Source organism: Lynx rufus, unplaced genomic scaffold, assembly GCF_022079265.1.
Source record: "Lynx rufus isolate CCGP_SWC_20201006 ecotype Redwood Valley unplaced genomic scaffold, mLynRuf1.p SCAF_19, whole genome shotgun sequence".
In the NCBI taxonomy this organism is placed as follows: domain Eukaryota; kingdom Metazoa; phylum Chordata; class Mammalia; order Carnivora; family Felidae; genus Lynx; species Lynx rufus.
In genome coordinates, this window is record NW_025814833.1 from 11,246,577 (window position 1) to 11,317,053 (window position 70,477).

Sequence of the window (70,477 nt, forward strand, 5' to 3'; positions counted from 1 at the left end):
TTGTATGAAGGCATGATTAGGTATAGGTTGAAACGAACAATGGAGAACATAAGTGGTCTGAGACCGTTCATTTGCCTTTCTGAGTATTGTACTTTCCTATGGACGAGTGACTGGGGCACTGGGGAGAAGCTGGTTCCATGTGGTTCTAAAATAAGCAGGTTACTTGGCTAATGTTCAAGCTCTAAATAGGTATGTGGGTTGTAGCTATTTGACCTGAACCAACTTTTAAATTCCCCTATGCTCTTGCAAGGTTTGAGTGAAGCTGGAATTTTAAAAATTAACCTTTCACTGGGGCGCCTGGCTGGCTCAATCGGTTGAGCATCCGACTTTGGCTCGGGTCGTGATCTCACGGTTCGTGAGTTCGAGCCCCACGTCGGGCTCTGTGCTGCCAGCTCAGAGCCCACTTTGGATCCTCTGCCCCTCCCCTACTTACACTGCCTCAAAACTCAATAAAACATTTTTTAAAAAATTACCTTTTTGCCTAATGTCGTAAAGTTAGAGTTTACTAATACTTGGCAAAATACCAGGAGGCTGTCAGGAAGGGGATTCGTAAGTATTGTATCACTCTTTTGTCAGGGTGTTCTCCTTTTCTAGCAGGAAGTGTTATGACTTGCTCTCTAAAGTTGCAATTGTAAGAAGAATGTTGGGTTTCCAGATTGGCGTTTCTGGGCGTGGGAGGTTCCTTCTATTAGTGCTGCCAGAGAGAAAGAAACAGGTTTGCTCTCGTCGTCGTGGAAGGGTAACTATTTTCATATTATTTTGTTAGGCTCTAACTTTTAGATGACTGGATATTTAAGCAGAAATTTCCTTTTAAAAAGTTCGAAATTCTTCCTCTGTGTTTGGGTAGTTCAACATTTGGAGATGCATTTGAAACCTTATTCAAGTCGAATCAACTCGAAGAGAAACCTGTTTGAAGTTTGAGAGTCTCCAAATGTCTCTTTATATTCTGCCTTTTCTTCATTTGGGGCATAGTCTAGGGACGTTGTGCTTTTTTAAAAATTGGTCTTGAAATCTTCATTACATACCCGTATCTGTCAAGTTAGAGGCCCAAAGGCTTAAATGACAGAAACTATTACTTTGTATCTTGTGTGTGTGTGAGGGGGATGGAATTTCAAATGTCTTTGATGCCTTTGATCCATACATGGTGTTTCAGAATTCTGTGAAGGAGATGAGGTAGCTGTCATGATTAGACCAGTATTCTACTCTTCTAAAATGACTTACGACAAACGTTGTGAGAGTATTTGCTTACACTTTACAAGGTACCTGAAAATCAGTGGTGGTGGAATTTTGGTGCTGTTACTGTATCGTGGTAGTAATAGTGATTTCGGTGCCCACGTATTCGTCACGGATTTCCATCAGGTGGGGATCGTGTAAGTTTTATTTCTCCTTATTTCGACAAAGCTAAACCTCTGACTCCGATACCCGTCTGAAGTAAAAAGTGTTTTCTCGGTTAACAAGTACTGTATCTGAGAACGTATAAGCAGGGTATGTAACAATGCAGGAGACACGTCCAGTGACGAATAGATAGGCTTTCAGTTTAGCTCAAAGTCAAAGCTAAAATTGTATCGCTAGTGATTTTTGAGTTGTAACATCATATTTTGCCTTGAATTGAAGCATGTTAGTTAACTAGTCTGATCTTGTGATGTGCGTGTACGTGTGTATATGTGTGTGTATACATATATATATTGCCTCCATATGTGTGTGTATATGTGTGTGTGTATATACACACATACACACACACACACACACACACACACACACCCGAAGGTTGCCCTTGGCTTTAGTGTTAATTTTCACAGGAAAGGACAATGGGAATACCCCTCAGAGGTCAATTAATTTCATCAGCAGCAGAGACATTTTGTCACGAATTATTCAGATATTTGGGGAGTGTTGATGTTTACTTAGGAAATATGGACGGGCTTAGACCTTTGAAAAGGAGAGAAGGCAGTTTCAATCCAAGGAGTTAATACAACCTTAGCTTTGTAAAGATGGGAGAAGGAGAGGGGTCACTGTGATGTTTTATCTTTGGCTTTGATAGTATTCTCCGTCACAGGGAAAGGGGCTTTTCGACTATGATAAGGACATATATTAAATATCTGTGGAACCCTTGCCTGGTAAGAATTTAAAGAATGTCTTCAATCTGACTAAATGGAAGTGAATGTTTCCATTATTGGAAAGGTTACTAACCTATTTTTAAATAGCCATTACTTCAAGATCTTATCCTTTTTTTTTTTATTATTAAGTACAAAAAGAAGACAGGCAACGTTTACTTTAAATGGAAGTATTTGATATTCCTCCAGGAAATGACACAGGATTAGCCACCCTTTGGGGTTTAAGTGACTCCTAGATATTGGTACTTGAAAAAAAAGATCAATTCGAATCTAGCCGATGCTAGATTCTAGAATAGAATAGAGGTGTTTCCAGAAAATGAACTCGTTTCTTAAGAGAGCTATGTAGGGCAAAATCATGAGATGTCTGGAGTGATGGGTTCATGGGTGTTTATTGTACTGTTTCCTCTTTTTCATAATAGAACATTTGAGCATAGCTTTAGTTTGGGGGCAATTGACATTTATTTCCAAACGTTAGTTTTACCTAGAAATTGCAGATCTGTCGAAACATGACTTGCCGCATGATGTGTGTCATTGTAAAGGTGAACTGTGCTGCCTGATTGTCAAAATTGTAGCAAGTACAAACGTGTGTGTTGGGGGGGGGGGGACAAAACTTTCTGTTTGACTTTCAGCTCAATTCAAAGGACAGGCTGCAAACATCTTGAGTAGTTTCGTAGTATCTTGAAGCGTTAAACAAGAGGAGATAGTTAAAGCATGCTAATAAGGCAATTGCATGTGAAGAATGTGGGAACATTATTATGTCTGGACTACTTTGTTCACAGCTTTCTCTAACAGACTGCATTTTTTAAAACCACAGGAGACAACTATGTAGGCTATTTAAGTATGTTCACTTTCCCTACTTGCCTCCATCAAAGTTTATTCAACACACATTTAGTAGGTGCTTATTGTGGGCCAAGATACAAAGTCAAATAAGATACTAACCCTGCTTTCAAGGAGCTCACAGACTAGTGGAAGAAATAGAGAAGGAGATGTTCATACTGAAAGGGGCGAGGCTACGGGAATTGGGGAAGGGGAGTTAGTGGCTAGCAGCTAGGACTCCATGGTGTGTCTCCTTTAAAAATTTTTTTAACGTTTATTTATTATTGAGAGACAGAGAGACACAGAGTGTGAGTAGGGGAGGGGTAGAGAGAGGGGGAAGACACAGAATCTGAAGTAGGCTCCAGGCTCTGAGCTGTCAGCACAGAGCCCAACGTGGGACTCGAACTCACGAACCGTGAGATCACGACCTGAGCCGAAGTCAGTCGCCTAACCAACTGAGCCACCCAGGCGCCCCAGTGGTGTGCCTCCTTTAAAACAATGCAAACAGGGGCACCTGGGTGGCTGAGTCCTTTGAGCGTCCGACTTTGGCTCAGGTCATGACCTCGCGGTTCGTGGGTTCGACCCCCGTGTCGGGCTCTGTGCTGACCGCTCAGAGCCTGAAGCCTAGAGGCTGCTTGGGATTCTGTGTCTGCCTCTCTCTCGTCCCTTGCCCCACTCACGCTCTGTCTCTCTCTCTCAAAAATAAATAAACACTCATTTAAGAACATTTTTAAAAAGATCAGAGTTAGCCTTGAGTCACTGATGAGCTTTCTACAGGCCATTTCTCAATTGACTTGGAATTTGAAACCTATTTTGTCGTGGAGGCAGTAGTTAAGGTTTTTCAGGTCACTTCACAAATGTCCCTGAAATGATATGCTGTGTTACCTGAAGTAATATAATTATTTTTTAGGTTTACTTATTTATTTTGAGAGGGAGAGAGAGAGAGAGAGCACAAGCGGGGGAGGAGTCGAGAGAGAGAGAGAGAGAGAGAGAGAGAGAGAGAGAGAGAGAGAGAGACAATCCCAAGCAGGCTCTGCGCTGGCTGCACAGAGCCCAGCGCGGGGCTTGAACCCACAAACCGGGAGATCGTGACCTGAGCTGAAACCGGATGCTCAACCAACTGAACCACCCAGGCGCCACAGAAGCAATATATTTTTGTGTTCATACTGTTTTAATCCAAGTGCATTATAGTTCCGTCAGCCAGATTCTTCATTCTCTGTAGTCCTCAGTACTGGATAACCTAACAGAATACACAACAGTGCCTCATGGGAAAATGCTGTCGGTTTCATTTGGGGTCACCTAGCCATGTCCTCTGTTAAGTTTTCCCGATTTGTGGCTGCAATGTCAAGTAGAATTAGCAGAAGATCTAGGCTTGAAAAACAGCTTCACTAAATAAAGTATGCGGTACAAATGCATCGGCATCAGAAGCCGTTTGTAATAATGCTGAAGTGCTGGAGTAGTCGACAGCAAAATCCATCACCACTTCTTCGTGCTTGAACCTTTCCTGAACTTTCAGATCTAGGAACCTGAGACGTCTGGGGGGCATTTAGAGTTTGGCTCAGTTGTTTTGACTTTCAGAGCAACAAATCCCTTAAAGTTTTCTAAAAGTAACTGCAGACAACTTGCTTGCTCCTTGAGAAAAATCAGCTGTTACGTTTAAGAACTAATCGCTAAAACAAAACAAAACAAAACAAAACAAGAAAACAGGGGCTCCTGGGTGGCTCAGTCGGTTGGGCTTTTGACTCTTGGTTTTGGCTCAGGTCATGATCTCCCGGTTCGCAGGTTCGAGCCCTGAATCGGGGAGCCCAGCTTGGGATTCTCTCTCTCCTTCTCTCTCTGCCCCTCCCTTGCTCTCTCAAAAATAAATAAACACTGAAAAAAAAAAAACCCACAAAAAACTATGGGTGCCATAGTGATGGCTTACGTATGAAAAGAATCCTTAAAAAGTAAATCACACAGATACTTGAGTGTTTGGTTATGTTTGTCCTAAGTTATTAGCACCCATCCAGTGGGAGTGGTTCTTCACTGTACTTAGCATTTAAGAGGCTGAAATTAAGTAATATTAAATACGGTGAGGCACAAGCCTGTCACATAGGGGAAACGAATGTGCCACAAGGCGTGGTAAGCAGTTGTGTCCTGATTTTTCAAAAGTACAGCCTGTTTGGGGTGCCTGGGTGGCTCAGTCGGTCGAGCTGTTGATCTCAGCTCAGGCCCTGATCTCAGGGTCGTGAGTTCGAGCCTTGCATTGGAGCGTGGAGCCTACCTAAAAGAATTTACAGCCTGTTTTAACATTAATGTTTTGAAGAAAGAACTTTTAGAATTCTATAATATACAGTCTTCAGAACCTGTTACCTGTGTTCTGTATATTTTACACAATCCTTTTTAGTGGTTTCAATGCAAGAATTAGTGAATCCCTTATCCTTTAAGTAATGAGAACAAGTTAGTATTGGCTACAGGGGACACTATCTACATTTTCTGATAACTGTGCATACTTCTCAATGCCACGGTCACTTTTGTTAGGAGCTTTTCAATGATCTTCCATACGCTCTAATAGGCATGGGCCTTCTTTCCACAAAGCAGTGTTTTTGCTTTTACAGTAAGAGTACTTAATTACCTCCACTCACACACACGCTTTTTTTTTTTCCAGTTTATTTCTTTTTGAGAGAGAGAGAGAGCATGAGCGGGGGAGAGGCAGACAGAGAGAATCCCAAGCAGGCCCCACACTGTCAGTGCAGAACCCAGTGCAGGGCTCGAACCCACAAACTGAGATCATGACCCGAGCCGAAGTCGGAGGCTTCACCGACTGAGCCACCCAGGTGCCCCCCACACGCTTTTAAATTTACATTTGCTGCACAGCTTTGTGTCTTGGGCGAAATCCTGTAACTACCCTAGGCTCTTGTTTCTTCCCTAATACAGCTTCCATAGTCATTGGATATTGGGCTTGCTGGGAATTAGCACTACCCTCAAAACATTGAGTCGTGCCTCTGCCCGGGACCCGACAACGGATTATAACGGCGGGAGCGTAGAAGGGGAAGGCAGAGTTGGAACTCTGTTCTTGAGATACGGACAATCTTGAAACGAGTCTAGCAGAGCAAGTAGCCGGGCAAGTTAACAAGCGTGCTGTTAAGAAAAGGACGAATCTCTTTTATTGGGGAAGATTATTCTCGAACCAAGTGTGAGGGGCTGTGTGGAGGAGGCCAGAATGAAATGCTTTGGTTACGAGAGTCTAAATCCTGCATTAGGAGAGAGTGAGGCTTCTGCTGAACCTTGAAGGGCTAGTAGGATTTGGATAGGGAGAGAAGAAAAAATAGAGGAGAGGGGTATACTCGTGAGAGGTGGATACAGAGAGGAGTCCTTAGTGGGAGAGAGGGAAAGAGGAACGGGGCCGGATAGAACGAACAGTAGTGATGTGAAGTTAACAGGACATGTTCAGGAGGATGGTTGTCATCCAAAAGCTAATTTTGGGGTGCCTCAATGGCTCAGTCGGTTAAGTGTCCCACTCTTGATTTCAGCTCAGGTCATGATCTCCGGTTTGTGAGGTCGAGCCCCGCATCGGGCTCTGCGCTGACAGCCTAGAGCCTGCCTGGGATTCTGTCTCTTCCCCCTCCCTTGCTCTCTCACTCTCTCTCTCAAAATAACTAAAAATAAACTTTAAAAAAAGCCAAGTTTGAGTGTTTGGAAGTGGAAAACTGGTTAGTGTGCCTAGTAGGACCGCTCTAGAGGACATAAATATCAGGCAGAGATTTAGACAAGCCGTTTTAGGCATAAGCAATGATAGCTTCCTTAAAAGGCGACCAACGTGATCGAAATGGTTGTGGGCACTAGCTGTGGGCCACTTTGGACTCGGAAAATATGTATTGAAAATGCACTGTGTGCATTATTCTACGTGCTGTGGTGAGTACAGAGATAAGTGAGCTGTACCTCCAGTCTGATAAAGGTTATGGTCCTGCTGGGGGGCAAGAAATTCACTCAATAAGCTGTCGTGGAGGAGTCTACAATAGCAAAATGGTTGAGAATCCTGACTGTAGTGGCAGGCAGACCTGGGTTTGAGACCTGGCTCTACCTCTCAATAGCTGTGTGACTTTGGGAAAGTTACACAACTTCTCTGAGCTTACTTGCTCTTCTGTAAAGTGGGAATAACAGTATCACCCAGTTTAGAGACTTTTTTTTCTAAAAACGTCTCTAGAGAGATGTAACTTACATAATATATATATATATATATTATATATATATATATACAGCATTTAGCAGAATGCACGTAAATAATAAGCCTTCTGTAAATGTCAGCTGTAATGTAAGCTTACAATGATATGTTATTATATTATCTTAATGATTATTATTACCTACTCTGTAGGCACTGCGATCAGGGCTGGGAATATGAAGATGAAAATGGGATATGGCCCTTTCCATCAAAGAGCTCTCTTATAAATGCTGTCCTTGTGGTGACAGTATTTTCCCATCCAGACATTGGTACATAGGCTGTGACAGTAAAACAAAATATTTAAAATTGGAGCTGTCCGGGGGTGCCTGGGCAGGCTCAGTGGGTTTAAGCATCCGACTTTGGCCCAGGTCACGATCTCGCGGTTCGTGAGTTCGAGTCCCGCGTCGGGCTCTGTGCTGACAGCTCGGAGCCTGGAGCCGGCTTCGGCTTCTGGGTCTCCCTCTCTCTCTGCCCCTCCCCCACTCGTGCTCTGTCTCTCAAAAATAAATAAACATTTAAAAAAATAATAATAAAATAAAATTGGAGCTGTCTGAAAGAAGAAAACACAGCCAGTACCGGGCAGAGGGGCTTGTTACTCTCAGGTGGGCTCAATCTGAAGAGACTCCCTTAAAGGTGCTTTTTGAAGGGCAGATGGGAGATGGGTGGAGAACATTCCACCGGAGAGAAGCACAGAGGAGAAGGAATGGGAACGGGAAGCTCCGTGGCCTGCTTGGGAAACGGTATCTTTCTCGAGTGAGTCGAGGGTGCCGGGCACGTGATGGGAAGTGACATCGCAAAGACACGCAGGGATCGGTACAGAAACGTGTGGGGCCTTGAGTGTCGTGCATAAACGGTGGGACTTTGTTTCGTGTAGAACAGGTCGTAGATCATCTCCCCAGGGAGCCGGCTGTGTAAAGATGGCAATGGAGGGACACGAGGGGCGATAGACCAGCTAAAAGGCTTTTGGAACGGGCCGAACCTGAGGTAATAAAGGGGGTATGCTGGGAGAACCCGGACCGCTTAATTATTTACTTCACCCTCCCTCTGTTTCTTGTGGCCCAACTTCGGCCTCAGATTTGGAACCCTGGAGACGGAGGAAAGTGGGCAACTTGAAAGGGAAAGCTGAGGCGGCAGGAGAGGTGGTTGAAGAGGCACTAAGGGGGCAGCGAATTCAACGTAGACGCTTTGGCTTTCCTGACTGGGATCCTCCTCACTGACCTTCCTTCTCCCCTGGCTAGAGGGTCAAGTTCATGTTTTGAGCGTAGCCCTTCTAAAGTGGACCCTGACCTTTTCTGCTCCCAGTTGTGTCTGTCATAATCCCCAGGCACTGCGCTCCGACCACACTGTCTCCAGCTCCAGCGTATAATCTTCTCTTTATGTCTGTGTGTCTAGAATGCCTTCACCAGTGATGTGTCTCTGGGGAATTCTACGCCAAAGTTCCCAAGTCGTCTTTGGGGGTGCCTGGGTGACTCAGCCGGTCGAGCGGCCGACTCTCGGTTTCCGCTCAGGTCATGATCCCGTGGTTCGTGGGTTCGAGCCCCACATCGGGCTCCTCGCTGACAGTGCGGAGCCTGCTTCGGATTCTCTCTCTCTCTGCCCTTCCCCTGTTCATGCTCGCTCGCTCGCTCTCTCTCAAAAATAAATAAAGAAACTTAGAAAATCAAAGGTCTTCTTTGGAAAACCTTTCCTGACCCTCACCACTCAGGAAACACTAATAGCATGGTAGCACCAATATCGTGTGTTTGTTTTTCTATTTCTGCCACTGGACAGTAAGCCCTTCAAGAGAAGGGACTTGGGGTCCTAATTCTCTCCATATGCAGCACCCAACCCAAGCCTGGTGCCTGCCAAGCCTTCAATGAAGGCTGGGATGTGAACGGAGGAGTGAGGGACTGTGGTGGACGGACAGTCAAGTTGAAATCTAGAAAGCCATTGGGAAATACAGGTTTGGAGCTTGAGTAATCCTAGTAAGAGCAGCGGGGCTTTTAGCTCAGGGTCGAGCACCCGCGTGACCTGGAGACCGGTGCTGTTGACTTGCCCAACTCGGGAGGAGGCAGGGCGGTGGTTTCTGTGGGCACAGGTATGTGAAGTGTGGGTGTCCCAAAGCGCTGCCTGGTGTGGACAAAGGAAGGTGACCGCTCTCGAATTATTCATACATCGCAGAGGCCCTGGAGGTTTCTTCCCTTCACTTATTGTGAAATAGTATCTTCTTCCATGTTTTCTGGCCACCCTTTGTTGCCTCGCCTTCCCAGTTGTGTTTCCCTGGCACGCTAGTGTGGCCGAGTCTAGGGTTGAATCGCCTCCCCCCACCCCCCAGCCCCCACTTTTATCCCGTAGTTCCCTTTCGGCTTCGAGAAAAAGAAATCCAGAGTTCATCAGCAACTCCGGATTATCCACGGGTGAGTTTCCCAGTGCGGGCGCCGGGCCTCCTGCCCCACGTGGTCCCGGATGACCAAGATTAGTAAATAGATTATTCCGTCAGCTGCATTCCTCAAGTGAATCGCTTTAGGGAATGAAAACAGGCACCCCTCCTCATCTCCGCCACATACCTTTCAGAATTTGAGTAATAGTTTCAGGTAGCTCCTGGTCGGTACGCCTTTCTCAGCAAAGATTTGTGTTCAGGGTTGAAGTGTAGTTAAACGAGCCAGTGGAGTGGTTTCATAATTGCCGCATTGTTAGTCAAACTCTGTAATTAGGGATGACTTCATAGGCCTAAGATTCCTCTATGGGTGACGCCCTGAATTCAGGCCCGGTTGTACACCATATCCTTTTATGAAAAACACAAACAAACAAGGTTTTGTTTGCTTTTTCTTTTATTCCCCTTTTTGAAAATCTGTTTTCCTTTGTCTCAGATGTTTAGGGAGAGAGAGGATTTGTTTTTGCTGTTGTTGTTTTGCGTTTGTTTTTTTGTTTTTGTTTTTGTTTTGTTTTGTGTGGTTTTTTTTGGTCCTAGGGGAGGCAGGCATAGGAGCAAGGGAGGAGACAGAATTTGGGACAGTGAGAGAACTCAGAAGAATGCAGAGACCCTGGGAGCTTTTACTTTTGATTGGGATTTCATTTGGCTACATTTAAATGGAAGGAAAATATAGATCTTTTTTTTTAAACAGCACACTTTCTCTCTCGCTCGCTCGCTCGCTCACTCACTCTCTCCCTCCCTTGTAAAATAAAGTTCAGTTCGTTGGTAAGATAGACTCGGGAGGAAGACCTGTTTCAAAAGTCACCCTTTTCTTTTGGCCTGGCAACCGCATACCGAGAACCTAAGGTTAAACTTAAGCAAGTAAATTTACTTTTTACCTCTTGACCTTTTATTTTTCAGTGCTGATGGGGGGGGGGCGCGGAAATGGGCAGATTGGGAGGAAAATGACAATATTGACAAGCTGTTAGGTGTCTTTTAAAGTGGTCCTGAAATACTTAAAGTAAAATTTGCATTTTTTAAAAATGTCTCCTGGCCACTCTTCAAGTTGTATTTGGAAACTGGCCTTAATGAAGGAGTTAAATTGAGTCATGGGTGAAAAGTGGCTGACAGGTTTTCTTTAGGCCCCTCCTTCTGAAATGATATTGACTAAAGGCTTAGAATTTTTAGGTATGAAGGACATCTTTAGACGCTGTAGTCAATACTTATAGGGAAAATGGAATAACTTTTCATAGATCCCATTTAAAAGGTTCTTACTGGAACTTAGGCCTATTTTTATACAGCCTCTCACAATGATCTAGATATTTATTCCCTGTTTTCTTTCATCAAGGATCTGAAGTTACTGTAGAATAATTTATATATTACAGTGTGCCTTCACATATGCCCTCCTTTTTCATTTTTTTTTTTTTGTATTTTTTAAGTTTATTTTGAGAGAGCGAGAGAACCCCAAGCAGGCTCTGCACTAACTGATGTAGGGCTTGAACTCACGAACCACGGGATTAACCGCCTGACCCACCCAGGCGCCCCTACATATGCCATTCTTAATCTTCATGAGGACCTGAGGGAAGTAGGTATTATTATTGCTGTCTTCAAATGAGGAGACTGAGGGTCCGATTAAATAATCTTGCTCATGGACACACTGCTAGGAAACAGCAGAACTGGGACACTGACCTTTTCGGATTCCACATCCAAGTCTTCCCATATTTCAAGGAATGCCCCGTGAGGAGAAATAGAGCTGCTGTCATTTTAATTTGTAAGATTTTAATTTTTAAAACCTTAATGTTAAATACCTACCTGGCAGCCCCCCTCTCTCTCTCTCTCAGAATAAATAAATAAACTGGAAAGAAAGATACCATCAGGGGCAGCTGGGTGGCTCAGTCGGTTAGGTGGCCGACATCAGCTCAGGTCATGATCTCACGGTTCATGAGTTCGAGCCTCGCGTCGGGCTCTGGGCTGACAGCTCGGAGCCTGGAACCTGCTTCAGATTGAGTGTCTCCCTTTCTCTCTGTCCCTCCCTTGCCCGCTCGCGCGGGCTCTCTCTCTCTCAAAAATAAATATTTAAGAAAATAAAATAAACATTGTGACTTTTATCGGGCGCCTGGGTGGCTCAGTTGGTTAAGCATCAGACTCTCGGTTTCAGCTCAGGTCATGATCTCACGGTTTCGTGGGTTCGAGCCCTGCGTCGGGCTCTGTGCTGGCACTTCAGAGCCTGCTTGAGATTACCTTTCTCTCCCACTCCTTCTGCCCCTCCCGCCCCTCCCCTGCTCACACTATCTCTGTCTCTCACAAAAGTAAATAAATAAAAATTATTTTAAAAATTGTGACTTTTATCAACTAAACCATATATGGCAAGGCTTTTAAATTTGACTTTGTATTTAGTAGTTGCTCGGGTGCCTCAGGGTAGCCTTTATTTCATGTAATTATAAATAAACGAAACTGAGTTTATTTAAGCGAGAAACTCCTATACTATTCTGTTTTTCCTGGACCATCTTGCCTGGAAATGTTGTTTTGGGGACATTTGCATGTTCCAGTTCTTTTCATTCTTATTCAGATGTGCCTCCCGAAGTCTCCTGTGAGTTGTAGGTGTTGTTGGGGAGAAAAAAAAAAAATGTCTTCTTCCGCCCTTCTAGGTTCTTTGGCTGGTCTAATTAAATGGACATGATAAAGATTAACAGGAGACATACAGGTCATGATCTCGCGGTCCGTGAGTTCGAGCCCCGCGTCGGGCTCTGCGCTGACAGCTCAGAGCCTGGAGGCTGCTTTGGATTCTGTGTCTCCCTCTCTGTCTGCCCCTCCCCCGCTCATGCTCTGTCTCTCTCTCTCAAAAATAAATAAACATTAAAAAAATTTTTTTAAATAAAAAAAAGAAGTTTAATAACATATATACCTCCTGCATCCATGGGAGAGACCCTGGAAAACTGAGCACCTCTCTGAAATGGCTGCAGCTACCACCTGAAATACCACTTCTAGGCTAAAAACAAAAGAAGCTGCTGGGGGTGGGGAGTCAGTCATGGGAGGTAACCAGGAAAAGCGCAGTAAACAACAGTAAGCTTGTCATGCAGATTTCAGACTGTGCCTTCCTCCATTAATAAGAGTTTCTAGAGATTTCAATATTCTCTTCCTGTTACAGCCGGGAGATGCCAGGACACATGGAGAGTTCCCTTACGAATGTAAATATTTTGTACAAAAGGTTAACTTCTCAGTTTCCAGAGCCCCACCAGTGTTCGCTATTAAAAATAACCAGCTGAAAATAATATGCCAAAGAGGCATATTTTGGGGTGGTATATTTGCTCCCCTACAGTGTAAAAGAAATCACTTTAGGCTTTCATTGAGATAATTAGACAAGAATAAGAAATTAGAAAACCTGAAAGTAGGGGTGCCTGGGTAGCTTAGTTGGTTAAGCACCTGACTTCAGCTCGGGTCGTGATCTCACGGTTCGTGAGTTCAAGCCCCGAGTCGGGATCTGTGCTGAAAGCTCAGAGCCTGGAACCTGCTTCGGATTCTGTGTCTCCCTCTCTCTCTGTCCCTCCCCTGCTCACGCTCTGTCACTCTCTCTCAAAAATAATATTAAAAAAAATTAAAACCTGAAAATATATTCTGGTGTCTTTTTTTAATGCTGAGTCATATTGATTTTTTTAAATTTTTATTATTGAAGTGTAGTTGACATAATGATTCGTTTCAGGTAGATTGCTTAGTGATTCAACAATTCTATACATTGCTCAATGCTCACCACCGTAAGTGTAGTTTCCAACTGTATTAATATTTTATCAGCACCAAGCTCTAACCAACTGAGCTAACCGGCCAACTGCATGTATTAATATTTTAATAAAATTTACCCATTTTATTTCTGAGAGAGCGAGCACATGCAAGGGAGAAGCAGAGAAAGAGAGAGGAATCCCAAGCAGGCTTCGTGCTATCAATGCAGAGCCTGCTGCGGGGCTCGAACCCAAGAACTGAGAGATCATGACCTGAACCAAAATCAAGAGTCAGGCACTGAACTGAACTGAGCCGAGCCACCCAGGCACCCGTCTGTTAAATATTCTTTTGTAAGTGAATGGTTGCCTTGAAGTCATTTCTGTGAGATCTAAGTATTTCCTAATTTTGCAGGAAGAACAAAACTACCTCTTTCCTGGCCTATCTGAAAAGAAATGAATATTCTTCCAAGTCTCCAGAGCCTTTTCCCTTCTATCTCTTTATTGCAGCCACTAATTTCCTTTGTGTCCAATTATAATTATTTATATGTTGCCCTCCCCAGACTGTAAATTCCTTGAGGCCAGGAACTAGACATACAACTGATGCCTAAAATATTGGTAAAAGTGTGTGAGGATAGATATGTCTGCGTTGGGGAGGAGCGTGAAGAAGAGGGAAAGAGATTTCTGCCCTGTTCAGCCTTGCGGACCCGCAAAGGGGAGAAACCACGGGGGTGGGGGAGAAGGGTTTAGTCAGCAGGGATGAAGCGTGGGGCAGGAGGGGGAGCTATGTCTAGAACCCTCTTTATCTAATATTCCCTTTCGTAAGGGAGTGATAGGGTAGTATGAGAATAAATCACTTGTCTTTGTTTCTTTAACTCAAATACTTTAGATCATTACTGATGCCCAAACTGCCCAAACTGGAAAGGACCTTCAGAGATAAGGAGAAGCCGCATGTTTTGGATTTTCTGAGACAGTCTCACTTTCAAACTTTCTGTGCCCTTGTTCTACATGGTGAAGTTCATGGAGATGGTTAATGATTTCGTATTGAAAACTTGACTATGTAAAACTTGTGTAAAGAAACTTGGAGGGCGCCTGGGTCGTTCAGTTGGGTGAGCGCCATACTCTTGGTTTCAGCTCAGGTCACGATCTCATGGTTTGTGGGTTCGAGCCCCACATCGGGCTCTGTGCCAACAGCGTGGAACCTGCTTGGGATTCTCTCTCTCTCTCTCTCTCTCTCTCTCTCTCTCACCCTGCTTGTGCTCTCTCTCTCTCTCAAAATAAATAAATAACCTTATTTTTAAACAGAAAAGAAAATTGGAGTAAATCCTATATAGTATTTTTGTAATCAGAAGTGTTAAACATCATAATAGTAAAATAAAGGATACTTTTTAAAAGTCCCGTCGTCATTACGTTATAGCTTAACATGAAAAATCGCTGTTTACTCTTAACTTTTTAAAATGCCTACCTCATATCTAACTGAAGATCTTTCTTTACCTTATAGAGCCTCAGACTACTCTGAAAGGTGTTTTTACCCAACTTATCTACTGAGACATTTGTCCCTCTTTCGTGACATTTTAACATCCTAGGTAAGAAAAGTTTATAAAGAAGCAAGTTCTGTTTTCTGTTTTTTAAAAGTCTGTTTTTCTAACAAAGGAGCCACCTCTGGTGGGGGATGTTGATAATGGTGTTGGCTGTGCATGTGACTGCTGAAGGATTGCACGAGGCCTGAAATCTCTGTGCTCCCTGTTCAATTTTGCTACGAACCTAAAAGTCTGCTATAAAAATAAAGTCCTTAAAAAAGACTGAGAAAAAATAAATCCCCCTCCCCCCCCCAAATAAACAAACCCAGAGCAAGACATAATTATTTTTATTCCTCTCTGTCCAAAAATTGTGGACAGGTTTGTATTTGGGGATTACCCATTGTGATACAGACCTCCTTCCTCTGTTGCGGAGCTCAAGAAGATTTTTCTATAAAGGTCCAGATCATAAGTGTTATGGGCCAAGAGGCAAAATCAAAAATATTATATTATTAATATCAAGGATGTAATAATATTATTTCCACGAATTTTTGCTGACAAAATTCAAACTATACTACTACTACTAATAATAGAGTACTATTTTGTAATACACATCTACTGCTGAGAAAAATAGAATTCGCTCTTGGAGGGGGATAACCTTTCCCTTAATTAGGGCTCAAAGTTAACGTGCCTTATCAAAACTGACTGCAAATGTTTTTCTTTCTTTACAAACCATATTTAGCTTGGGGGAAGTGCAGAAATAGGCAGTAGTCCAGATGTGGCCCACAGGCCACAGTTTGTCAACCCCAGCTCTGTTGGTTAAGTAGGTAAAATAGGGCCCAGTCAGAACGCAAATTATGTATTTGGAACCCAATTATGTATTAAACCCAAATAATGTAAGTTATATAAACGCTCCTTTAATGGGAGTGATTGATAGGTGTTAGTATCCTATTTGAAAATCAGTATTTTCACAAGGAATGGTTTTATTTATTTACTTATTTATTTTAAATGCTTATTTATTTTTGAGAGCAAGAGAGAGACAGTGCAGGCGGGGGGTGGGGGGGGGCAGAGAGAGAGGGAGACACAGAATCCGAAGCAGGCCCCAGGTTCCCAGCTGTCAGCTCAGAGCCCGACGCAGGGCTTCCTCCCGCAAACTGTGGGATTACGATCTTAGCTGAAACCAAGAGCCGGACGCTTAACCAGCTGAGCCACCCAGATGCCCCTGCAATGAATGATTTTAAAGTGACTTAATGGAAAAAATGGTAACTGTGTGAGGTGCTGGATGTGCTAACTAACCTTGTTGTAGTAATCATTTCACAGTATGTTAGTATATCCAATCATCGTGGTATACACCTTAAACGTACACGATATTACATGTCAATTATCTCTCAATAAAGCCGGAAAAAAATGTAAAGAGCCAGTAAGAAAGAAAGAGAGATAAAGGCTTAATCGAACAGTTACATTGTACGTGAGTCTTTGGTCAGGCGATTTTGACTTTTAGTTTTGGCATGAATAACCGAGAATTTCTAGGATGTATCTCTTTCCTGTCACTGCTGGGTACCTTGGCCCTTCCTTACACTTAGGAGCGTAAGATTTTGTTCTTGAAAGGAAGATTCAGAGACTTTTTTGGTCTGAATAACTTTTGGTAAATCATGACTTCTCATGTGTTTGTTTTCTTCATGATGGCTTTAGCTATAAATATGGGAACGCATTCAGATGCTTTTAGCAGTTGGCAGTTCTGTTTAAATTCTAAGATGAGAATTTCACAGGAATGCTTATCATATATTCATCACAAACATCGCTCAGTCGTAAACCTTTCTGGTTTCTCTTTAGACCTTTAAATGGACGAGATGGCTACCACTCAGATTTCCAAAGATGAGCTTGATGAACTGAAAGAGGCCTTTGCAAAAGTTGGTGAGTATTTATTACAGCGTTACCTATAGTAAAGCAATAATTATGTGGCCCTGATAAAAGTTATTTCTCTAAAAAAATTATATGAATGGTTAATCGTGAACCGTAGGGCAAGGTAGTTAAAATCAACGGGATAAAGTTTTAGGAGCAACACGTTAAACTATTATTTCTAATTACGTCTATTATCTAATATGGTCAAGGGCCGGCTGAATGGCTCCGTTAGTAGAACGTGTGACTCTTCATCTTGGGGTCATGAGTTCAAGCACCATGTTGTACGCAGAGATTACTTAACAATAAATAAATAAATAACAAATAAACAGGGTGATGTACTTCTTTGTAAAAAAAAAAAAAAAAAAAGTGGTCCTATGAAATAAATTCCACAGCATGCCAATAAGAAAAATAAAAAAGGTAGATTATCTAATATGGTCAAAGGTTTTTAGTCCTGGGTACCAGTCCTTCGCTGGGGGCCACTGTGGCTCCTGAAATTCTTAGACAAATCTTTGGTTGTTAACTGTATTATATAGCATATATTTCTTAGGAGAGTATTGGAGCCTTCACCATATTCTCAGAGGGACGTGTGACCCCTGAAAACCTTAGGTGATTCCTTCAATTAGCTGATGTTTTGCCTTTCCCTGATTAGCTTGGCTTTGTGGCCTTTTTCATGGAGCTTCTGTGCCTTTGGATAACACAGTCTGTTCAACCTTCTCACGTTAAGCTGTAGTATCAGCATAAGATGGGAAGACGTAGCATGCCATTCGGTTTTTCCTTAAACATCACAGAACATGTCTTAGAATTTCGCAGCTATGGCAGCAGTTGATAGTATTTACATTCCAAATTTCAGTGCTCATGTCCTATCAATAGAAGATAGTGAGAAAACAGGGTAAGAACTGATGATTGATGTATGTACTCACGTGAGTCAACATGGGCCTAAAGAGGTAAGCTGCTAGTATGTGGTATCTCCTTGATCAAAGGGTGTCAAGTTAGATCATAATGATTTGTTATTTAAATCAGAACTGACTCTCTGACCTATGTTACAAACCTCATTAATGAAAAGCCAGGACATGTACATCTCTATTTCCGTACATTTCGGAACAGCATTTTCTGCGAAGGCGTTTAAGGCTAACAGCAGGCCTTGGGAAGAATAATGATGCCTCACCAGGGTGACTATTCATAATCTCCTCAGAATTCTAAGCAGAGGTGCCCCTGGGTGGCTCAGTCTGTTAAGCTTCCGACTCTTGTTTTCTGCTCAGGTGATTTCGGCTCTCGAGCTCATGGTTCGTGGGATCGAGCCCCGCTTCGGGCTCTGCTCTGACAGTGTGGAGCCTGCTTGGGATTCTCTCTGTCCCTCTCTCTCTGTCCCTCCCCAACTCACGTGTGTGCACACACTTTCTCTGTCTCAAAATAAACATTAAAAAAAATAACTCTAAGTGGAAAAAATTGGGTAGGCCTGAATCGAACGTAATTTTCTGGGTGTCTATGAGAAAAAGAAAAAAAGGAGTCTGTTAACTGGCCATAGTTACTACTTACCGTAAGGAGAGTATTATCTGGTACTCTCCTGATGTTCGGTTGATTGCAAGAAAATGACAGGTGAATTCCTGGCTGCAAGATTTTTTAAATCTCATTATTCTATAGAAATATCCTTGTCATAATTGTTTTAGCATTGCATATCCTTTGAACCTTCTTTTTTTTCTTATGTTCGTCTTTCAGTTTGAGGGACGGCCTAATTTCTGTCTTTATGAATAGAATCTTGGGGTAAGGACCATGACTTATTATTGCCATTATTGAATCTTAAAGGCCTCGTTTCCTCAAATACATGTTTATTGTTTAATACAGGCCTTGTTCTCGTGTGCAGCACCTTGAAAACAATTGTGTGCAATTTCGTTTTAAAATTAAAGCTCTTCAAATATGTTTTACTTGAGGGCACTGAAATACTCTCATCCGTAAAAGAGCTTAACTGCTCCTCGAAAGCTTTAAAGACACAAAGAGGGTTGACCAGTTATCTCCACATAGGAACCAGGGTTAAGTACAAAACAATGAGGGATCAGTTAGAGCTTAGACTGAAGGAAAGAGTCACTGTAGAACTACTGTCTATTTTAAATCCTGCACCTTGGGGCGCCTGGGTGGCTCAGTCGGTTGAGCGTCTGACTTCGGCTCGGGTCGTGATCTCACAGCTTGTGAGTTCGAGCCCCGTGTCGGGCTCTGTGCTGACAGCTCGGAACCTGGAGCCTGCTTTGGATTCTGTGTCTCACTCTCTCTCTGTGCCTAACCCACTCGCATTGTCTCTGTCTCTCTCAAAAATAAATAAATATTTAAAATCAATCAATCAATCAATCAATCAGTCCATCAATCCTGCAGGGGTTAGGGTGGACGAGGAGTTTCCCAAAGACAGCAGATTGGATCATACGTCCTACTGATGTCCCTGATAGACATATATTTATTTCGAATAGGGGTGCCTGAGTGGCTCAGTCGGTTAAGCATCTGACTTTGGTTCGGGTCATGATCTCACGGTTCATAGGTTCGAGCCCCTTGTCGGGCTCTGCGCTGACAGCTCGGAGCCTGGAGCCTGCTTCGGATCCTGTGTCTCCCTCTCTCCCTGCCCCTCCCCCACTCACACTCTGTCTCTCTCTGTCTCTTTCTCTCTCTCAAAAATAAACATCAAAAAAAATTTTTTTTTAATTCCTAAGATACGCAGACCCTTATTACTCTATATGCTGTAAATGGAAATTCCGGAGTCCACAATTCCTGCCTCTTCTGCATATTATTCTTTTGCATTCCCCGCTCTGTATCTAGCTCAGTGTTGCATACACGTCAGGTTCTCAATAAATATTTAATTGACTGAATCCCAAGGAATTATACATAATCTTTTCTTGCCCTGAGATTTTGTCACTATCAACTGTAAACTAAAAGGGCCTTTGTTACGAAGATTTTCATCATGGTGGAATTTATTACTAAAGGTTTTGGCCATCACATTGTAGCACGTAAAATTTATATATATTTTTCAGCACAATAAAGGCTTGTAAGTAGTGTGTCTTTTAGAATAGTGTTTAAAGACCCAGCTGAATCTTTTGATTTTCCTTTAAAACCTCTGTAGTTTTTAGTTATTAGTTACGGAGCCCTCAGGCAACTGTCAAAGGTGTTATGGAAATCTTTTTTTTGTTTGTTTTTCATTCAGGGAAACGTGATTTGAAATTTTTTTTAATATTTATTTTTATTTTTGAGAGAGAGAGAGAGAGAGTGCGAGCAGAGCAGGGGCAGAGAGAGAGAGGGAGACACAGAATCCAAAGCAGGCTCCAGGCTCTTGCCTGTCGGCACAGAGCCCAATGCGGGGCTTGAACTCACAAACCTCAAGATAATGACCTGGGCTGGAGTGGGACACTTAACCGACTGAGCCAACCAGGTGCCCCAGGGAAACGTGATTTTAAAAACAAGCTCTAGAACTGATTTTCCTGTCAAGCACAATTTTTCTTATTGGTGGGGGGACGGCAGGGAGGACTACTCTGTTCGGTTGTGACAAAATATGGAAATCATTATGTGATTTTTTTCCCCCATCTATTAACAATAATAGCCTTGATTATCTCTTTAGAAATTCAGCAAAATCATAGTGTGTGAAGAAACGCTCTGTAATTACTGCTAATCGTAGGTTTTGTCCAATCAATTAATAGTGCTTTGAAATTCTCTTTACTAGCAATACATTGCGTATTAAGATTTAAAGTCCTTCTTTCATTTTCTGCACCTGCTTAGTGTTACACTCCAAGCAGTACATTTTCATTTAATTATTTCAATTTTCTCAACGTTTGTTTCCAGGATTTCCCACTGGGATAGCAGAAGCCGTGGTGCTGGTTGTTTTTGTTTTGTTTTTTTCCTACTTCATAATGTTTCCGTTTTAATTTAAACGCCTAGAAGTTCTTTCTAAAAAAAAAAAAAAAAAAAAAAAACCAAGAATAAATAAAACTTTCAGAGCTAGAAGTCCTTTGGGTGATTAGTTGTCATAAAGATAAATGTGCATAATGTGAATCTTTTCACATTGGCTTTACCTTGCAAACACTGACATCTGACTTCTTTCTCTCCTAAGCATGCTACTGAGCTTAAAAAAAAAAAAACACAAATTCAGCATTTTTGAAATAAAAGAATAACGGGGTTTTGTAAATGACTAGGAATACTGTGGGTATATTCCTTTGTGGCTGCCCACCACACTAAGTCAAAAAATTTTGGTTATGGTTATTTTCTCCTCCCAGGAAGCTGATTTGTTTCAAGTTACTCGGTATTCTGTAGTACATAAAAACCACATCAGGATGATGCCACAAAGAGGAGAGTGGTTTAGTTTAATTTACTTCCAGTGTTCAATAAAACTACACCAGTGCATATTTGTTTAATTATGACTTAAAAAATAAAAACTATAGCCCAACCCCTCCCCCCCCCCCAGAAAATAAACTTAACCTGGGCTGTTCCCCTGAGCCATCTGGTTAATTATCGGGGGAATATTAGAAATGAAGGTCTTGGGAGAGGCTGCAAACCGTGTTTCGATGGTGTGGGAGATAGACGCACAAATATGTGGACGGGCAAGGTGAGGAGCAAGAGCACACGTGTGTGAGAACGTGCTCTGGGAGCATGGGTGGAGGTGCGTATGTGTTTTTAAAGTGGGAGAGTGGCGGCAGGTGGCAAATGATGGCCAAACCGCTGGAAATTTTGAGGTGGAAGAGGATCAATAGACAACATTTTTGATCCCTTGGTCTCAGCCTTCTAATCTTGCCCAGCCTTCAGCTATACTTGACCTCCACCTTTGAGGATTCACTATTAGGATGAACTCTTAGGTAGCGACCTCTCTTCTGCCCTTAGCTGGGACTCATTAAACTGCCTCTTCTATTTGCTGGACTGAGCTACCTCAATAGGTATAAGCTGTGAGAGGCAAAACTCACGTTTAGTTAAGCATCTGGAGATGTTTAGCAGCTGCCTTTTCTAAAGTTTTAATGCCTAATGAAAGCTCGACTTTACTGCTTAGATCTGAGGATGGAATATAATCTAAATTCTTCGGCACAAGCCTTTTGGCCAAGTCTTTTAAATCCACATTCCATGTGCTTCCATGGGCATTCAGGATCGCGCATGTGTGCGTGCGCACGTGTGCAAATGCGTTATCGTTAGACACATAGGTTCCTTTTATCATTTTGTTAGTGTGAAAAATTTTGTGGCATATATTGGCTCAACTAAATGGAACTTTTAAACCCAGCTTTTCTGAAAGGATGTGCATCTGTACTTGATTGGTTTTTCTTCAAGTCCTAACGAGCACTGTCCGGGAAGGGTTAGTTAGTAAAGACGTTGAATATGTGTTGCAGATGAGGACACACATATGCAACCTCTTTATAGAGAAAGACACTAGATTTAGACGGATTCAAGGATGGTCAAAGCAACACACACACACACACACACACACACAACCTGGGGGTCAAAGGAAATCCCACTCTTTCTTACTGTCAGATTTATAAGACGACGTAGCACCGCAAAAGATGCGTTTGAAGTGATAAATTGCACCACATAGCACCTGGACATGGGCAGTGTAAAACAGCAGCTAAAATCAAAACCACTTGAATTCTGGCTCAGCTTTCTCCAGACAAGTACTTAAAATAGCTTAAATAACAGGATGCAAGGGGAGGGAAAACATTTCCTTTTAAGGATATGCATTCTTGGTGTGATTCAAACTTCTGCAGGAACATGGCCGTATAATAAGTTTATTTACTTTAAGGTTGCTTGGGGGAGGGCGTTGAGTTAACGGGCCTTTAAAATAATACATGGTACGAGAGCGTAAGGGGGTTTCTTTTAAAGCAGACTGCAGATGTGAACCTACATGTGTCTTCAGAGAGAGAGAGACAGAGAGAGCGACAGACAGAATCTGTTGTTACAAACAGTTGGTTCCTGTCTGATGAACTCAGCAGCATTGGGAACCTGTTAGTGATTTCCTTTAAGTATAGTGATTTTTCTTTAAAAATAGGAACACTTTGTCAATTTATTGAGATTTAGCTGCTCACTTTCTGCAAGAACTTTGTTCGGCGGGTAGATGCGTAGGTTTTTTTTCCCTGCCATTCATTAATGTCAACTCGCACCGATCATATTTTCTGAACCCAAAAGTTGAGACTTGCTTGCAGAAACATTAAGAATGTTCTGGATAGGGGCGCCTGGGTGGCTCAGTCGGTTAAGCGTCCAACTTCGGCTCAGGTCACGATCTCACGGTCCATGGGTTCAAGCCCCTTGTCTATGCTGACAAGCTCAGAGCCTGGAGCCTGCTTCAGATTCTGTGTCTCCTTTTCCCTCTGCCCCGCCCCAACTCCCTCTCTCTCTCTGGCTCTCTCTGTCTGTATCAAAAATAAATCAAAATAAATCTCTCTCAAAAATTAAATTTTAATTTAAAGAATTAAAAAAAAAAAAAAGAATGCTCCAGGGGCACCTGGGTGGCTCAGTCAGTTGAGCATCCAACTCTTGATTTTGTCTCAGGTCATGATTTCACAGTTCGTGAGTTTGAGCCCTGCATCAGGCTCTGCACTGACAGTGTGGAGCCTGCTTGGGATTCTCTTCTGTCCCTCTCTCTCTGTCTGCCCCTCTTTCCCTCTTTCTCTCTCTCAAAATAAATAAATAAACTTAAATTAAAAAAATAAAAAGAATGTTCTGGATAATATAGGCCATATGATAGTATCTAGCTTATCAGATGGTTGAAAATAGGGTGCTAGGGGCTCCTGGGTGGCTCAGTCGGTTAAGCATCCGACTTCGGCTCAGGTCACAATCTCACAGTCCGTGAGTTCGAGCCCCGTGTCAGGCTCTGTGCTGACAGCTCAGAGCCCGGAGCCTGTTTCAGATTCTGTGTCTCCCTCTCTCTCTGCCCCTCCCCTGCTCATGCTCTGTCTCTCTCTGTCTCAAAAACAAATAAAAACATTAACAAAAATTAAAAAAAAAAGAAAACAGGGTGCTAGAACAGAAGAGTCTTCTAAGTGCAGAACCTGGCCAACTCCATGCCAATGTGTAGGTAATGAGGAAGTGACAAATGAGCCAGAAAGGGGTTCCAGAATATCGGCAGCTTTAATGAGAAAATAAAGGGCCACCATTATGCCAGCAGGTTGTGATGTTAGTTTCCAGTTGTTAAAACTGTTTTTGATCTAGGTCTCTGTTTTTGGGGGTCAGTTTATTATTAAATTCTCATGTTTGTATCAAAATGCAGAATAGAAAAAGTTCGCTGTCAAACATAGTTTTGAGATCCTGATTAATAATGTCACTAATGAGATAGAAGCTTTCTAAAATGCTATTGTGTGATCTCATTTTGTGGCTTTCTAAAGCACAGCATATTAGATCTCTGATAATAGTTTAAGGGTGTGTGCGTGTGTGTGTGCATGCATGTGCGTGTGCATGTGTGTGTGTGTGTGTGTGTTGGCAAGGGATTGGAAATAAAATTAGCATAAAACTCTTTAAAAATAATTGCACCCTATTTTGTCTTTCAAGTACTTTTCCAGCTGGGAGATTTTGTAAAATTAATTGCAAGCTGCCTTTTTAGGCTCCCTCTGCCTTTTTATTGAAATTGAAATTGTTGTCTTCAAAAGATATGATTTAGGACTTCTAAGAAAGGCTTGCGATAATTTACTAGTACTAACACTAAAATGTCTTTGATTACGGGAGGTAGTAAAAGCTAGATCTGCTGATAAAATATGGAAAGATAGCAGAGTAGGTTAAACTTTTAAAATATGTCAAACCAGATGCATATGTTCAATGATTCTTTTCCCATCTCCGGAAAGATAAAGGATAGCTAGATATTCTAAGTACTTCGTATTTTCACAAGGATTTTATTTTTTTTTAACTTTTTAAATGTTTATTTATTTACTTAGAGAGAGAGAGAGAGAGAGAGAGAGAGAGAGAGAGAGAATCCCAAGCAGGCACCACACTGTCAGTGCAGAGCCCGATGGGGGGCTCAGACTCACGAACTGTGAGATCGTGACCTGAGCGGAAATCAAGAGTCGGAAGCTTAACCGACTGAGCCACCCAGGCGCCCCTTCACAAGGATTTTAAAGGCACAGTTTCAAGTAAGAGCCAAAGAGATTCTGTCGGATTAATTTCTGTATCTTTGGTATCTAGCTCAGTGCCTGCCACAGAGTAGGTACTCAGCTTTCTCTGGAGGTCGACTTCTGCCCAAACAAGTTCACATGGTATTTCTTAATACAGCCAAAGCAGGTTTCTACATTTAGAACAGGAGAAGTCCCAACCTGACAACCATCACTGGTTGTCTACTTGGGTACTCGTTGGTGGGTGTGTTCACTTAGAAAACCAAATTACAGATCTGAAGGCTGCCGGGTGGGGACAGGATTAGAACAAAGGGAATGAGATTGAATGTTATTTAAGAGATATTTCTGTCGTTATGGTTTCCTGGTGAATTGCCATTCAGTCTTCTAGTGCTATTTCTGTATTTTTTGTTATTGTTTAATTCTGTTGTTAAAATGCTCATTAGATTAGAACATTATTTTCCTAGTTAACACTTGAGAATCAGCAGTTCTACAAAAACTAGTTTTCACATTGCTTGTTATGTGCAAGGTACTGTGCTACATATTGGGGTGGAGATAAAAAGATTCAAAAGAATCTTTACCCAAGAGGTTTGCAACCTAATAAGGAAGATGGCTCTGGAATGACCAAGTCGTATTCCTCCAACCCCCTTTTCAAATGCTCCTGTCAGTTACTAACAGCATCTGTTATTACTACTGTTACTTCAAAATGGAGTTTCTGCATGTGGTTATTGTATGTTAGTTATATTTTAGGGTGAGTCCGCTTCCTCGCATCTTTTAATCACATCAGTGAGCTGTCTTCTAATTAATGCCCAACAGAGGTTATTTCACAGAGGGCTCTCGCGCAAATGCTCATTCTCCGCATTGCCTACACCTCTAGTCTACCTAAGGCCAATAAACCGCCAAGTAGATCAGACTCTCCGGGCTTTGGTCAGTTTCCTGTAGTTTTGCATTTACAGTTCTCTGATATTTATTTTAAAACCTCTCTACCTTCTGCTTCTATTGTACCACTGAGAACACAAAGGGAACAATGAAGCGCCTGTTGTATGCTAGGTCGGAACTGGAATCAATCACAGGTTAAATTATGCTCAGATATGTCCTTTCAGAAGTCAAGGTAAAGGAGAATACATTTAAAAATATTTCCCTCTCAGAAATTGCCAAGTGGACTTTTTGATAGTTGCAAGGAATAAGCTATCTCTTTCTAAAAGATCGAAAAACGAAGGAGTGTTGTATTTAGATAATGTGATATAGTAGTGATCAGAATGTTTATTACTGTAGGGGCACTTGGGTGGCTCAGTGGGTTAAGCGTCTGGCTCTGGATTTCTGCTCAAGTCATGATCTTGCAGTTGATGAGATAGAGCCCCATGTCAGGCACTGCGCTGACAGCCCAGAGCCTGCTTGGGATCCCCCCCCCGCCCCTCCCCTACCTCTCTCAAAATAATAAACATTTTAAGTAAGAATGTTATTACTGTATATTTGTTTTTAAGATGCATTATGATTTTACCTCCGATATCTTTTTAAAGTGTGTGTGCGTGTGTGTGTGTGTGTGTGTGTGTGTGTGTGGTTTGTGAAGTCTTAGCTACTCACATTTAGAATCAGAGTGTTAGTGGGGCGCCTGGGTGGCTCAGTCGGTTAAGCGTCCGACTTCAACTTCAGGTCACGATCTCGCGGTCCGTGAGTTCGAGCCCCGCGTCGGGCTCTGGGCTGACGGCTCAGAGCCTGGAGCCTGCTTCAGGTTCTGTGTCTCCCTCTCTGTCTGCCCCTCCCCCGTTCATGCTCTGTCTCTCTCTGTCTCAAAAATAAATAAACGTTAAAAAAAAATTTAGAATCAGAGTGTTAGAGTCAGCAAGGGACCTTGGAGGTCATTTGATCCAAAGGACTCCTTTACACATGGGTAAACAAAGACCTACAGAGGTGACTTATGCAAATCCTATGTCACAATACTCCCACTTGTCCTTCAACTATGCTGTATATCTTTCATTATGCCACACTTACACCCTAGAACTGAGCTCTATTTGTTTTTAATTTTTCTATTTTAACATTTTTTAAAGTTTATTTATTATGAGGGAGAGAGAGAGAGAGAGAGAGTAGGGGAGGGGCAGAGAAAGAGGGAGAAGGAGAGAGAATCCCAAGCAGGCTCTGCACTGTCAGCGCAGAGCCCAGTGCGGGGCTCAAACCCACGAACCATGAGATCATGACCTGAGCCAAAGCCAAGAGTCAGACATTTAACTGACTGAGCTACCCAGGTCTCCCTCTATTTTAACTTTTTAAAGAAAATGGGAGAAAGAGATTGATATATGCATGGGAGGAGGTCTATTTAAACTCAAGAATTTCATTCCTCAAAAATTGCTAAAACCCTGCCACAGTACCATGTGGATTACTTTGTTCTTTCTAGCAACTGCAGATGTTGCTGCTGGACTGACTTCTACATATAAACACTTTACTAATAAAGTGTTGGATGTATGGCCTTTCATTAATTCAAAGCAAAGAACGTAAAGATGTGCCCTAGGGACATTGAGTGCCCTTTGTGGAAGGAAATAATCATGATTTTCAGAAGTTTTGGGTAGTTTGAGGATGACGTTTCCGAAGTATACATACTCTCGGTGATGGATTTAAACGTACTAGTTATGTTTAAGAGTCATTCGCTTACTCTAGAAGTACACTTCATTAAAATGCTCAACTCACACTGGATCCTCACTGTTCTCTCAACATACGAGACATTCTTCCGCATCACCGATGTCGCATGTGCTCTTTCCTCTGCCTGAAATCTCTTCCCCCAGATACCCACGTGATGCGCTCCCTTACCTCACAGAGGTCTTCATCCAGATATAACCTCAGCAAAGTGGCTGTCCTTGACCACTGACCTTTTGGGCTGCATAATTCTGGATCGTGAGTGGGGGTCATGGGCCTTGTAGGATGTTTGGCGGCTGTATACACTGGATGCCAGGAGCACCCTCACACTACCCCTCCCCCTTCCCCCCCGTTGTAGCAACCAAAAACGTCTCCAGACATTTCTGAAGTTTCCCCGAGGGGCAAAATAGCCCCCAGTCTGCGACCCCTTACCCTGCTTTATTTACATTGCATGATTTTACAGTTCTACCTCACGATATATGTTAATTTGCTGTTTAGTTGCCATTAGAATGTGAGCCCTTGGACAGCAGGACTTTCTTTCGCTGGTGGTGATGGCCCCAATTCCCAGAACTGTACCTGGTACAGTTTTAAAGTGACGTGTCAGATAGAGGGGCGCCTGGGTGGCTCAGATGGTTAAGCGTCCGACTTTGGCTCAGGTCATGATCTCATGGTTTGAGAGTTCGAGCCCCGCTAACGGCACAGAGCCTGCTTCTGATCCTCTGTCTCCCTCTCTCTGCCCCTCCCCTGCTCTCCCTCTCTTGCTCTCTCAAACATCAATAAGCATTAACAAAATTTTTTAATAAAGTCACATATCAAGTAAATTAACTGCCCAGTATATTTTCTTGAACAGTGCTGTGGTCATCTTGAGTCATTTCTCTATTGAGATCGTATCCTTTTATTAGAATAATTAAATTTACATATGAAATCCAATGGGGACCTAAGGAATAAGAAGGATTGTTGAACAGGAGGTGTTTGAAATTGCTGGTGAAAGTCCAATTTTTTTTTAGTTAAAAAAAAATATGCCCGAGTGATTACAACACCCAGGACATTAGCCCTCTTTCCCAGCAAATTAACTTTTGGTCATTCATCAGTCCTCCCCCCAACTCCTTTTTTTTTTTTTTTTTTTTTGAGAGAGAGAACATGAGCTGGGGAGAGGGGGAGAGAGAGGGAGAGAGGGAGAATCTCAAGCAAGCTCCTTGCTCAGCACAGAGCCCCATGTGGGACTCAATCCCACAACCCTGGGATCATGATGCGAGCAGAAATCAAGTGTTGGACACTCAACTGACTGAGCCACCCAGGCACCTCAGGTTTTTTTTTTCACATTTTTAACAGTTTCAGACTAAAGATACGTATTTTCGGCACTTAAGATATATACTGTTAGAATTGTCCTAGCACAAAGATAAAAAGATTATTTCTAGAATCGTGGTAAATATTTGCATTACTTTAGGACTGCATTTATTTTTATGAACTCTATATTTGTCTTGGATTAATGTTTATTTACATTAACTCTTGAAAAAAATTGGCACTGGAGAGAGTGGCTGTATTTCAGGTGTGCTGTGTAAGTAATATTATAAAATATTCTATTGGACCGATGGAAGAATGAGGGGCATAAAAGTTTTAAGTAGGTACCGTAGAAATTGTTTTATGCCATGGCAGCGTTTTCTTGGTGTAGAGTCTATTCATTTTTTTTTAAAGTCCTGTCAGCTTCATGATTTAAAAATAAGTTTATGAGACAACTATGCTTTGTTAATATTAGGGCTACTATTTGTAAGTGAAGCTACTTATACACTGTTTAAAATACAGGAAACATGATGTAAACCCATGCCCTTTGAGTTAAAAGTTGCATTTCCCTTTTAAACAACCGTAGATAACAAACAGTAACAAGAACAAACACTATATTTAGGCAAGCTTATGAACCAAGTCTCAAATGAAGAAAAACACTCTGATGGTAAAAATACTCACAGATTAATTTATTTCTCCTAAATTTTCTCCTTCCTCGCCTGCCCTCCCTTCGTCCAAAGATCTCAACAGCAATGGATTCATCTGTGACTATGAACTTCATGAACTTTTCAAGGAAGCCAATATGCCATTACCGGGATACAAAGTGAGAGAAATAATTCAAAAACTCATGCTGGATGGTGACAGGAATAAAGATGGGAAGATAAGTTTCGATGAATTTGTTTATGTAAGTATGTGAAAATCCCCCATTATTCAGAGTAATGATTGTTCCTTTGTCTAGAGGGATTTTCTGGTAATAAGTCCTCCCAAGTCCCTAAATACACCGTATTCGTCTTGTTACAACTAATGCAATTTCTCTCACCCCACCAAATTGAGTTAGTTCTTTTAGCCGTCGGAGTATCTTAAACCGATCGAGAAGAAGAACACGGACAGAATCAAAGGCAGAACTCACGACTCGCTGTGAAATGCGAACCGTTTCCTTTGGGGGCATCATTAAAGGGCATTTTCCAAGGTGCTACGTGCCACCCTTGAGATGCTCCGTCTCCCGTGGGGAACGGTGTGCTCCCAAATCTTAACGCTACACCCTGACTCACAGTCTTGGAAGCTTCCTGAGTTGAACTTTCTGATTAAAAAGATGTTTCGTTCTCTTGCGGTGGTAGTATTTAAGTGTGCCATTTTCTCGAGGATGATAATTTGGCTAATTAAAAGTTAGAAGCGTATCTTTTGAGTCCCAAGCACGTAGTTTCTAGTTCTGTACTCAGTGCTTGGAGAGTGTATGCGTAGCTCTTCTGATTGAAGCTTGATGCTTTAGCTGCTAGTGGGCGAGGTTACCTAGGCCATTTTCCATCCATATTCATTGGCAGAGTATTTGAGATGTATATTAAAGAATAGCGGTTGCCTCTTCCCTCAGTTAAGAACGCCATTAAGATTTTATTGGTTTTAGGGGCGCCTGGGTGGCTCAGTCGGTTGAACGTCCGACTGGCTCAGGTCATGATCTCATGATTCATGGGTTCGAGCCCCGCATCGGGCTCTGTGCTGACAGCTCAGAGCCTGGAGTCTGCTTCAGACTCTCTCTCTTCGTCTCTCTCTCTGCTCCTCCCCCACTCACACTCTGTGTCTCTCTCTCAAAAATAAATAAGCATAAAAAAAATTTTTTTTAAGATTTTATTGGTTTTATTTATTATTACTTGAAGGCTGAGTTTGACTAGACCTAATTAGGCATTGTTTTCACTGTATCACAAACAGGGAATTCGTGCCTCCTGGTTATCACAAACTTCCTAGCACTCTTATCCTCCTAGCATGGTAACTGAGGCTCAGTGTAGCCAGTGAAATTCTGGTATGTTTTCTCCCATTAGAACTAACCCCTTTAGAACACTGTCAGTGTTCCAGAAGGAAATTGACTAAGTAATGATGTCTACTGAGCTGATAGCATTTTGTGGGGGTGCTACTGTTTTAAAAATGTAGACATGCGTCATAATTATAATGGTATCGTTCATGCCGACCTCTTTTGAAATGCTGATTTCCTCCCCACTGTTTTTGTCCTCAGTTATTGCCAAAGGCTTTTGTTTTGAATTCTGTGTTCAATAGTAAGTTGCATGTCCTCTGATGTGTAACGTGCTCCCCTTACAACTGCATGTTGAATTGTGAATTTAAAGCAGCATAGAGCAGTAGTAGTTAACTATGATCGGTTATTTTCTGATAGAATTTACTGCTTAGAATTTTGATCTACTAGAAAGAGCAGACCTAAATCATTAAGATTTGCAGCGTGCCGGTATTATTAAGGATAGAATTATGAAAGTGTCTTTGAGAAAAATGACCTCGGGGAAATATTTAATTTTGTATATTTTGAAATGTGGCAGATTCTACACAGCTGTTTGAGGCTTTTAAAGTGAGGAGGTTTGATTACCTTACTATATCCTTAAAAAGTAAATGATATGCATCATAATTCTGGCATCACTAGGAATTTTTTAAAAATATTAATGAGCGCATTTTATGTTCGTGTGTACATTTTAAAATTGGAAGGAATCAATATGCTTATACGCCTTCATTTTTCAAATTAAAAACAAAAGCCTGGATTCCTGAAAAAAGGAAGTAGCTTCCCGGACTTTACACAGGGGACCAATGCTTTTTCCAGTTAGCTCCCTTCTGTTGAAGAAATTTGAAATATGAAGGACAGTAAAATAACTTGCCCGAAGTTTCAGAATGATACCAGCATGACCGTACTGAAAGATCGATGTCCAATCCAATATCTATCCATTTCCATCTGCTTTGTCACCAGTGAGACATCTTAAAAATTGTCAAAATATGGGTAGATCTTAGTTATCCATGAAAAAGGAGGCGAGTTATTCCTGGCAGGTATTAACATAAAGCAGTAGAAATAAACATGTTCGTGCATCTTAGGGTGTTTTTAAATTACTGCATAAGAGGTATTAATTGCAAACCAGCCTACAGATAAAATCAGTTTATGTTAATTTCAGAGAAGAATATATATATATATATATATGTGTGTGTGTGTATATATATATATATATATATATATAGGCAGAAAAGAGTCCCTAGATTATATGTAAACTTCACACATTCAAGTTAAATTTAATACTCTGATTTTGTTTCTTCTAAGTATTTCAAAACTAAATTACTGGATTTTTATACCTACAAGGTTATAGTGGGGTTTTTCCCTGCATCTTTAAAAAGACTGGCATGGCAGTTTCTTTCAGCAGAGATGTCTGCATTAGACTCTTATTTTCACAGTGAGAAACTTGGTCTTGCATAATGGTAATAAGTTGTTGACCTGTTTTAGGACTTTTGCTAATAGCGCTGACCTCGCCAGATTAAATAACTTTACCTAAGTGCTTAGAACAGTGGCAGGCATATAGCAAATGTTAGGTAGGTATTACTTGTTGGGGGTTGCTATTTCTATTTAAAAAAAAAACAAAAAACAACCAGTGTTCTTTTCCTATTATTACTAAGTTTAGGCTTACAACAGATCCCCCCCCCCACACACACACACACACAAAGGGAAAAATTCAAACGTATTACTTTGGAAACACTTTGGAAGCAAGCCTCAAACCCTGGAAGCCAGTCAATATTTTGCAATTCTTTCTGAAATCTTTCCTTCCGCTTCAGTCATTATGCCTCTGGATTGCTTTCGTCTGGCCACTCACTAGTCCCGCACTGAGCTAGAAAGGTGACGAAACTTTAAAAAGGAATCAGACACAGTTATACAGTCCATAAGAGACCCGCAAAGATGGATAGGAGCAGAGCCAGCAGCTTATACCCAGAGCTTCTGCGCGCATGACAAAGCCCATCCCTCCTCAGCAAGGGAAAACAGCTCAAAACAGTGAGCTCATTAGTATCACAACAGGCAGCTTTGAAAAGATTCATTGAGAAGACAGTAGCTGGCCTCGTGTTATCTCTGATTTCTGAGATTCTTGTTAAGCCGGGGCTCCTACTCAAATGGCGTTACCACCTCCTGCAGTGAAGCAGTGTAAGATACGTAAATCTTCAATTATCCCTTTAAAGTTTTTTTTTTTTTTTTTCTCGAAGGCACAGAAGAAAATACTGTGAACCTGAAAATTTGAGCTTGGCTAGGATAATTTATTTAAAAATATTTAGAAGATGAAGGTCATATAACCTTTGTAAGGCAATTAGAAAGTTTAATTTTTAATCGCAACTTTGCTTTCATTCCCAAGCGTGAGCTTAACTAGAGCTACGTAAGTAATTGCATGAGGATATGATAAAGCAGGCATTCTTTTTGTTAACTCATTATTTATATTATTCCTCTTTTCCACGATGTATATAAATTCGGATTTATTTATTTTTCAGCTGCAAGTGTGATCATGGAAATCAGCCTAATTTTTATTTTTATTTTTTATTGTTTTATTTTAGAGAGAGTGCGAGTGGGAAAGTGGGGCAGAGAGAGAATCTTAAGCAGGCTCCGTGCACGGGGCTCGATCCCACAACCCTGAGATCCCACAACCTGAGCTGAAATCAAGAGTCAGACACTCAAACGACTGAGCCACCCAGGCGCCCCTCAACCGAATTTTTAGAAGAAGATGATCCTTGAGGCAAAAATAGTTACAATAAAAAAAAAATAAATAACTCTTCGAAGGTCATTTCTGAGGCAGTAACATTTTGGACTTGGATGTTTTCTTGTCATGCCAGTGATTTATGTCATGAGGAAAAGCACACATTTCAGATTTTAATTTACTAGATAGTGTTTTACTAAATGAAGTAGAGTTCAGAATGAGGTAGAATAGTGAACATTGGGTTTTTTTTATTTTCTTAATATTTGTTTATTTTTGAGAGAGAGAGAAAGAGAGTGAGTAGGGGAGGGAAAGAGGGAGAGGAAGACACAGAATCTGAAACAGGCTCCAGGCTCTGAGCTCTCAGCACAGAGTTCGATGCGGGGCTCAAACTCACCAACGGTGAGATCATGACCGGAGCCGAAGTCAGATGTTTAAGCGACTGAGCCACTCAGGTGCCCCAAATATTATGTTTTTGCTGAGTAGATACATTGTTATCAAAGGGGGTCGGTCGCCCTTTGATAATGGCTGGTCGCCATTTTGTTGTATGATCTTGGCTGTGAAATTGAGGTAAATGAAATTAAAGTTGGACTTAAAAAATTAGATTGTACATAAAAATAACTTCAATAATTCAGAAATTATCCAGAGTGCATGAGTAATGAGCTCTATGCTACTGGTACTTAATAGGAGTCAGTATAATGGCCAGAAAGGAGGAAAAGTCATTTTGTTGGTTGTGTGCATACTCGTTCTAAAATTCTATGTCGAGAGGGGTGCCTGTTTGGCTCATTCGGCAGAACCTGCGACTCTTGATCTTAGGATTGTGAGTTGGAGCCCCATGTTGGGTGTAGAGATTTCTTAAAAAATAAAATCTTTAAAAATGTAAAAATAGGGGCGTCTGGGTGGGTCAGTCGGTTAAGCATCCGACTCTTGATTTCGGCTCAGGTCGTGATCTCAGGGTTCACAAGATTGAGCCCCTTGTGGGACTCCAGGCATGGAGCCTGCTAAAATTCTCTTCCCCCTCTCCCTCCCTCTCTGTCCCTCCCCTGCTCACATGTGCGCTCTCTGTCTCTCAAAAAAAAAAATTAATTGATTACAAATTTTTAAATTAAAGAAATAACAAAACTCTACCTCAAGAAATTACAGTTATAGCAAAAAAAAAAAAAACCTCACAGCTGTGGAAACTGAGTAAGCTCGATTTTGTGGAACTTAACTGCTTCCTAACTATTTTCCTAAATAAAATTGGGTTTGTAAGTCCAAGGAGAGTCAGGATCTTAGAAAGGTTAAGAGGAAAGCATGACGTTGTGACAGGGCCACCAACAATACCTACAACTTTTACACCAGTTACAAAAAAGTCACTCTCTCCGATTTGGATTAATAGATTAGTGAATTAATGACAAAAAGGTGCCCTTCTGGAAAAATCTAAATATCAAAAGGCCCTCCCTGCTTTTGGCCTGACACTGTCTTGTGCAAAACCAGGACTTGGTTAATGGCACAGGGAGCTGGATTTAAAGCTTCTCCTCTTGCCTGCTTTCACAGATACAACCTGAACTGCTAGATATCGTGATCCTGGTCTATGAACTTCAAACACAGGCTGTACCTCCTGAGATGTGCTCTGTGTGTGTGTGTGTGTGTGTGTGTGTGTGTGTGTGTACTTGTCAATAATGCCAAAGGCCTTTGACTTCTTTTCTGTTTGTTGAGCAACTTTTCCATTAGGGTCATACGTTTCTTTCTTTCTGTACGTCCACTTAACGTGTTGTAAACACCTTTTAAAGAAATTTTTATGAAGATACTACGTCGTGCTCTCATTTTACTGGAGGTGGCTACTTGAGCCATGTGCATTGGTAGATCAGGAACAAATTTGGGCCTAGGGGAGTTCCAGTCTTTAAAAATATACAGATAGTCCTGGGCACCTGGATGGCTCAAGCCGTTGAGTGTCTGACTCTTGATTTCTGCTCAGGTCCTGATCTCACGGTTCGTGGGATCGCGCCCCATGTCGGGCTCTGTGCTGGCAGCGTGGAGCCTGCTTGGGATTCTCTCTCTCCCTCTTCGCCTCTCCCCCACTAGTTCACTATCTCTTTCTCAAAATAAATAAACACTTAAATAAATAGACAGACATATACAGGTAGTCCTTTAGAATGTCCATTCATTCAATCAGGCGATTAGGGTAGGGTGTGAAATTAAGCTCTGTTACTACCTGCTCTTGTATAAGTAGAATGTACACGTTAATTTTGTTAGCCATGCTCCTTATTTTGAAGAGAAGCTGGATTTTATAAATGCTCAAACAAGACAATCACTGAAAAGCTCCTTTTTTGTGTTCCTTCTCCATAGTCGTCTCTTTGCTGCCAACTGAATGCATTCTTTCACCTTATTACTCTGTAAACTTTGATTGAACAAGCCCTTACCATTGTATCCAAAAAGGTGTGTGTGTGTGTGTATGTGTGTGTGTGTGTGTGTGTGTGTGTGTGTGTGTGTGTGTGTGTGTGTGTGTGTTTGGGGGGGGGGGTTGAGTCCTAAAAACTTCACCTTTCTTTGCACTAAGAATTGTGGTTAAAGAAGGGAGATAGATCCCTCAGCCTTTTCTCTCCAGGGAACGAACAAAGGCTCACTTGTTGGTAGAAAATTAACAGATTTATGTATGCTTTTGAACCACGCCAGTTTTCGGCTTAAAGCAGATTCAATGCATGTGGCACTTAACGTTTTCCACAAGTGTGTGCAATTGCCTCTGGCTTCATTTTCAGTATCGTAGTACTCATTTACCAGCTTCAAAACTCGAGCGCAGTGTTCCGTGGCCTTTAACACTCGGCACCTGTGTGGGACCATGCAGCTGATCGCAGTGTGAAAGAAGAGGGATGGGCTTCTCCTCGTGCCTAATTTAAAATGAATCGCGAATTAACGATGTTATTTTCATTAATAGATTTTCCAAGAGGTAAAAAGCAGTGATATTGCCAAAACCTTCCGCAAAGCGATCAACAGGAAAGAAGGGATTTGTGCTCTGGGAGGCACTTCGGAGCTTTCCAGTGAAGGAACACAGCATTCTTACTCAGGTAATAGTAATAGTTTCGCCCGTGTTAGGCTAACACAATGAACTAAGTAGAACGCATGCTATAATGTCAAGGAGGGGACCGAGAAAAACATTGCCTCCTAATTAAGAATACAGTAGAAGCACTTTGTGGCCTGTATTCAACTTGGGATCAATTCTTGCCATAAAGGCATTATGACTATTTACTGTAGCTTGCGAGAGATGCTATAGGTAATGATTTCTTGTTATTCAACATAATTCTAGAGGAAGAAAAATACGCTTTTGTTAACTGGATAAACAAAGCTTTGGAAAATGATCCCGATTGCAGACACGTTATACCAATGAACCCAAACACCGACGACCTGTTCAAAGCTGTTGGTGACGGAATTGTGCTTTGGTAAGATGTTGGTTGATTTGATATCCAGGTTTCCCAAACAGTCTTCCACATGATTGATATATCTGTTTCTGGATGCTTGACATTGGGGAATAACTAGAATTGACAGTTGTCTCGGCTCAGGGGCGCCTGGGTGGCTCAGTCGGTTAAGGGTCCGACTCTTGATTTCGACTCAGGTCACAGTCTCCTGGTTTTTGGGTTCGAGCCTCATTTCGGGCTCTGGCCATTAGTGCAGAGCCTGCTTGGGATTCTCTCTCTCTCCCTGTCTTTCTGCCTCTTCCCCACGCGTGCTCTCTCTCTCTTTCTCTCTCTCTCTCTAAAGAAAGAAAGAAAGAAACTTAAAAAAGTTATTAAAAACATTGTCAGGGCTCTCCCCACTTCATCTCTGAGCGTGTCTGAGAAAGGAACACCAAAATATGAATCTAAAACTCAGTCATTGAGAGTGGGGACCACTTTATAAAGAAGCCATCAGCTTCCAGCTTCTTCTCATCACTTGAGCAAGCAGACCGTGACCAGCTTTGCTGGACTTCAGTATGTCGGTGTCCACTTATTTCTAAAGTACCGTGGCTTCGAAAAAAAGAAGCGACACTCCTCTTCAGTTCTCACTCTCCAATTACTTACTTCCGAAAAATGTGGGTGTTCTTCCTGCTGCCCCAGAGGCAGCAGTATCTTGGCAGAAAGGATGTAAGATTACCAACACTTTGTCGGTTGATGGACTCTGTTGAAGCAGGGCGGCACGATGGCTAAGAGCGTGCTCCAGAGGGCGCCCGGGTGGCTCAGTCAGTTAACCCTCTGACTTCGGCTCAGGTCATGATCTCACGGTCCGTGAGTTCGAGCCCCGCGTCGGGCTCTGTGCTGACAGCTCGGAGCCTGGAGCCCGTTTCAGATTCTGTGTCTCCCTCTCTCTCTCTGCCCCTCCCCTGTTCATGCTCTGTCTCTGTCTCAAAAATAAATAAACGTTAAAAAATAAATAAATAAATAAATAAATAAATAATAAAAAATAAAAAAGTAAGAAGGGGCGCCTGGGTGGCTCAGTCGGTGGAGCATGGGACTCTTGCTTTCGGCTCAGGTCATGATCTCAGGGTTGGGAGATCAAGCCCCACCTCGGGCTCTGTGCTGGGCATGGAACCTGCTTAAGATTCTCTCTCTCTCGGCCCCTTCCCCGCTCGCACTCTCTCTCTCTCAAATATAAATAAGTAAATAAAGAAATGTTTTTAAAAACCGTAAGAGAGCCCCTCTTCTGTCTATATATAGGCACTAAAGAAATAATGCCCCCTGTGTTTTAATACAGAGAAATAATCACATGATGCTATTTATTTCATATTGAAATTTTACACGGAAAGAAGCATGGTTTTCCCTGTGCAGAATAACATGTTTTAAGGCAGTGTTTATAAACATCTAAAATGTTAGCATCTCAGTCCAAATTTTACCAGATGAGATTCTTCCAAAGAAGTCCTAGATTCTTGTCTAATTAGCAGAACCTTCCTTTCTCTCACCACTGAATTAGCACCAAATGTAGTGCCTAACTCATCAATTAGGCGCTCAGTAAATATGGTGAATGAAAGAATCTCATGCTCAACGAATTTTCCTCCTTGTGAATAAATGGTCATTTTTTTAAATTATTTTTTTTTTAATTTTTTTAAATGTTTATTTATCATTGAGAGACAGAGAGACACAGAGCCTGAACAGGGAAGGGGTAGAGAGAGGGGGAGACACAGAATCTGAAGCAGGCTCCAGGCTCTGAGCCGTCAGCACAGAGCCGGACGCGGGGCTCGAACTCACAAACTGTGAGATCATGACCTGAGCCGAAGTCAGTCACTTAACTGACTGAGCCACCCAGGTGCCCCAATAAATGGTCATTTTTAATTGTGAATTACACAATCTAGAAGAGACAGAATTTCAGTGTGGGGTTTTATCTGCTTTTAAAATTTATTCAGGGGGTGCCTGGGTGGCTCAGTCCATTAAGAGTACGACTTCGGCTCAGGTCATGATGTCACAGCTCGTGGGTTCAAGCCCCGCATCGGGCTCTGTGCTGACAGCTCAGAGCCTGGAGCCTGCTTCGGATCCTGTGTCTCCCTCTCTCTCTGCCTCTCCGCCCCCCCTCAAAAACAACAGATAAATTCTAATACATAGTCAAGAGTTGAGAAACGCTAGTGTAGATGATCCAAGAGTTCTTCTATTTTAAATGATCTAGTATTCTGTGCTATGTCTAATTAATTTTTCAAATATTAGTAAAAGCTACTTGTATGTAAAATGCAATTAAAATGCTTATGGGGGTGCCTGGGTGGCTCAGCCGGTGGGGCATCCAACTTTGGCTCAGGTCATGAGCTCGTGGTGCATGGGTTCGAGCCTTGCATCGGGCTCTGTGCTGACCGCTCAGAGCCTCGAGCCTGTTTCAGATTCTGTGTCTCCTTCTCTCTCTCACCCCCTCCCACTTGTGCTCTGTCTCTTTTTCTCTCAAAAATAAATGAACATTAAAAATTTTTTTTAAGTTATTTATTTAGGTTTTTTTCACTATCCAAATTATTTATTCTTATAAAATAATGTGTAAAATACAAAAAATTTAAATGAGAGAGTATGCCCCCATGCCCAGCTCAGAAATACCCAGCTACTGGACCGAACACGTTGGTCTTTTGTTTCAACTTGAGTGTTTCACATGTATAGTTTTTCTTGTGTGATCAACATGGTGAAAGTCACATATTGCATGTATCGTTTTCAGATTACATGAGTGGCGTGTTGGGATAAGCCTTAAAATATTGTGATGTTTACAGGCTCTTTAGAAGTAAACCAACTCCTTGTTTAATTTTTGTTTCAGTAAAATGATCAACCTTTCAGTTCCTGATACAATTGATGAAAGGGCCATCAACAAGAAGAAACTTACGCCCTTCATCATTCAGGTGCGCATTGGTCTTCCTGTCCTCTTCAGGGAAACTGCCATGTGAGGACCTATTCTGTAGACCATAGGTTCTGCCCTGTGTATCTTCCCATGTAATTCTTATAACAACTCTTGAGTTGAGGACCATTATCGAGATTTGACAGAGGAGAGCTGGGACTCTGGAAGGCTTCTGAGCTTGTCCAAGCTTAATGTTGGAACTGAAGTTCAAATCCAGGTCCAACTCCAAAGCCCTATGTTCTTTTCGTTACATACTGTGTGCAAGCATGCAGAAATAAAGAAAAAATATGTAAGCTCTTAGTCAATTAGCATGCTTAAGGAATGGAGCATTTTCCCTTTCCATCAAGTGAGTATTACCCTGTTAGATAACAAAATTCCCTCAGGCAAGAGCACCTCTTGGGATGTGGAGCTTGACACCTCTAGAACTTTTTCAGGTGCGTGGAATAGACCTCGTTTAGGTAAGTTGAGAAACCCAACAGTTGGGACACCTGGCTGGCTCAGTCAGTAGAGCATGCGACTATTGATCTCGGGGTTGTAAGTTTCAGCCCCGTGTTGAGGGTTGAGATTCCTTAAAAATACAATCTTAAAAGCCCAAATGTCCATCGGTGCATGAATGGATCAAGAAGATGTGGTATATATACACAGTGGAGTATTACTCAGCAATCAAAAAGAATGAAATCTTGCCATTTGCAACTACGTGGATGGATCTAGAGGGGATTATGCTAAGCGGAATTAGTCAGAGAAAGACAAATATCATATGACTCCACTCATATGAGGACTTTAAGATACAAAACAGACGAACATAAGGGAAGGGAAGCAAAACATATAAAAACGGTGGGGGGGGGGGACAAAACAGAAGAGACTCTTAAATATGGAGAACAAACAGAGGGTTACTGGAAGGGTGATGGGAGGGGGGATGGGCTAAATGGGTAAGGGGCATTAAGGAGTCTACCCCTCAAATCATTGTTGCACTATATGCTAACTAACTTGGATGTAAATTTAAAAAATAAATTAAGTAAAAAATTTAAAAAATACAGTCTTAAAAAAAAGGCAGCACTGAACCCACATGGATATACTGACTCTACGTCTCTCGTCCATTTCCTTTTGTGAGGAAAGGACCAAATAAGAGACCAAATTAAAATACCACGTTAACTTCCCACAGAATTCTGGAAAGGACAATAACTACAAGGATGAGATTTGTTGTAGCTAGGCTTTTAACGCCAAAGTCTGGAATTTGTTGTCTGGAGTTTGTTTTCTATGGATCCTGTATGGCTGAAACTCATTTCCTCGTTGAGCATTATTTTCAGTGAAGGGTGTAGACTCCTACAAAACGGAAAGGTCAAGGAGCAAATGTGTAAACTGGCTGTCTTGCAGGAAAACTTGAACTTGGCACTGAACTCTGCTTCTGCCATTGGGTGTCACGTTGTGAACATCGGTGCAGAGGATTTGCGGGCTGGGAAACCCCATCTGGTTTTGGGACTGCTGTGGCAGATCATTAAGATCGGTTTGTTCGCCGACATTGAATTAAGCAGGAATGAAGGTAATGAAAGCACTTAATTGAGGTGATTAGACGATAACTGGAATTAACGGAACGTAATGCTATAGGGTTATTCAGGAAAACAGCCTGATTACAACTTTTCTTCTTTAGTATTATTTTTAGTGCTTTTTCTATTCTCTCGCTGATTTAGATCTCTTCAGAGCTATGCCAACCTGCCCTTGATGGTCGCACATGTCCTGAACCAGCAGAAGCATCATCCTTCTTACCCATTACCCTCTTCCTGTAAGGCTAAATTAAAATATGAAGCACCACTCCAAATATTCCTATTTTATTCCAGAAATCAGTCTCTCAATCCTAGTGACTTCTGGGGAATATATATTTGGGGTTCTCAGCAGTTTCAAAGTCCCAGACTGTCTGTCGACCGTCTCATTTTGCACATTCATCCATCGTAAGACTTTTTGGCCACTTTGGACACCATTACACTTTCTCTTTTGGTCCACTCCAAGGTACCTATATTTGAACAAATATAATTCCTCTCGTTGCTAGCCACCTTCACGGTGGTGTTTGTCTTATTAAAGGAGTTGAAGTCTGTTCAAAAAGGAAAAGAGGACAACAAAATAAAATTACATTGGCTTGTGTAATAGATCAAATGACTCTTCTTTGCCAAGGTCTCAGGTGCATAGATGTCATGGTGTTTAATCCTTTCTAGCCTTTGACTTGGTGGAGATGGGGAGCCAACGGAGGGTCCTGGACAAGTGACCATGCTGCCTCTGCCCTTGCTTCAATCCCTCAGGGTCAAAGTGACATGGCATGAAGCAGAGTCCGTGAAAGATGAAACTGGCCTGATACAAGCATTACTTAGACCTCTTCAGAAATCAGGCAATTTCAGTCTTCTTGTTCAATATAAACCTCCTTTTATCTTATGGGAGGTAATAATTGCATTAGGACTGCATGACTTACTCCTAAAACAGTGCTAAAATTTAGATGGTTCTCTATGCAGACACCCCTGCTTCTATTACCTGAGGGAATATTTACCAAAAACCTTTGGCTTCTTCTACACATTCCATTCAACAACAAAAAATAATTGAGCGGTGGGGTGCCTGGGTGGCTCAGTCGGTTGGGCATCCGACTTTGGCTCAGGTCATGATCTCGCAGTTCGTGGGTTCAAGCCCCACATCGGGCTCTGTGCTGACAGCTCAGGGCCTGGAGCCTGCTTTGGATTCTGTGTCTCCCTCTCTCTGCCCCTCCGTTCTCTCTCTCTCTCTCTCTCTCTCTCTCAAAAATAAATAAACATAAAAAAACACCCATTCATCTCTAAAAAAATAATAATTGAGGGGCTTTTACATGTTAGGTGCTATAGAAAATGTAAAGTTGAATTATATCCCATTAAAAATAGATTTAACCCAGGCACCTGGCTGGCTCAGTCTGTAGAGCATACAAGTCTTGATTTGGGGGTTGTGAGTTTGAGCCCCATGTTGGGTGTAGAGATTACTTTTTTTAAAAAGTAAAAATATTTTTTAAAAACCATATTTAACCCTTCAGGAGTAAGTTAACTATACTTAAATATGAATACCAGGACGCCTGGGTGGCTCAAATCAGTTAAGTGTCCGACTTCAGCTCAGGTCATGATCTCACAGTTCATGAGTTCGAGCCCCACGTCGGGCTCTGTGCTGACAGCTCAGAGCCTGGAGCCTGCTTTGGGTTCTGTGTCTCCCCCTCTCTCCACCCCTCCCCCACTCGCACTCTATCTCTCTCTCTCAAAAATAAACACTAAAAAAATAAAAAATATGAATACTGTAGTGTTCCTGTACTCCTGTAGTCAAAAGGTTAAGTATAAAGGCTCCAATATTTTTAACATCCTTCCCCCAATCTCTGATTTTAATATTATTAAACAAGGACAATTTAGGTAAGTATATGACATAATGTAAAAATGTTTCAAAAACTGTAACTTGGGGTGCCTGGGTGGCTGAGTGCACAGCCTGCTTGGGATTCTCTCTCTCCCTCTCTCTCTCTGCTCTTTGCCTGCTTGCACACACATTCTCTCTCTCTCTCTCTCTCTCTCTCTCTCTAAATTAAATAAAGAAGCATTTACAAAAACCTGTAACTTATTTGCCATTTGGAATGTGAAGAATAATAAAGATAATACATTATAGTATTGTGTATTTGCTGTGTATCTTCATAACACAGTATCTTTATATCATTGCATAATTATCTACTTCTGTATTTATCTTTTATTAGACTCTCCGTACCTAAAACTGAGGACCTAGGTCATGCTAGTTTTTGCACGTCCATTACTTCACAGAGCGTCAGAAGACCAAATGAACTTACAATGACCATTGTCAGATAACATATTGGTTGTGGGGGTTTTTTTCCTTATAGCCTTGGCCGCCTTACTTCGAGACGGGGAGACTTTGGAGGAGCTCATGAAACTGTCTCCAGAAGAGCTTCTGCTTAGATGGGCCAACTTTCATTTGGAAAACTCGGGCTGGCAAAAAATCAACAACTTTAGTGCTGACATCAAGGTAACGGTGCAGAGAACGATCACACTCTTGGGCGACGTGATGAGCAGCGAGGGAATTCTGCCAGTATATCACCAGGCCTTGTTGGCCCTTGGCCCCGATGGTAGTTTTCAGTAAGAGACAAAACCTAGGAACGAGCACTAGCCCCAAGTCTAGCTCTGCTTCTGTGAAAAAGGGTACAAGTATTCTAGTCCTAACTTCTACGTTCTTCCTGCTGTTAAACATGGAGTATAGAAGGGGGGGCCATGACTAGCCTCTTCCTAACTGCCTTTCCCAGACCTCAGTGTATCCGTTAGTATAGCTCTAGAAGAGAGAGAAAGGGCCCCGAGATTCCCCTTCGTCTTTCATGTTTGGCTTCTCTTCTGTCACGTGCTCCCACCATTAGACACTGAGTTCCGGAGGGTAGTGATGAGCTCTTAACATATGTCTGTGTCTCCTACCTCAGCCCCTGCTCTAGGGCCTTCCTGCTAAATCCCACCTCTGACACGATACCTGGCACATAACAGACCTGCAAAGTGGCGCCTGGGTGGCTCAGTCGGTTAAGGGTCCGACTGCGGCTCAGGTCGTGATCTCGCGGTTTGTGAGATCGAGCCCCGCGTCGGGCTCTGTGCTGACAGGACGGAGCCTCCTTCTGGTCCTCTGTCCCCCTCTCTTTCTGTCCCTCCCCGGCTTGTGTGCTCTCTGCCTCTCTCTCTCTCTCTCTCTGTCTCTCTCTCCCAAAAATAAATAAATAAACTTAAAAAAAAAAGAAAAAGAAAAAGAAAATCAAGTCCTTGACCACATGTTGCTTTGGCTTCCCAGAGAGAGGGGGCCACGATTACCATAGCGAATATCACAGAGTCCTCATTAATTGCCTCGACTCTCTGCAAAATCCGGACGTTGGGACACAGGGAGCTTCACCAGATGTCACTGACCCACAGGGCTATGAAAACAATAGTCTGTGGTCACATCAGTGCGTTCAGCGGTGAGAGGAAGTGATGGGATATTGGCAATACTGATTTCATCAGTGAAACTTCAGGATAGCTCCAAAATTGTAAGACCAGCTGGTTCCCCATCCCTTCTTTTAACTTACACAACATGTTTGGCCAGGTGTATTTTTGCCGTATGCATTAGATGTGTTCTCAAAAACCACCGGGAAATGGGTTTTCTGTTCTGGGATGTATTTTAAATGTACAAAAGGAAATCCTGTTTAAAAATAAATAAATAAAGCCTGCCTTGAATCTTTTTAAAAAGCAAAGCGTTGTTCGGTAATGTGAAAAAGGGCTTCCAACTTACCTGTATTCAAGTTCAATTTTCACGTGCAAAAAGCCCTTTTCAGGATAGTACATACAATGCTGGGTCTGCTCTTTACCTGTTCTCAAGTGCATAGGATTTGATCATGAATTGTTTATGCACCTTTAGAAAGAAATTGTGAGCAAACACATTTTTGCAACAGTAAATATCCTATTACAGGGAGGCAAATCCTATGCCCACTAATGGTAGCATCTGGGTTTGCATCTCATGAATTGGTCTGAAACGGATTTCACTCACCTGATTCTCCCCGTTCTTGGCATCATTTATGGCATTATGCGTCAAACTCACTTGCCTTAGCTCATCTAAGACGCAGCTCTGGGTAACTCCCAGGGGTTCATGTTTGGTAGGTCTGGGTTTTGATCCAGTAATCTGCATATTGGACAGCTTCCCCCAGGGGATTAAGGTGCACACAATCTACAGAACTTACTAGGAGGAACATTCCTTTAGAGCCTGTCTGGACGTCAAGGGTCAGTAATCCTCTAGTTTACTATCATGATGTTTAACACTTCTGATTACAAAAATATTATATAGGAATTCCAAGTCCTGCTATATTGGAGGATCACCTTCCCAGCGGTGAGCAGTTTCTGTCCCCTGAAGGCAGTTTACCTGACAGGTGTGTTGGGGACCCTTATTGATTGTTTGCGGCGGTACTGTGGTTTTCAAGTTGTATTCTGTGGCGTGTCCACACAGCCCGAAGTCACGCAGCCCACCCCCATATGAGCAACACCGCTTTAATTATTGGAATTCCAAGCAAAAACATTCAAACAATAAATGAGTTCAGGAGCTTAAAAAGAAAAATCTTGTTTGGCTAAGTCTATTCAGGTCACAAAGTGTTAAATGTGTTATTTCACCCACTCAAGTGTTACTCATTTAAGAATGGTCATTTAAGTCTACAACTAAATACATCTTTAACACAGCTAATCTCTTCTCCGTAGGTTATGGTATATATCGTGTTTTGTAATGATGTAACCTGTTTATTTTCTCTTTCCCTATGCTTCCTGGATTTCTGCTCCTACTTTCTTTTCTTGCTTGTTTTGTCTACCAAGCTTATTGACTTCAGTAATTCAGTGAAGGTACAGAACTAGTTATGTGTTTACTAGTATTATGGGTAATGTTAATCAGTTGTGAAGTCATGATAAAATCTAGTTATCCATATTCAAGGCAGACGTTAGGCCAGATAGATGGACTTTTCTGGGGGAAAGATCCGTTAGCTTTGAAGGCAGAGATTTCTGCCATCCGTTCTCCCAAAATCCAATGCAAATATCCTTACAAACATGGGCCAAGAGGATACATTCATTCTTTGTAAATGTGATCTCACTGAAACTTTCAATTCACTTGTAGGATTCCAAAGCCTATTTCCATCTTCTCAATCAAATTGCACCAAAAGGACAAAAAGAAGGGGAACCACGGATAGATATTAACATGTCGGGTTTCAATGTAAGTATTCAGATTCTACAGTCTTACAAAATCATTGTCCATTTCTTCTAAATAGCAAGAATTGTTATAATTGCACGTGGTGGTGTTGACAGTTTCAAGCGTTACTTTAAAATGTATTGCTGTGGGTGTAATTCAAAGGCAGAAAGATTAGCTTTGGTTTATTTTGACAGTTTATTAGTGAGCTCCACAGTGATGGCGCTGTTGGTTTATATGGATTGCATAAAATATTCAAAGCGAGGGTGAGGAAATAAGTGCTAGAAACGAACCTTTTCCAGGTGTTTGGATTGTAATCACAGTAAGACATTTAGTGACTATGTTCATATACGCATCTGTAATATTCCTGTGTTGAGGGTAATGTGACTATGTTTGCAAACTGCTGATCCCTGAAATCCAATATGGGGAATCATTCACGGAACGTGTTCCCTGCTTACGTCATTGATTTGTCCAGTGACCTTGGACACGTTTCTTCCCCATACTGGATCTCACTTAGCTCATCCATAAAGTAAGGAGTTGGACTAGACTAGTCTCAAGTTTCTACGTTCGCCTAGTTTATTCTTTGTACCTATTAGATATAGGATGCACTGTACTAATTTGGGGGCACCTGGGTGGCTCGGTCAGTTAAGCGCCCGACTCTTGGTTTCAGCTCAGGTCATGATCTCATGGTTTGTGAGTTCAAGCCCCGCGTTGGGCTCCATGCTGGGCATGAAGCCTACTTAAAAAAAAAAAAAAAAAGAAGAAGAAGAAGGAAAGAAAATCCACATTTCTACCCTATTATGCAGTGGGATTGAGTGGATTATACTGTCTAAACCATTTACACTGCCCTTATCAGAACTGAACTTGTAACTGACTTGTGTACGTGTATTTCTGTCTGTATGTTAGATGTGAGACTCTTTGGTTCAGTCACTTGGTATGGATGAGGGGCTGTCCTGTGCACTAGGGAGCTGTCTGGGAAGGCTAACCAGATGACGTTATGCCTGTGTAAATGGCACCAGGATACTAACTGATTCTGATTCTGATACAGCTCTTCTCCATTCAGTCTTCCCTGATTGATCTGAAAACACTCCTTTGTCTCTTCCCTCCTCAGAGTCCGTCAAGGATTCCCATTGACTGTAGTCTTTAGTCCGAAATGTTCTGCTTAGCATTTAAGGCCCTACACAGTCTTGTTCCAGGTCTCCTATCCAGCGATGTTTCCCACTAGTTTTATCTCTGAGCCCGTGCTCACGCTTTTCCCTTGTTGTTCAGTGTCCTTCTTCATCTTTTCCAGCCTTATACCTTCTTTAGGGCCTCATTGATGACTGATTTTTTTAAATCCATTATCACATCAGGTTTGCTCATGATCCCTTATAATTCCTTCCTGCCACTTTCCCCTACTCCCTCTTCCCAGGCAACCGCTCATTTGCTTTCTTTCACTTTACATTAGTTTGAATATTTGCAAATTTTATATACATGGACCCCTGTAGTATGTATTCTTTTTTTGTGTAGCTCCTTTCGCTTGGCATGATTATTTTGAGACTCATTCATGTTGTCACATGTATCATAAATTCATTCCTTCTTAAAGGCTGAATTGTATTCCGATGGATGGATATACCACAATTTGTTAACCCACGCACTTGTTGAACATTTGGATTGTTTCCAGTTTGGGGCTATTACAACTACAGCTGCTATGAACATTCATATAGAAGTCTCTGTGTAAATATGTGCATTCATTTCTCTTTGGGAAGTACCTAGGAGTGAAATGGCTGAGTGATGGGGTATGGTTATTGGTGATGGTTAACTTTTTGAAGAAGCTGCCAATTCATTTGCCCAAGTGGTTGTACCATTTTACATTGCCACCAGCAGTGTATGAAAGTTCCAGTTCATCCACGTCCTCGCTAACACTTCAGTGTGGTTAGCCCTTTTAACTTGGCTCATTCTAACAGGTGTTGAAAGATCTGTCATTGTGGTTTTAATTTGTATTTCCCTAGTGACCTGTGATGTTGAACATTTTTATGTGACTATTTACCATCCGTGTATCGTCATTGTTCAAACATTTTGTCCATTTTTAATTGCATTGTTTGTTTTCTTATTAGCAAGTTTTGAGTGTTTTTTATGTATTTTGGATACAAATCCTTTATCGGATATGTGATTTGCAAATGTTTTCTCCCAACGTTTTTCAAAGAACAGACGTTCTTAATTTTAGCCAAGTCAAATTTAGTCATTTTTCTTTTACGGATCATGCTTTTGATGTTGTATCTGAGAAATTTTAGCATAATACAAGGTCACAAGTATTTCCTCCTATGTTTTCTCCTAGAGGTTTTTAGAGTTTGGCTTTTTGCATTTAGAAATATATGTTTGGAGTTAATTTTGAATATAGTGTGAGATAGGAGCTGAAGTTATTTTTGCATATATATTTTTTTTGATTTGATTATTTTTATTTCACTATTGTATATTTGACTATTTAGGTTTTTGGTTGTCATCTATTTTAAAGCTTCCTTCTGTTCCAATATTATGTCAATGCTTCATTAAGAATGCCAGGATGATCAATGAAGAAGGGATTTTAAGATAAAGCTGGTAAATAGCATAAATCAAACAATATTAAAGTAATAACTGACAGGTTACAAGAAATAGAAAAGGCTCTGAGAGGAACTCACTATATGCTCACAGAGAATCCTGAAGAAACGTTGAATCCCACTCAATTGCCAATCTTCTGGTGGTTACTGGCTGCAGAAGGTTACAAGGGTAACACAATAAACACACATTGTTCTGGAGTCCTACAGAGTCAAGGTATCGCACTGGAGGTTAAAAAACTAAGGAGCATCACCCATTAAAGACAAAGTTAAGGGGCGCCTGGGTGGCTCAGTCGGTTGAGTGGCCGACTTCGGCTCAGGTCACGATCTCGCGGTCCGTGAGTTCGAGCCCCGCGTCGGGCTCTGTGCTCACAGCTCGGAGCCTGGAGCCTGTTTTGGATCCTGTGTCTCCCTCTCTCTGACCCTCCCCCGTTCATGCTCTGTCTCTCTCTGTCTCAAAAATAAATCAACGTTAAAAAAAAAAATGTAAAGACAAAGTTAAAACCCTCAAATTATACATTCTGGGCAGCGTTAGTTTAAAAGTAACATTCCTCAAGCTTCCTTTAGCTTTATCTCTTCTTTTCCCACCAATTGTAAAACCTTTTTATAGGGGACACTGTTGTCCAGAAGTGCTACATTTGCCCTGGGACAAACTGTAGTGTACAGATATAGGAACTTCTCAGAGTGTTGCTGTGTTCTTTTCCAAACATAGGCCACTAGACACAGAAAATCCCAAAGCAACTGTGCCTCCTGTAGCTCCCGGTTTTTTTACTTGTGGCATTGGGAGGCGGGAATACTGGGTGTCTGAGAAACTAATTTTGACACTGGTCTGAAATGACTGGGTAACTCACATTCTTCACCAAACCCTATGTTGATCAAGAGCTCAGCATGCATCTTTCCAGGGGGAAAAGAAAAGGGGAAAAAAATAGAATGGGGTGGGCACCTGGGTGGCTCAGTTGGTTGAGCTTCTGACTCTTGCTTTCGGCTCAGGTCATCTCAGATTTTCTGGGTTCGAGCCCCGTGTTGGGCTCTGCACTGACAGTGCAGAGCCTGCTTGAGATTCTCTGTCTCCCTCTCTCTCTACCCCTCCCCGACTCACCCTAGTGCTCTCGCTCTGTCTCTCTCTCTCTCTCTCTCTCTCTCTCAAAATAAAAAATGAACATTAAAAAAAATAGAATGGGGAAGAAAGTAACAAGTTGGGAGTCATAGGAATTAGTCGAAAGTAAGTATTCTTTGCAGAAATGCACAACATTGCTTCTTCGTGGGTGGAAAAGTTAAGTAAAGCAAACCGTAAACAAATAAAATAGACTAAAATAAAAATCCCTGAAGAGAAAAACTACAATTTGAAATGCACAATTTAAACCTGAAATCAAATCATTGGAAACTGCGATTCTTGATTATTATTTTTAAATTATTTTCTCATAATTATTTTCTCTTTTTCAGTCTTACACCTCCCTTAGGGCCCAACTGAAAAATCTGAGCAGTTTTTGCTTTTTTCTTGATGAGTTTTAGCAGGAGATGTAATCCCAGTGGAATTAAATGTATTATCCTTAGATAAATCATCTGGTGCCACCTAGGGTATTTTTAAGGTACTGCAATCAAATACAGCCAACTTTCTGTTGCATTCCACAAACAATTTTATAATAAATACCATGTGTTGACTAAGAGAAAGTAGAATTGTATATCCAGCCTATCATTGTAGGGAAACGTTTCTATATTTTTAGTATTTTTAGCCTTTTACAATATGTCTTCTTACTTCAACAGGAAACAGATGATTTGAAGAGAGCAGAGAGTATGCTTCAACAAGCAGACAAGTTAGGTTGCAGACAGTTTGTTACCCCTGCTGATGTTGTCAGTGGAAACCCCAAACTGAACTTGGCCTTTGTGGCTAACCTGTTCAATAAATACCCAGCACTAACGAAGCCAGAGAACCAGGATATTGACTGGACTCTATTGGAAGGTAACTGAAGGTTTCTCACATTCTAATGTGCAGGACTACAGAGTGGAAATATGTTACGTAGGCCACGATGGTTTCAGGATCTTGACTTAATACGTTTCCTTATCCACTTTCCCTTAGCAAATATCTGCTGGAAGTAGACCCAAAGGCTGAGTAAAAAGTGGCAGCTGATAGAAAAGGATGATACAAGGAAACTTGTAAAGGAGTCACGGATCGCTTAGCTTAAGGCCACTTAGTAAACCCGTGCTTTCTTTTAATATTTTAGAATTAGATCACTTTTTAAACCTCTCCCCCCGCAAATATACATATGCATTAAATTTGACCTATAAATTTACAGTATTATTTCATTCATCCATGGTTGGACTGACCAGAACTAGCCCCGATTCCTTTTCTACTCCCCTACTCAAAAAATACTAGGGGCGCCCGGCAGGCTCAGTCAGTTGAGCGTGCTAGTCTCAATCTCGGGATTTTGAATTTGATCCCCACGTAGGGTATAGAGATTACTTAAAAATAAAATCTTTAAGGGGCGCCTGGGTGGTTCAGGCAGTTGAGCCCGACTCTTGATTTTAGCTCAGGTCGTGATCCCAGGGTCGTGGGGTCAAGCCCTGCGTCACGCTCCGTGCTGAGCGTGGAACCTACTTGAGATTCTCTTTCTCTCTCCTCTGCCCTTCTTCCCTGCTCACATGCTGTCTCTCTAAAAAGAAAAAATAATGGGGTGCCTGGGTGGCTCAGTCGGTTGAGCATCTGACTTCAGGTCAGGTCATGATCTTGCGGTCTGTGCTGACAGCTCAGAGCCTGGACCCTGCTTCGGTTTCCGTGTCTCCCTCTCTTTATGCTTTTCCAGTTTCAAGTAACTTATTGCTGTAGTACTATAGGCATGTAAAATGAGTACTCGTGTGTAGCTTAGGATGTATAAATGTGTAGAAAGAAGAAGTAAATTCATGAGTATAGAAGGTTCATGTAACCACAAAAGTTTTTTTAATGTAAAACTGATCACATCAGTTACTTCTGGGAGATATTGGGGAAGGATTACAAGGGACAGAAGATTATTAAAACTTCATAAACCTCTAAATTGCTTAACTGATTATAAATTTGCATTCTTTAATTTTAAAATAAAATGAATAGATTTTTAAAAACAGGCATGTATCTGGGGGCACCTGGGTAGCTCAGTTGGTTAAGTGTCCGACTCTCGATCTTGGCTCAGGTCATGATCTCATGGTTTGTGAGACTGAGCCCCACATTGAAGCTTTGCACTGACAGCATGGAGCCTGCTTAGGATTCTCTCTCTTTCTCTCTCTCTCTCTCTCTCTCTCTCTCTCTCAATATAAAGAAATGGACTTTAAAAAAATAAAAACAATAAAAAGCATGTATGTAGAGAGAAAGTAGAGAGAATGTTTGGAGATTCATATTGGAGAAAACCTCTAGATCTGTACAGAGGAAACGAAATAATCTTACATATGCTTTCATATTATATGCACATATACAAGGTGTTGCATTAATATATAAACTTTGTGAATATTCTTAATAGGAGAAACTCGTGAAGAAAGAACCTTCCGTAACTGGATGAACTCTCTTGGTGTTAATCCCCATGTAAACCATCTCTATGCGTAAGCTTTTCTACTTTTCTTATAAACAATTAGGAACGTCATGAGTGGATGCCACAGAAATAATTGCAGCTCTAAACATTTTCTAAATGTTAGTTTACAGGGTGCCTGGTGGAGTGTCTGACTCCTAATTCAGCTCAAGATCGAACCCCGTGTTGGGCTCCGCACTGAGCATAGAGGCTGCTTAAGATTCTGTCTCTCCCCTGCCTCCCTCTGCCCCTTTCCCCATTTGCACGCACTCTCTCCCTCTCTCTCAAAAAAAGTTAGTTTACAGTGGTCATTTATAGTGGAAAATGCTTAGTGGTGACATCCATCATTATTTTCCAAATATGCAGAAGCCCAGATTATTTCTCTATATGATCATTAAGTGAAAGAATGTAAGGATGTCTTTCTAACACCCTAGGGAACAGATAGTTAATATTTTGAAACAGAGACCAAGAAATGCCTTAGGTAGACCATCCATGATGTCTTGAGGCCTTCGTGTTCACTGTTCTCTCAGCATGGAATGTTCTTTTACGCCTCTAATGCCTTACTCCCTTAGTATATTCAAACCGCGAATTCAGACCCGGCCCAGCACCTAACGCTTCTGTTTATCCATATACTTGTTTTTTGTCTCTCTAACTCTAAAGTAAGGCCAGGGATTTTTGTCCTGTTGCCCAGCTTCTAGAATAGTCCCTTGCAAAAAGTAAGCTCTCAATAAATATTTCAAGTGAGCAAGATGATGTTACCTTTGTTTTGGGGACAGACTGATAGAAAATAGGAGCCTAGGGGCGCCTGGGTGGCTCAGTCGGTTAAGCGTCCGACTTCAACTCAGGTCACGATCTCGCGGTCCGTGAGTTCGAGCCCCGCGTCGGGCTCTGGGCTGATGGCTCAGAGCCTGGAGCCTGCTTCGGATTCTGTGTCTCCCTCTATCTCTGCCCCTCCCCCGTTCATGCTCTGTTTCTCTCTGTCTCAAAAATAAATAAACGTTAAAAAAAAATTTGTTTTTTAAAAGAAAATAGGAGCCTGGGATATTATCTGTGGTTTTCTAGGTTTTATTTACTTTTTTAGTTTAAATCCCATTTAGTTAATATAGTTGTAATAACGATTTCAGGAGTAGAATTTAGTGGTTCATCACTTACATACAACACCCAGCGCTCATCCCAACAAGTGCCCTCCTTAATGCCTATCACCCATTTTCCCCTCTCTCCCACTCCCCCGTCAACCCTCAGTTCTCTGTATTTCAGAGTCTCTTATGGTTTGCGTCCCTCTCTGTTTTTATTTTTCCTTCCCTTCCCCTATGTTCATCTGTTTTGTTTCTTTAATTCCACATATGAGTGAAATCATATGATATTTGTCTTTCTCTGCCTGACTTACTTCGCTTAGCATCACACGCTCCAGTTCCATCCCCGTTGATGCAAATGGCAAGATTTCATTCTTTTTGATGGCTGAGTAATATTCCATTGTGTATATATACCACAGCTTCTTCAGCTATTCTTCCATCGTTGGTCAGGTTTTCTATGTTTTAGTCACCCCTGTACTGTTACTGCTTTTCATGAAACCAAGTCTGGCTGTCTGAAAACACTGATTGAATTCTTTTTAAATCTTTAGTGACCTACAAGACGCCTTGGTAATCTTACAGTTGTACGAACGAATTAAAGTTCCTGTTGACTGGAGTAAGGTCAATAAACCTCCGTACCCAAAACTCGGAGCCAACATGAAAAAGGTAGATCATTCAGTCGCCACACAGATTTGTTACGGGCTGTTTTTATTCTCCGTGTGTTTCTTTCGTTTAGAACACTCTTGAGTCTGAGCTTCTTGAGAACAGGAACTGTGTCTTGACTTCTTTTGATGTGTGGAGCACCCCGCGTCGCAAACACGTACTCACATATGTGCGCGGAGTAAACAGATGAGAAATCTTTGACCGTTTACCTTCTGTGCGTTTACAGCTGGAAAACTGCAACTATGCTGTTGAACTGGGGAAGCATCCTGCCAAATTCTCCCTGGTCGGTATTGGAGGGCAGGACCTGAATGATGGAAACCAAACTCTGACTTTAGCTTTGGTCTGGCAGCTGATGAGAAGGTACGGTACGCAGTTCGAGCTGTTCACGTTTCGCTGCAGTACTGGTCTGTGATCTACTTCTTGTTACTTTCAGGCAGATCTACTTCTTGTTACTTTCAGGCAGACGTGTCAGTGACTATGTCTTTGAAATGTTTGCATTTAGACTCTTAAGTGGGCTTAAGTAACGAATACATGCTGGGTGTTCAGTGGGAGATGCCTCCTTGAAAGCCAGGCAGCAGAACTGTGAATATTTCCTGGTTTTATTTTTTTAAGTTTTTTACATTTATTTTGAGAGAGAGGAGCATGAGTCGGGGAGGGGCAGAGAGAGAGAGAATCCCACACAGGCTGTCAGCACATAGATCTGACGTGGGGCTCGATCTCACGAACCATGAGATCATGACCTGAGCTGAAATCAAGATGCTTAACCAACTGAGCCACCCAGGCACCCCTGTTCACCTGTTTTACTAGGAAGCCTGGCATGCAGCCTTGAGCTTCATTTAGTGTCAGTGAATTTAAAAAAAAAAAAACAACAAAAAGCAAAAATTATGAACAGTCCCTGGATCCATTTGAAAAAGAAGATCTCATAATTATAATGCTTAAAAGCATTCTTTATGACTGAGCACCAGCCAAAGCACAGCTTCTTTTAGGTCATGGCCACTGTTGGACTGGTATAAAAGGTGCCTGCAATAGACTGTTGGGCTTGCTCTGGAAAGCACGGAAATCCCCCCGCCAGCACCACTTACAAAGGGTAGATCAGTGGTGAGCCACTACTACTCGAATTTTTTTTTTTCATATAATATGAATTTCCTTCCATGAAATCTTTAGTCTTTCAAACCTAAGGGATAAAAGAAATAGAAGACAAAGCGCCTTTCTATTGTTTGCATATTTTTCCCTAAAATAGATTGGGACCTAGGGCGCCTGGGTGGCTCGGTCAGTTAAGCATCGGACTCTTTTCTTTTTGAAGTGTTACTTATTTTGAGAGAGAGAGAGAGAGAGTGCAAGTGGGGAAAGCACAGAGAAAGAAGGAGAAAGGGAAGCCCAAGTAGGCTCCACACCATCGGCACAGAGCCTGATACAGGGCTCAAACCTACGAACCATGAGATCATGACCCGAGTCAAACAGCTGAGCCACCCAGGCACCCCAAGCATCTGACTCTTGATTTCAGCTCGGGTCATGATCTCAAGGTTTGTGAGTTCAAGCCCCACGTCCGGCTCTGTGCTGACGGTGTGGCGCCTGCTTGGGATTCTCTCTCTCTTTCTCTCTCTCTCTCTCTCTCAAAATAAATAATTTTTTTTAAAGTAGATTAGGACCTTTTCTTCCACCTCTTTTATTTTTGTTTTCCTTATTATTAGTTTATGTTACAGTTCTAAGTTACATAGGCTCCCCCCCCCACATTTCATGTTTTTCTTTTCAAATATTTAGTTAAATTCTAGTGCGTTAACATACAGTGCAATATTGGTGTCAGCAGTAGAATTCGGTGATTCATCGCTTACAACAACACTGCTTCTTCTTTTAGATATACCCTCAATGTTCTGGAAGACCTTGGAGACGGGCAGAAAGCTAATGACGACATCATCGTAAGCTGGGTGAACAGAACATTGAGTGAAGCTGGAAAATCAACTTCCATTCAGAGTTTTAAGGCAAGAATTCCACATTTGACTCTTAGACGTTATGTTTGCCGGAAAGTGCCAGTAATTTGGAAGGGCAGCCGTTGGGTTTCTTCGTCAGTGTGAATTAGTGCTGGGCTAATGGCAAGACTCTCTTAATTCACTGGGCTTTGTTTATGGCAGCTTTCTGTAAGTAATCACGTGTTAATTTGTGCATACTGAAACTCTCAGGTTCATTGTCCTTTTTGCACTAGGACAAGACGATCAGCTCCAGCTTGGCGGTTGTGGATTTAATTGATGCCATCCAGCCGGGCTGCATAAACTATGACCTTGTTAAGAGTGGCAATCTGACAGAAGATGACAAGCATAATAACGCCAAGTAAGAGATACCAATGATAGTAGTGATTAATATCCTGGCAAGAGCACAGGCTTTGGAGCCGGGCACGTCCGCATTCTTGCTCAGATTCTGCCGCTGAACAGTGGCGTTATCTGAGGGGCGCCCAGGCGGGTGGCTCAGTCAGTGAAGCGTCCGACCCTTGGTTTCAGCTCAGGTCATGATCTCATGTTTCATGAGTTCGAGCCCTGCATTGGGCTCTGCGTTGGCCGCGTGGAGCCTGCTTGGGATTCTCTCTTTCCTCTCTCCTGCCCTTCCCCTGCTTGTTCTCTCTCTGTCTCTCTCAAAGTAAATGAAAATAAACTTTAAAGGGGCGCCTGGGTGGCGCATTCAGTTCAGGGTCCCTCCGACTCTTGATATCGGCTCAGGTCATGATGTCACAGTTTGTGAGTTCAAGCCCCGCATCGGGCTCTGCACTGATGGCGTGGGGCCTACTTGGGATTCTGTCTCTCCTTCTCTCTGCCCCTCCCCTGCTTGTGATCTCTCTCTCTCTCTCTCTCTCTCTTTCTCTCTCTTTCTCTCTCTTTCTCTCAAAATAAATAAACTTAAAAAAATAGAGGTGCCTGAGTGGCTCAGTTGGTTGAGTGCCCAAATTTGGCTCAGGTCATGATCTCGCAGCTCTGAGTTCGAGCCCTGCGTCGGCCTCTGTGCTGACAGCACAGAGTCTGGAGCCTGCTTCGAGTTCTGTGTCTCCCTCTCTCTCTGCCCCTCCCCTGCTCATGCTCGCTCACTCTCTCTGTCTCTCTCTCAAAAACAAACATTAAAAAAGAATTTTTTTTAATAATAAGCTTAAAAAAAAGAAGAATGGTGTCACCTGAGGATACCTCTTTGAGCCTCAGACTCATCAGTAGATTGGGAACAAATAATACTTAGAGATTTTGAAATGAATAAAATATATATGAGCCTAGCATTGAGCCTGACATAGTAGGTGCTCAATCAGTTGTTGCTTTGGGGAATTACCGAAATAATATACTTTGGGTTTTAATGTGACTCAGCTACAGACTTACAAGAGGAAAATGAGCTAAGAACATTCATGCCGGGGCGCCTGGGTGGCTCAGTTGGTTAAGCGTCCGACTTCGGCTCAGGTCATGATCTCGCGGTCCGTGAGTTCAAGCCCCGCGTCGGGCTCTGTGCTGACAGCTCGGAGCCTGGGGCCTGTTTCGGATTCTGTGTCTCCCTCTCTCTCCCCCATTTGTGCTCTGTCTCTTTCTGTCTCAAAAATAAATAAACGTTAAAAAAAAAAAAGAACATTCATGCCATAGATAAGAGTAGATAGAAATATTCTTTTTTGAAACACATTATTTACTGATGTCTTTTTTACCGGGCATAGAGCACCTTTACGACATATGTTGAGTTTATTATCTTGGTCCCTAAATGAGCAGGATGCTTAACCCTCCACTGAAACTACCTATGCCTTGAAAATTTTCTGCAAGCCAACAATATTGACAAGGGCTTTTCCACCTGTCACTTCCCTTCCCCACCAAAGACCTAGACTGTGACTTACTTTTACAGGTGACCCATGAAAGCTTGACTAACATACACTGAAAACGAGCCCACCGAAAAACTTTCCTTTTTCAGTGACTTGGTCCTCTTCAAAGATTTGTGTCACAAAACACCTAGAAATGTCTCATGGATTAATTGAAGTGTGCTCTTGCAAATTTCCTCCACTGGACACATCAGTTCTTTCTTCCCGTACTTTGTGTACCTTTTCTGTTCCTTATTCTGACCACTCCGTTCATGTACCGTGTAGACTCCCCGCCCTTGACTTTTTGGAAGTATTCATTGTATCCACTAAAGCAGCTTGGATTTGACATGTGACACAGATTTCCACCCCCTTTCTCTAAGATCACATGAGATCTTAGAGTGTCTGTTATCCTATTACGTGTTCAATGAAACTGTCAACATTGATTATATAGCCAGTCTGGATAATTATATATTTTTATATATATAATATATATTTTATATATACATATTTTTTCATTGTCAGGTCATGTCAGTGCTCCAAAATTAATTCTCATTGCATATTGGAGAAATGGAGTGGATAAAATCTGTCCCAAATAGTAGAGCTTAAAAATCTGGTGTCACTTAAGAGTGACATCAAAAAAAACAAAACAAAACAAAACCAGGGGCGCCTGGGTGGTTCAGTTGATTAAGTGTCTGAAAAAAAAAACTGTGACACACACCATAAACTAAATACTAAGTTTTGAAAATTTTTTGCATGAAAAAGAAGAGACAAGGGCTGAACTCATAATAGATTCTGAAAAATAAGTATTTAAAGACAAACATCCTAATGAAAAATAGGACATGTGGATAGATCAGACTCCTTATAGAAAAGGAAATAAGCTATAAATACATAAATCGATGTTTCACCTGGCTGGTGTTTATAGGTATGCCTTTAAAAAGTGGCACCGAGGGGCGCCTGGGTGGCTCAGTCTGTTGAGCGTCGGACTTTGGCTCGGGTCATGATCTCGCAATTCGTGAGTTCGAGCCCCGCGTCAGGCTCTGTGCTGACGGCTCAGAGCCTGGAGCCTGCTTCACATTCTGTCTCCCTCTCCTGTCTCCCCCTGCCCCGCTTGCAATCTCTCTCTCTCTCATATAAATAAACGTTTTAAAAAAAAAAAAAGTGGCACCGAGGGGCGCCTGGGTGGCTCAGTCGGTTAAGCATCCATCTCTCGATTTGGGCTCAGGTCATGATCTTGCAGTTCGTGAGATCGAGCCCCACATCAGGCTCTGGCTGACAGTGCAGAGCCTGCTTAGAATTCTGTCTCCCTCTCTCTCTGCCCCTCTCCCACACATGCATGCACTCTCTCTTTCTCTCTCTCTCAAAATAAATAGAAATAAACTTTAAAACAAAACAGAGAACAAAAAAAGCAAAATGTTCCCATCCGAACTCCCACACTATGAAAGTTTTGCATCCCAGCCAAATGATAAGAGGAAACCGACGTCTCCTCTCCTGTACCTCGCTAACAAGAAGTTCATCTGAATTTCTGTTTCCTCCAAAAACAGGTACGCGGTGTCCATGGCTAGAAGAATTGGAGCCCGGGTGTATGCTCTCCCCGAAGACCTTGTGGAAGTAAAGCCCAAGATGGTCATGACCGTGTTTGCATGCTTGATGGGCAGGGGAATGAAGAGAGTGTAAAATAACCAATTTGAATACAAACAGCCTTGCTCCCAGGTGCATGATTACCAGGTCAGCTATTTCCAGGTGATGTGCTCATGGCTTAAGGAACTGTTGGTCATCCTGAGAGCCCACAGGGGAAAGAGGTTGAATGAAAACGACTCCCCTTTCCCATCGCCGAAGTTGGATTTGTCAGGCACCCCTGAAATGTGCTCACGGCCAACTCATTTACTCTCTCCTCCTAGATTGCTGCCCTGGATACTTCCCATTGCTGTATGTTATGTCTGTGTATCTTTTTCCCTCCTAGAACATCCACATCTTGAGACGTGCTTAGATGATTGGATATGAATATTCTTAGACCATAATTTTGCTTTCCATCCAGTATGCTCGTTCTCATTCGAGAACTGTGGTCGGAGGGTATTTGGATAGGAGTACCTTTTGCTTTCTCTTCGTAGTACTGAAAATTGGCAGAAGTAACTGGCTGTGCAGAATGTAATAGAAGCTTTTCGTATTCTTTTATTCTGAAAATCAGTATCTTTTTACAGTATTCTTTCTACATGATCTTTTTTGTACATTTAAGAATATTTTGATTACATTAAATAAGACTGCTGATTTTGCTACTTTTTTTAAGGGGTCTTCAAGTAAGTAAAAACCATACATTATAGGTAGAGGAACAAAACGGACCTTCCAATTTGCATACCCTGGCCTCTCACACCCAAGCTGTAAACAATTGACGCATCTTATCTTAAAACACTTGGTTCAGTATACGCTTCTTTGTGTTACAACCTGTATCCTCAGACTCTCTCTTTGGATTTAAAAATGTTGTTGAATGACACTTTTGAGGAGAGAGTGTGCTCGGACCGTAGACAGGATATGCTAAGTGTACCATCGAATTTCCAATTTTACACCTAAGACAAGGAGATGTGGTCACTAAAGAATAAAAATATGTATGTAGGACTTAATGTACTCTTGCTTTGTCCAGCTATTTGCTATAGTTTTTCAAGATCATAATGTTACTCTAACTCTGAAAAGTGATGTAATCTGGTAGCAATGTATTAGTTCAAATAAAGGCATTTACATAATAATTAGTCTCGTCATGTTTCTGCCCCTTAGTTTGCCAGTGGCGCTTGCCAGATAACGTTCTCTTTTTCTGGCACACTATATAAAATGATGTTTGTGGGGGCGCCTGCGTGGCTCACTTGGTTAAGCATCCGACTTCCGCTCAGGTCATGATCTTGCGGTTCGTGGGTTCGAGCCCCGCGTCGGGCTCTGTGCTGACAGCTCGGAGCCTGGAGCCTGCTTCGGATTCCGTGTCTCCCTCTTTCCGCCCCTCCCCCACTCACACTGTGTCTCTCTTGCTCTCTCAAAAATAAACATTAAAAAAAAATTTTTTTAAAAACGGCTTTAAGGAATAACTACAAGCTTCCTGCAAACATACCGGAGTAACTGATAAGGACAATCACATCTTACGACCTGTCTTCTGCTAAAGAAAAAGCTCCATTAGAAAAATGGGCAGGGGCACCTGGCTGGCTCAGTTGGTGGAACATGCAAGTCTTGATCTCAGGGGACTGTGAGTTTGAGCCCCATGTTGGGTGTCGAGATTATTTAAAAATAAAATCTTTAGGGGCGCCTGGGTGGCGCAGTCGGTTAAGCGTCCGACTTCAGCCAGGTCACGATCTCGCTGTCCGGGAGTTCGAGCCCCATGTAGGGCTCTGGGCTGATGGCTCGGAGCCTGGAGCCTGTTTGCGATTCTGTGTCTCCCTCTCTCTCTGCCCCTCCCCCGTTCATGCTCTGTCTCTCTCTGTCCCAAAATAAATAAACGTTGAAAAAAAAATTTTTTTTTAAATAAAATCTTTAGGGGCTCCTGGGTGGCTCAGTTAAGCATCTGACTTCAGCTCAGGTCATGATCGCACAGTTCATGAGTTCGAGCCCCGAGTCGGGCTCTGTGCTGACCGCTCAGAGCCCAGAGCCTGCTTCAAGTTCTGTGTCTCCCTCTCTCTGCTCCCCCCCCCAACTCACAGTCTCTCTCTCTCTCTCTCTCAAAAATAAATATTAAAAATAAAAATATTTAAAAAAAGGGCAAAGGAGTCCGATATCATTCAAAAAATTATAGTTAACCAATGAACATAAAAAGGGAATGCTGGTTCTCACAAGTAATGAGGATTATGCAATCTAAACAAACCAAGAATTTTTTTTTTTTTAGACGTCTTTTAAGAGCAGTTTTAGGTTGGAAGCAAAATGGAAAGGTACAGAGAGTTCTGTACCACCTCCCCCCACACATGCATAGCCTCTCCAACTATCAACACCCCTCCCTGGAGCGGTATATTTGTTACAATTGATGGACCTACATTGACACATCACAATCACCCAAAGATCATAGTTGACTTTAGGGTTCACCCTTGCTGTTGTACATTCTGTGGGTTTTGACGAATGTATAATGACGTGCCCACCATTACAGCATCCTACAGAATAGTTTCAATGCCCTAAAAATCCTCTGCGCTCTGCCCATTCATCCCTCCCCATCTGCTAAGCCCTGGGAACCACTGATCTTCTTAGTGTGGCCCTAGTTTTGCCATTTGCAGATATCCTATAGTTAGAATCATACGGTACTCAGCCTTTTCAGATTGGCTTTTTCACTTAGTGAAACATTTGAGAGAACTGCCTTAAACTGCCTTTCATTGATTTAAAAAAAAAAAAAAGTGGGGCACCTGGGTGGCTCAGTCGGTTGAGCGTCCGACTTCGGCTCAGGTCATGATCTCACAGCTTGTGGGTTCGAGCCCTGCGTCGGGCTCTGTGCTGACAGCTTGGAGCCTGGAGCCTGTTTCAGATTCTGTGTCTCCCTCTCTCTGCCCCTAACCCACTCGCATTCCGTCTCTATCTCTCTCAAAAATAAACATTAAAAAAACAATGATAAATGATCTGTTGGTGGAGGTATGCAAATACAGGCTTTCTCTAAAGCCCAGATGGAAGAATGATCAGTTTACGGCTGGTTGAAGGCAATTTGGTAACTACAGCCAAACTGCAAACGGTCGTATTTTTCCACTCTGCAGCCAGCAAATACAGCAATGTGCTATGATACATCTTGTAATGAAATAAGTTGTAGTCCAGCTACGTTATGCAATACTTTTGTAGTCATTAAAAACACTGCTGTGGGGGGGGGGGTGCCTGGGTGGCTCAGTCGGTTGAGCATCTGACTCGATTTCGGTTCAGGTCATGATCTCACAGTTTGTGAGATCAAACCCTGCGTCAGGCTCTGGCTGACAGTGTAGAGCCTGCTTGGGATTCTCTGTCTCCCTCTCTCTGCCCCTCCCCTGCCCGTGCACACACACACACACACACTCTCAAATAAACTTTAAAAAATAAAAAGTAAATTTAAAAACTGCTATGACTATGTAAGGAAAGATGTCTCATTCTACCCCACTTTTAAAAATAAATGGTAGTATGTACAAATATACTTCTACTTGGGGAAGTGGAGTGGAACATCAAGGATTTTTTACTTGTTTTGGAAACCGTTCACTGCATCGTTTTGAAGTTTTTATTTCAATTCCAGTTAGTTAACATACAGTGTAAAATTAGTAAAATTAGTTGGATCACGATAGAGTGATTCAAGACTTCCATGCAACGCCCCGTGCTCATCACAAGTGCCCTCCTTCATCCCCATCACCCATTTAAAAAAATTCTTTAAGGTTTTATTTAGGTAACCTCCGCACCCAACAGGAAATTAAACAACATAGCTGCATGAAGCCCATTCTTTTTCTTGAGTGCTATAGTTGCTTCTCTGGGACACAAACACTCATCATAACGTCAAATGGAACAAGGGAAGTTTGTATCAGGCAGGGGCACAAAGTCAGAAAGTATAGATTTTTACAGTGGTAGGGACGCCTGGGTGCCTCGGTCGGTTAAGGATTTCCAACAGCATGGAACCAGCTTGGGTTTCTCTCCCTCCCTCTCTCTCTGTCCCTCCCCTGCTTGTACGCTCTCTCTCAAAATATAATGTTTACAGTGGCAGACAGAATGCGTAGGGGTTAGAGGTGGTGGCGATCAGTAAAATCCCCAATGCGACGTGATGCTTTGGCTGGTTCTTCATTTCTTACAAGTTTGACGGGTGATAAAAAGGGCCAGGTAGGTTTTTCGGGTGTTTTGTTTTGTTTTGTTTTGTTTTTTAATCCTGCAGGTTCCTTTTTGAGGTCCAGATTTGACCCATCCTTGTTTCCTGGTTTCAAAATCCTATTTCAAAACTGCTGCATTCAGATTTCACAGAAGGGGCTCCTCCTAAGGCTGGACAGCTTAGACACATACGTAAGACAGCCTTCTCACAGTCCAAAATCACCAATGCAAAATGGAAATAGCCCCTGACGTATGGGAACTGGCCTGGCACTCACAGCTATGCCTTGTTCTCCTGTGAGCATAAATGCCTTCGTAGAACACCAGCATCCTCTGTGTTGGTGATGAAGGCAGACAAAATAGGAACGCTATCCAACTCTCAGAAATGAACAAACATCTCCCTCTCCTGGCTGATATGAGATATTGCTGCTGCTTTTTCTTCATTCCCAGTACAGCTTGAGCCTGGGTATAATCTAGTATGGTTTTGCAATGTTGATTGTAAATATTTCTTGTCTTTAGTCACTTACGACTTAAACTGTGTCTCTAGCAACTTTTTTAAATAATTTTTAAAAAGTTTATTTATTATTGAGAGAGAGAGAGAGCACAAATTGGGAAGAGGCAGAGAGAATCCAAAGCAGGCTCCAGGCTCTGAGCTCTCAGCACAGAGCCCGACGCGGGGCTCGAACCCACAGACTGTAAGATCATGACCTGAGCCGAAGTCAGACACATAACCGACTGAGCCACCCAGGCACCCCTCTGACAACTATTCTTGATTTCACCCTTCCCAAATGCAGGCTTCAAATTCAGGCTACATAATAAAATTATTAAGAGGTCTTTTATGCTTCAAATATCTTTGGGTTTCCTGAAATGGCCATTAGAGAATACAAAGATTGCTCCTGTAAAAGAAAGGGCAATTCTGGAGCACCTGGGTGGCCGGTCAGTTGAGCAGCTGACTCTTGATTTTGGCTGAGGTCCAGATCCTAGGGTCATGGGATCGAGCCCTGCAGCAGGCTCCACACTGACCGTGCAGCCTGCTTAAGATTGTCTCTCCCTCTGCCCCCTCCCTTGCTTGCGTGCTTGCTTTCTCTCAAATTAAGAAAGAAAAATTTTTTTAATGTTTATTTATTCTTGAGAGAGAGAGAGAGAGAGAGAGCAAGCAAGAGAGGGGCAGAGGGAGAGGGAGACACAGAATCCGAAGCAGGCTTCAGGCTCCGAGCTGTCAGCACAGAGCCCGACGCAGGGCTCGAACTCACGAACCATGAGATCATGACCTGAGCTGAAATCAAGAGTAGGATGCTTAATGGACTGAGCCACCCAGGTGCCCCTTAGGAGATTATCTATGCCCTAGACAGACCTTCTAAAGACTCTCCGATGACGATGCTTTAGTCGTAGTTGTTAACGGTTCGAACACAAAAAAAGGAAAGCTAAAAATTGCTGAACAGGATATGCTATCGCAGTCTTAAATTTCTCCTTAAAATATAAGCTTCTCATGGAAATTAAATTGGTTCAGATGGCTCAATGAATTGCCCTTGCTCAGACTTACCATCTGACAAAATATAAAAAGAGGATACTTTACATGAATAGTAAGTATGTGATTTTAGGTTAGTCCACGATGTCAACATGGCTTAGAAACAAAGAGATTTCCTGACCTCTCCAGGAACCCCTATAAAATAAATGCTGAGTTAAAAGACCTTGAGATGTTGGGGTGCCTGCCTCAGTCGGTTGGGCAGCCAACTTCGGCTCAGGTCATGATCTCATGATTCATGAGTTTGAGCCCCACATCAGGCTCTGCACTGTCAGCACGGAGCCTCCTTGGGATCTCCTCTCTCTCTCTCTCTCTCTCTCTCTGTCTCTCTCTCCTGAAAATAAACTTTTTTTTTAAGTATCTTGTTACTCGATATTGGTCAACAACTGGCATTATCAGTAAAACCCCAAGACATTGATACTTGAGTTTTTGTAAGTATATAAAACTTTTCATACATATGCCTCACTTCCTCCCACTCCTCTGGAATCCATCCGATCAGAACACCTTCAACAGAAGGTTCTTAGGAATCCTCCAGAAGCTGCTGACAGCAGAAGTGGATGACTTACGCCCGACAACAAAACAAGCCGTTGACATCAGAAGTGGAGAGGTTCCAGCCAAGGTGACAGAGTGAGATTAATTTTCTGACTTTTCTTTCTGCCCTCTAGCACATTAATGTGACCTCCTTTATCTTCATCGTATTGTTTTGAACCCCCCAGTGGTCTTCCTCTGGCACTTGAGGGAATACAAAATTCTCCTATACGTTTTCTTCCCAGGTCGTAGCAACTGCTCTGAACTTAACTCATGGCTGGATCTAACATCCTCCAGCAGACCCCGCTGACCGTGATTTAATACCAATTCCTTTCAACATCGCAGAAGGTAGATTCCCTTTTATAGGCCCCTTCTGGTATGTAATAAACTTCCCTCCTATCATTAGTCCTGACCTTCAGCCTTATGAAAATAGACCTTGACCTCACATTATCAGAATGCTTCTGCTAAGGCTATATGATAATACTATCAGCAAAACCAAGCCACTCGGGAGTAGACCGTACTATTGACACTCTCCTGACCACGAAAGTCAGTAAATTACTTCCAGAAAAACACATCCTTCCCTGCTTTGCTGAATTTTTTCTAGCTTCACTCAAGAAATCTACCACCAGGGGGTGCCTGGGTCGGTCGGTTGAGCATCTGACTTCAGCTCAGGTCAAGATCTCAAGGCTCATGAGTTCGAGCCCCCCATGGGGCTCTCTGCTGTCAGCACAGAGCACGCTTTGGGTCCTCTGTTTCCTTCTCTGTCTGCTCCCCACCCTCCTGATCATGCTCTCTGTCTCTTAAAAATAAAATAAACATCGGGGCGCCTGGGTGGCTTCGTCAGTTACGAGTCCGACTTTGGCTCAGGTCACAATCTCACAGTTGGTGAGTTCGAGCCCCGCGTTGGACTCTGTGCTGACAGCTCGGAGCTTGGAGCCTGCTTTGGATTCTGTGTCTCCCTCTCTCTTTCTGCCCCTCCCCTGCCCACACTCTGTCTCTCTCTCTCTCTCTGTCAAAAATAATAAACATTACAAAAAATTTTTTAAATAAAATAACCATTAAAAAAAATTACCACGAAGGACAGCAAACTGGCTTACTTGTTGTGATAAATGATACTTATATTCCCAATACAGTTTACCCCCAACTGGGGTACTACATTTTATATGGATAGGCTTATACTGCTCAGCCGTACACTAATTTATCCTGTGTATTCAGGATAATTGTGATATTAGATACTTTGCAGACTTTCATATAATTGTGGATTTTTAGATATTAAAATGTACCACCCCTCCAGGGGAACATGTTCCTCTGGAAAAAATACTACCAGAAACTTCCAAGCACACAAGCTTATTTAAAAAAAAAACAAGAACAAAAACAAGACAAAACAGGGGCACCTGGGTGGCTCAGCCAGTTGAGCATCTGACTTGGGCCCAGGTCGTGATCTCACAATGCGTGGGTTCCAGCCCCGTGTCAGGCTCTGTGCTGACAGCTCGGAGCCTGGAGCCTGTTTTGGATTCTGTGTCTCCCACTCTCTCTCTCTCTGCCCCTCCCCCGCTCGCGCTCTGTCTGTCTCAAAAATAGATAAGCATTAAAAATCAATCAATCAAATAAAATAACAACAACAACAACAAACTCCCAGAAGGCATACCTGACTCTGGTTTTAGGCATACCATACAAGTTGCAATCACCCTGTTAGGGCAAACGTGGCCCCAAACTTGCCTCGGCCCTGACAAAAATCCTAAGTAACACAACTTCAACTCTGAAAGACAAATTAGCCTAATCTCATTAGCTAGGATTGTTATGGGCAATCACGTGGTCCTCAATGACCTCTTACCTGGTCAAGGGGAAATTGATGCTGTAGCAAACACTGCTTGCTGTACTACGTACCGATAAAGTTCATTTGTACATCAGGACCCACAAAAGGAAGTTGTCCCAGTGGTCTGGCCACATCACAAATCTAAACCTAAGTCAGCCCGCACTTATGGGAAACACCTGTCCAGGAAGCCAAACATACCCCAGCCACCATCCTCCAACTAAGCTTTAACTACTTGCCCTTCACCCCAGAAAATAACACCTGCTAGCTTTTATAGGGAAATCCCCCACCTCCTACCCAATCCTGGCCTGTTTCCGAGCTGCCTCTTGTAACGCTCTCTGTAAAATTTGCTCTTGCCCCAAATCCTCAGGGAGAGCTCCCAACTGTTTGTGAGGAGCGTATGCCCCCAAGCCACGGATTGTTTTCCTTTGAATAAGGGATAGCAGACCCATTGCTAAATCGCTTTCGTTTTGTCATTTGACAGTTTTGGCGATGAGATGGAACCTGAGGAGAGCCGCTGAAGATTCCAGGGATGGCTCCAAGATGGCGGTGAAGATACCCACAGAGCCCTTTTGGTTTGCTGACTCTTCAGCTGCTCTGCGGGATCTCTGGTAAGCTTCTCTCACATCAAGTTCTGCTCATTCTGCATCCTGAGCTCTTCCAGTTTGTTGGTCCTAATCATTCTGGGTGGGAGATTGGGGTGTCAGAAGCGCCAGATTTTTCCAGGTGGGACTTAGTGAGCCACAACATTTGGGTTTGTGGCTGGCCTCACCTACATGGTAAAAAGCTTTGGAAGGTCCTTACAACTGTCAGGAATTCTGCACAGGCAGCCAGAAACAGTAAGTCTGGTTGAATAAGGAAGGATTTTTTCAATAAGGGAAAATAATGGGTATCCCTCAATCTAAGAAAGCAAGATGGCAGCCATCAGGGGATTCACAACACCTTAAGCTAAATCCACAGCATAAACTGTTGGGGGACTTGGGGAAACAAATTAAGACAAGAAATTCAGACTGTTTTGACCAAAGGCACATCAAAATCTAAGTAGGCATAACTTAACTAGTAAAAACCATAGGACATCTGCCACTATAAAGAAATCTTTCCGGGGGCGCCTGGGTGGCTCAGTCGGTTAAGCGTCTGACTTCTGCTCAAGTCACGATCTCACGGTTTGTGAGTTCAAGCTCCGCATAGGGCTCTCTGCTGTCAGCACAGAGCTTGCTTCGGATCCTCTGTCCCCCTCTCTCTCTGCCCTTCCCCTGCTCTCTCACTCTCTCTCAAAAATAAATAAAATAAGCATTAAAAAAACAAGAACAACAGTGCCTGGAAGCCATAGATATTTACAAAAATGGCAAAATTCTACTAATGCAACCAAGAACCGTAACAGCCATCATGGGGAAACGTTCCAATTAGACAAGATTGTACATTTAAGAAGTGCATTTGAAAGTAAATCAAACAAACAGAATGGGTTACCTATTTTAATTGGCATTAAGAAGCCTCTAAAAGGCTTCAAAATGCCAAAAGAGCGTCTTTGGAAGATTCGTTGCAAAAGGCTAATGAAAAATCAGAGATACAAGAGGCCCCTAAAACAAGACTGTGAGACTTTTACCGCTCCCTTCCGTCCTCCCTTGCCTGAGTACTCACGGTCTACTGATCCTCTAACTGAATCGCCTTTCCACTCTGCGGAGACTACAATATCGTTACCTCCTAGAGTTGGAAGGCCCCAAAACCAGAAGCTTTGATATCTGAAGGCATGATTAGATGGATATCCTACCTCAAGAAGAAAGAGCGAGAATTTGCATTCCTCTGCCTTTTGGTTCTATTCAGGTTCTCCACGGATGGGATGATGCCAGGTCACTCCTCAGAGTGACTGAATGCACCTTCCGGTAGGTTTCCCCTCCCTGGAAGTCAGAGGATGGGGCTGCAAGGTTCAACTCTCTACTTCAGGCTTTGGTCTTTCCGGGACCAGCCCCTGTCAGGAAGTTCATTGGAGGCCCCCACATCCTGTCATCTCATTAGCATATAAAAGACACTCATCACCCAGGAGATTCCAACGGTTATAGGAACAGTGTGCCAGCAACCAAAGACCAAATATTTATTTCTTAATAGGTCACAGCATCCAAGCAAGGGCAAAGCACTAATTCTTTAAGCTCTCTATGAAGCCATTTCATACAAATTCTAATCCTAAATTAAGTCCCTTCTTTATCTAAAAAAAATTTTAATGCTTATTTATTTTTTAGAGAGAGAGAGACCGAGTGTGAGCGGGGAGGGGCAGAGAGAGAGACAGAGAGTCTTAAGCAGGTTCCAAGCTTCGAGCTGTCAGCACAGAACCTGATGTGGGGCTTGAACCCACGAACTGCGAGATCCTGACCTGAGCCAAAATCAGACGCTTAACCGACTGAGCCACCCAGGTGCCCCCTAAATTAAGTCCTTTCAAACACCCTTTTATGGAGGCAGTTCATGGTTCCTTCAATAAGCAATAATTCCCGTATGTTTCACTACAGACCCTGGAAACCACTGCCTGCATCTCCAGGTGGTTTGTAAGGAAAGCAATGAGAAAATGCACTCACATTTTACCCCCTTCCCAAGAGCCCAGAACTGGTCTCCTTGTCTCCAGTTTTCCTTCAGCCCACTCCTGTCTCCTCTGGCTTTATTTTCTAAAAAGAGGTAAATAATTTTGCAACCCATTCACTTCACCTTGGAAAGACTTTGAAGAACTTACCGTGAATTTTTTTTTAAGTAGGCTCCAGGCCCAGTTCGGGGCCCCAGTGTGGGGCTTGAACTCACAACCCTAAGATCAAGACCTGAGCTGACTGAGGTCTTAACTGGACGCTTAACTGACTGAGCCACCCAGGTGCTCTGAAACTAATGATTTTAAAGATCTAACTGGGGG

The 70,477-nt window shown here is 42.3% G+C and overlaps 1 protein-coding gene and 1 non-coding gene across 4 annotated transcripts; both read left to right on the plus strand.

The window, feature by feature from the left end:
* Window positions 1-295: 295 nt before the first annotated feature.
* Window positions 296-380, plus strand: TRNAQ-UUG (transfer RNA glutamine (anticodon UUG)). The gene has a single exon. It is a non-coding gene; the product is annotated as a tRNA-Gln (tRNA).
* A 16,208-nt stretch (window positions 381-16,588) lies between these two features.
* On the plus strand, window positions 16,589-60,637 carry PLS3 (plastin 3). 3 transcript variants are annotated; one of them, XM_047082033.1, is made up of 16 exons: window positions 16,589-16,661; window positions 29,338-29,501; window positions 36,215-36,344; window positions 36,584-36,716; window positions 39,529-39,610; window positions 40,981-41,146; window positions 43,484-43,626; window positions 45,963-45,989; window positions 46,258-46,353; window positions 50,664-50,859; window positions 52,385-52,463; window positions 54,051-54,165; window positions 54,389-54,522; window positions 56,018-56,141; window positions 56,363-56,487; window positions 59,509-60,637. In XM_047082033.1, the coding sequence occupies exons 1-16, from the start codon at window positions 16,589-16,591 to the stop codon at window positions 59,639-59,641; spliced, it is 1,920 nt and encodes a 639-aa protein (XP_046937989.1). In that variant the 3' UTR covers window positions 59,642-60,637. The 3 variants fall into 3 exon arrangements, with proteins under 3 accessions (XP_046937989.1, XP_046937988.1, XP_046937990.1); XM_047082032.1 differs by lacking the exon at window positions 45,963-45,989; XM_047082034.1 differs by lacking the exon at window positions 45,963-45,989 and having other exon boundaries at window positions 29,338-29,420.
* The last annotated feature ends 9,840 nt before the right edge of the window (window positions 60,638-70,477 follow it).

What these genes read in the sequence shown, in the direction of transcription:
- PLS3 (XM_047082033.1), top strand. Translation starts at nt 16,589, where the DNA reads ATGGACGAGATGGCTACCACTCAGATTTCCAAAGATGAGCTTGATGAA. An exon ending in GTTTCGATGAATTTGTTTAT is followed by an intron (nt 29,502 to 36,214) that starts GTAAGTATGTGA and finishes TTTCATTAATAG; the next exon opens with ATTTTCCAAGAGGTAAAAAG. An exon ending in CTTCCATTCAGAGTTTTAAG is followed by an intron (nt 56,142 to 56,362) that starts GCAAGAATTCCA and finishes TTTTTGCACTAG; the next exon opens with GACAAGACGATCAGCTCCAG.